The 72,089-nt window shown below is 39.9% G+C and overlaps 1 protein-coding gene across 21 annotated transcripts; it reads left to right on the top strand.

The window, feature by feature from the left end:
• The first annotated feature begins 31,551 nt into the window (after positions 1-31,551).
• tle3b (TLE family member 3, transcriptional corepressor b) lies at positions 31,552-59,998 on the top strand. Of its 21 annotated transcripts, none has more exons than XM_073858989.1 (22): positions 31,552-31,671; positions 33,158-33,345; positions 34,169-34,269; positions 34,439-34,502; positions 35,833-35,877; positions 42,244-42,306; positions 42,465-42,569; positions 44,977-45,009; positions 47,456-47,660; positions 47,814-47,830; positions 50,120-50,242; positions 51,697-51,747; positions 51,834-51,986; positions 52,392-52,524; positions 52,637-52,812; positions 53,241-53,317; positions 53,422-53,671; positions 54,411-54,658; positions 55,520-55,667; positions 57,491-57,641; positions 57,905-57,981; positions 58,479-59,998. In XM_073858989.1, the coding sequence occupies exons 2-22, from the start codon at positions 33,322-33,324 to the stop codon at positions 58,584-58,586; spliced, it is 2,352 nt and encodes a 783-aa protein (XP_073715090.1). In that variant the 5' UTR covers positions 31,552-31,671; positions 33,158-33,321; the 3' UTR covers positions 58,587-59,998. The 21 variants fall into 21 exon arrangements, with proteins under 21 accessions (XP_073715090.1, XP_073715098.1, XP_073715094.1 ...); XM_073858997.1 differs by having other exon boundaries at positions 31,553-31,671; positions 42,465-42,539; positions 44,980-45,009; positions 47,459-47,660; positions 52,634-52,812; XM_073858993.1 differs by having other exon boundaries at positions 31,553-31,671; positions 42,465-42,539; positions 44,980-45,009; positions 52,634-52,812.
• Positions 59,999-72,089: the final 12,091 nt, after the last annotated feature.

Genomic DNA, 72,089 nt, shown 5'->3' with positions numbered 1-72,089 from the left:
TTGTTTGGCCGTTTTTTGCAAAACACTTCTCTGTAGGTTGTTTCATTGTTTCCAGTACCATTGTTTGTAGGTGGCACTTGACTTGTATTACACGTGATAGGTGTCAACTGAAGGTAAAGATTTTCGCTTTTAACAGTTTTGCATTTTACCATAAATGCATTTTAGTTCAGGCATATATAAAGTATAGCATATGAAATATATAGAATATGAGGCACATACAGTATACTGTATATAGTAAAATAAATAAATAAATAAATAAATAATATATTACAAAATATATTATTTTTAGAATTCATTTCAAGGGCATGTCCTCTTCAGCATAGGGCAACATGACCTCTTCAAGTATTTTAACATATGCAAACTGATCCATGATCCCTGGTATGCGATAAATAGGCCCAACACCATAGTAGGAGAAACATGCCCATATCATGATGCTTGCACCTCCATGCTTTACTGTCTTCACTGTCTACTGTGGCTTAAATTCAGGGTTTGGGGGTCATCTCACAAACTGCCTGTGGCCCTTGGACCCAAAAAGAACAATTTTACTCTCATCAGTCCACAAAATGTTCCTCCATTTCTCTTTAGGCCAGTTGATGTGTTCTTTGGCAAATTGTAACCTCTTCTGCACATGCCTTTTTTTTAACAGAGGGACTTTGCGGGGGATTCTTGAAAATAGATTAGCTTCACACAGACGTCTTCTAACTGTCACAGTACTTACAGGTAACTCCAGACTGTCTTTGATCATCCTGGAGGTGATCATTGGCTGAGCCTTTGCCATTCTCGTTATTCTTCTATCCATTTTGATGCTTGTCTTCCATTTTCTTCCACGTCTCTCTGGTTTTGCTCTCCATTTTAAGGCATTGGAGATCATTTTAGCTGAACAGCCTATCATTTTTTGCACCTCTTTAAAGGTTTTCCCCTCTCCAATCAACTTTTTAATCAAAGTACGCTGTTCTTCTGAACAATGTCTTGAACGACCCATTTTCCTCAGCTTTCAAATGCATGTTCAACAAGTGTTGGCTTCATCCTTAAATAGGGGCCACCTGATTCACACCTGTTTCTTCACAAAATTGATGACCTCAGTGATTGAATGCCACACTGCTATTTTTTTTGAACACACCCCTTTCGACTAATTCAACTAGTTGCCCAATTGCACGGCCTTAAGAGCATGCATATCATGAATGCTGGGTCTCATTTGTTTTCTGAGAATCTACTGAACCTACTGGTAACTTGTTTCCCACGTAGCAATAAAAAAATATACTAAAAACCTTGATTATTCTGGTTAGTCACATTGTACTGCTATTATTTTGAACAATACTGTATCCATCCATCCATCCATCCATCCATCCATCCATCCATCCATCCTACGCAGATATATAAACGATATTCACCTTAAGTAAATGGATAGAATTTGATAGAATTATTTGTGTTTAAACAAAAATTTCTAGCAGGTGTTACAACAAACCCTCTGTTACAATGAACCCCACCTATGGGGTAAGTTGTAACGTTTGCACTCCTGTCACTTTCGCTGTTATTATACGATATTGGTAGCCTAGGTGCAAGCCTATCTTAGCCCCGCCCACCACATTTTGAAAAACGGGAAGATCGTGGAGTGGAGAGGCATTTTTCGGTTGAGACACGCCTCATAATTTTAGCTCAATGGAGCGGTATCAGACTCAAATTCTGACTAGAATTGAGTATGACAACGTCAGGCTACGATATTGGTAGATCAAACAAACAAACTTTAAAGGAACATGCCCAGATTTTGGGAATTTAGCTTATTCACCGTATTCCCCAGAGTTAGATAAGTCCATACATACCTTTCTCATCTCTGTGTGTGCTGTAACTCTGTGTGACGCAGCCCCCGCTAGCTTAGCTTAGCACAAAGACTGGAAGTAAATAGCTTCAGCTAGCATACTTGCAATAACAACTGGCTGCCTGTTCAATAAACCCATTAATTACACAGCAATTGACCTCGTAAGTAAGGTAAGATTTGAATTTTTTTTGCTTATTTTTAACGAATGCAAACAATAAATTCCCAAGGAATGCATGCTGATCTAAATGAGAAATGTGGTGTATGGCTTCAGATCTGCCAAATGCATAAGAATATAATTTGATTCTGAAAATAGCAAATATATGGTTTTTTTTATGCACATTCACAACTTGGTCTTGAAGCAAACACACAGCTAAATAAAATGCTAGTTTAATAAACTTTCTAAGTTCTTAGTTTTGTTCTTGGTTAAAAATGATGATACAAACCCTTTGAGAACAATACCACCTGTTATCGCTGTGCATTAGTACTGTTATGAATAAACAGCGCTTGTCTCATTATGCATCTGTTCTTCTTTAATACACACTAGGTCACTTTAGTAATTAATCACCTCATTACCAAGAGTGTTATTTTCTTGTCAACCAGTATGCGATAATGCTAATGACAATAAACAGCGGGGGTACAGAAGATAGAATTTCAATGACAAAACAAGTTGCTGTTTGCCCGGCAGTTGCAAAATAACATCTAAGTTTATTTTTGTAAGGGAAATCAAGTGTTTTTGTTTAATACAATAGTACGGTTGGTTTAAGATCCATATGTCTCATTACGTTTTCACACATTTCGTTATTGTTATTCCCAGCAGTAAGAGATGGATAGAATAAGAAAGGTGAAGACCTTCTCAATCTGTCCTGCTTATATATGACGCAAATTAGCGATGACCTCTCTTTCTCTCAGCTTGAAAACTCTATAGACAGTAATAAGAAAGAAGAGAAAATGACAAGGTGATGAGAGGTGCAGCGGGATAAAAAGACAAAAACAACAGAGACGAAGAGAGAAAGAAATTGACCCTTGAATGAATGAGACAGATATACATTTACAAGCGCTTATCCGATCCAGATGTGCTTTGCTCACATATTCATCAGCAGAATAAATACGTTGTACTGTCACAAAGGTGAAGAGTTAATTCTGTAGCAGTGCTGCTGTGTCAGTGTATTATGGATTTGGAACGTATAGATTTATTAAAATCTGATTATACATTTTACTCTCTTTTAATAAGTATATTGATTTTGTAATAGTGTCTCTGTTCTTATGAATCTTCATTAATTACCTCTTTTTAAAACGACCCGCAGTCACATTAAAGGTACAGAATCCGATCACTCCCCTAAATCAGGATTTTTGAGAAGCACACACTTACTATTGGATAAAATGATGGATTAAAGTAGCTGGTGACACACAAACACACAGACCGTGCTGGTGATAAGGATAGCTGTGTGTCTGCAGCTGGCTGAGTGAGTGTGGAGTTGGTGGGATTAGGGGGGATTAAGCGGGGATGGAGTGAGTGGATGGCTGCTGGGATAATTCGGGATTAAGGAGATTAGGATACAGCAGCGAGATGGAGCTCACAGCTGAGACCCCTGCAGGTGTGGATGTCAACCCCAGAGAGAAACAACCACTCCCTGATTCAGCTTTCATACATTGCCCGCAATGGAAATTTGGTCCCGTTGCTACCAGTCTACAACAAATTTTATCAGGGAACAGTTGCAGGCTTGTTTCGATCTTCCCGTTGTCTTTATCGTAACACTCTCTTTCATGCTCTTACATCAGCTGGGAGTCAGTACTCATTTGTAAAACACAAAGGCAGACAAGAGCGAACATAAAAACAAATGCTTTCATAGGAGGTAAGAAACTAATTGTAAGAGACAAATTGTTACTTTATTATGAAACGATACAATTCATTTAGCAGTAGTCATAAATTAGGTAAACTTTGTAAGCACGTTTCACCCTGAGCAAATTAACTAGAAGCCAAATGCAAAATTACAGATTGCTACTCAGCAGTCTAAGAGGAAAACTGTTTGGCAGCGGTCTGCGATTAACCTTTGACAACTCCATTATTCAATGAAAATGGAATTTGAACCCATGTGAACAACGGCTATATTTAGTCACCTCATCAGGCCTATAGCTATATATTCGCAAGCTTACTTAACCAGTACTTCTTTTCTTTGCTAAAGTCAAGTGTTACCTCAAGGTGTTGTTATATTCATCTGCAAATTCATTACTTGCATGCTAAATTTATTATAGCCCACTGTAACCCCACACTATAGCCATAGCACTGATCATATCTCTAACTTCACAATCCTATACACTTTTAGCAGCACCAATAAACGGCTTTTGTGGGCTAAATGCAACTTCTGGTACATTTCCACAAAAACAATATGTCATTTTACAGTGCAGTAGTAGTTTATTTTTGATAACAAGGGAAATAAATGACAAGTAAATAAATTTCATTCATATATCATATTTAACGCACATCAACTGTTATTGAGCTAACGTTACTGTGTAAAATGAATGTGTACAATGTTAGCTACAGGTTCTTGAATTCTTGCCTAGTTGCCAAACCTCTCCACACAGTTGTGATCCATGCTTGTCATCTCCCCTCATCTTTAGCACGCCAAAACATTTTATTTTCCCAAGGTATATGATTTAGAGATCAGTTTGATCACTAGCCAGACCAAAAAAAATTACAGACCGGAAGTTCACTTCAGGCGTGTTACCGCGACAACGCGCATGCGGCGGGAAACCGTCAATATATAGCTTACAATAACATCCTGTAGAGTGTTTATACATTTATTTGATATATTTTTACTGTGTTCAGTAATTCACAAAGATTCTTGGTGCCCTATCATACACCCGGCGCAATGCAGCGCAATGTGCGATGCAACTGTTTATTGCTAGTTTCAGCCTGGTGCAGTCATCATTTTCACGTCCAGTGTCATGTTGTTTAAATAGCAAAAGCATTTGCGCCCCTTTGTGCGCCCATGGGCATGCTGAACTGAAAACAAGTTGTGTTCAGGTGCATTGTTGGCACGTTGCTATTTTGAGCCAAGTAAAATAGACTACGCCATTGACCACCTAAAACCTGGTCTAAAGTCTATGGCGCAATATTGTTTTTGTTATTTAAAGAGCGCCTATAAATGGGAAGACAACGGCGTTTACTTATTACACACAATGGAGGCGCAGCAGCACACAAACGTTTTTAAATATGACAAACTAAAGGATTAAAATGTAAAAATTATTATTGAGTCTCTTGGACATAAATGAGGACCGATTACGAGACGTTAGAAGGCATAAAGAGCTGCTTCACCGGTAAGTAATTGAATGTTTTGCTTTAAAATATTGCATTTATTTAGATTTTTTAAAAATGCTACCATGTGGATTTATTGTATATGATGACTTTGTACCTGTGGATATGGTGAGATTAGAACCTTTTTTTAAGTAATGCTTTTCAAAACACTCACAGCGCTGTCCGAGTGCTGAAATGTTTCGGCTCTCCACGCATTTGTAAATTCTTTATCTCCTGTTTGTAACAAATGAAGTATTTTTAGAGTACAAACCTTTTCTTGTATATTTGTAAATTATTCTTATTATAAATTATTATCATGTAGGCTATCCATCTATTTACAGCAAATAAAAGCCTGTTAATTTTACTTCCATGACTGAAAGAAAACAACTTTTAAAGAAAACCAAAGTTTTAGTTTTTCAGTTTACAAATTCCACCATCTAAATAGGGATAGAAGACTCTCATTGGTTTGTTACGCCCAAAACAAACCCATTACTCATTACGAGAACAGGAACAACACTTTTAAATTAGCAAAAGTGGATACGGACACACCTTTTTAGACCATGTGCTTAGATCGTTAGAATAGGGCCTTTAGTCTTTTAAACATGGTGGTCAGATTTCACTCAGATCAGTCAGCTTGTAAAATGAAAGATTTTTGGCCATCCAAGTCATGACATGAGATTGATATATTACACAACGCCATAGTAGGTTAGGCTAGTTGCCAAATGATTTTGCACGGTAAATGCAGCCATTAGATATCTTGAGAACTTTATACAACCACTATTGATTGCTTTACCAGTTCACATAATCAAGCAACAAATAGCATTTTTTGTTCTTTATGCTGTATCATGTGCATGTCTGGATAAATGTCATGCTTTTGAAATGCAGGACAATATGTGATTTTTCTTTCAGCTCTTTCCATACTACCAGGGTTTGTGATCACTGCTGATGCCTAGCAACCCAAAAACCACTATACTGCCGGAAAACACATTTTGATTATTTGTGAGTAACTGTGTGAAAAACCTGATTCTGCAAACTTTTCCATGGTTATTTATTGAAGGTAAAAGTGTGACATGTTTTGTCAAGTATGGAGCCCATACTTAAAATGTGACCTCTGCATTTAACCCATCCCAGTAAGTAGTGAACACACATGCACCTGGAGCAATGGGCAGCTATACCTGCAGCAATTAGCTTTTAAGGGCTTTGCTCAAGGGCACCACAGTCGTAATCTGCCAGCCATGAGCCTTAAACCAGCGACCTTCGACTTACAGCTTAACTCTTTACACAAAGACGAGGGGAGAGCTCAAAAGCAGAAATTTTGCAGTTGAAATTTCCACATTTGGGGATTTCGCACAACCAGAGTGCAGTAGCTAAGCTTTGCTCTGCGTGAACCATGATAGCTGGTAAGTATTGTGGGTATAAAATTAATGTCAGAAAATTGCACAAATATCATTTAACATTCCAACAATAAAGTAATTTACAAAGCTATGTTTACTGTACATGTGCATTAGTAATAGAGATAGCTAGGGAAGAATAAAGAATATAGAGTATTGAGGAGTTTTTGTATAAGCAAAAGTTAGACAGGGGGAAGTTGTCAGTTAAGTAAATGCAGAACAGGTGTTTTCAGTATTGTTATCAAATAGCAGAGGACAATAGTTCAAATACATTGTACCAACGCATGTAGGTTTTTGATAGGATTCCATATTGTATCAAGTTTTGCTAGTTTTGTTATTTTTGTAGAAGAGCAAAGGATGCGTACCTTCTCTAACAGTTTTGTTATATTAATACTTGCCTGTAGTCTTTTTTGTTTAGCATTGTGTAAACCATTGTGTGAAAATGAATCTGTCACCATTCCAAACCAAGTGAAACTGATAACACATATTCAGCCTATCATATAGGCCGCTATGAGCTGATTCTATTGTTTATAGTAGTTTATGGTCTAATATAGTGTCGTTTTTATGCATGATTGCATCACAATAATATATTACACATGACTGCAGAAGTTCAGAGCAGCTGTTCAGTTGTGTTTCTATGCTGTCTGTTTGTGTCATTGCTAAGAGAGTTGTTGTTCTGTATGGGGGCTCTTCAGAAAGGAGATGTGGTTGTGAGAATCATTGTGTCGGCAAAAATAATGAGGCTAACAAACCAGTTCCCCTTGTAAAAGTGTCTCACTTTCACCACAGACACGCACAAACACACATCTTAGAGCTTGCCCACCTATCTTGGTCAAAGTAAGAAAAATACGAGTTCTCGCTAGTCTGCTCGTTCTTCGAATTATTATCTTGTCATGTGCTATGGTTTAGCCACACATTTATTTCTAAAGTTGTTTTTCTACTTCAGAGTATCTTCATGTGTGCATGTGTGTGTGTAGGTTATCTCACGGGTTCAGCTGTGGTTTGGTGCAATGATCTATAAGTGCTGAGTGAGCAAGAGAAACATTTGCTCTTGTGAAACCTCACAGACCAGAAACCACATGCTCTCTCCTCTGCACGACTTCTTCCTGGCTGTCTTTCTTTCTGTCTATCTCTCTTTGCAACACTATTTAAACTTTCAGACACTTAACCTGAACCTCTCAAAACTCCCCAAATCCATGACACCCCTTTTTCAGTACTGGTGTGTGTAGTTGGTTGTGGCAATATGGCGAAATGCAGGTTGTGGTTACGAGAATCAGAAATGTGTTACCACACCAGCTTCTTGAATTATTGATGCTCTTTTTTCTACACGTGTTGTTGAAATTGTTTCAGTTTTCATGTCTTCCCCATCAACTTTGTTGCCTTTGACTTGTCACACAAAATGATCCGCTGCTCTGTTGTCATAGCAACTAGAGGGATTCTCTCATTCGGAATGATGACTTTCTGCTCTCCGTCTTTGTTTTAATTTTTGTCCGATGAATTGGTAAAATTTAAAATGAGGTTGATCAGTTAATTCTAGTTTGTACTCTTTTCTTTATAAAGCGTGGGTGATAAATCGAGTTTCATAAGATGTGCACCTTTCCATGTGTAGGTGTAAGTGTCAAATTGGATTTTGCACTTATTGCTACCAGTATGTCAGCATTTGTTGTGTGTGTGAACGTATGGAGAGCTTTTTTGGAAAAAAAGAGCCGAAGCTAAAAATACATGTTTTGTGCCCAACATGACACCTATTATTAGTTTGTTTGTCAGTTTTGTGCTCGTTTTACTACAGATACCAGTCTATGAGAAATCGAGATGTTTTTAATACCATATACGCATCAACCACATATAAACACTCTCTATGCGTCCCACGCTTTCGCACATACCTTATCGCTGTCTGAGGTTTGGTGAAGACGCTCTCTCATACATTTAATCTCTGGGGCAGTTAAACCCACACCAGCACGAGCAAAGTTCACACGCAACGAACAGAGAGAAGAGAGAAAAACAAAAGTCAGAGAACAACGAAAAGGGGAGGAAGATAGGTCACGACCACACATTAGCAGGCACGCCACTTGTCTATAGTGAGAAAAAGAGAAGTGAATTGGACTGCATTAGCCTGTGGGGAGCTGAAGGCTGTGCTGTTTGATGTGAAAATGTCATGTGTGCATGTTTGTGTATGTGTGTGATGTCAGCCCACACAAGTGACACAGTCTGTAGTACAGTTAAAGGTCTGACAACTACTCATATACGTCAAAGGCATATACCTTCGAAGGAAAACACACTCTGATCCAAACCGAAATAGTTCTCCTGGAAATGCAGAATGAGCGGTTGGTAGTTAGAAATGCATCTTCACTGTGTGACATTATGTGGGAGAGTTCTGTTATTGCGCATTCTGACCTTTTTTACCGTTTGTCTTCCTGTGTGGTAGATGAAAATAGTTCAGATTGTACATTGTGATACTGTGCATAAGTAAAACCGAGACAAACGTTTGCATATTGCATGCATATACAAAATGAAACAGATTTTTTATTTAATGAGGAAATGAATTATCATTATAGTATTAAGCTGCTATAATGCACTTCAATAATTATAATTTAGACCAATACAGAACTGTGAAATGTGTTTGTTATCTTAAGAAATTATTTGTTTTTTTCACCCACGCTGTGTACAGAATAAGAGACAGTGAACTAATTTAAACAAGCATCAACATCAGTTCCCACAGCTGGTCTCACCACCCATAAGCTTTAATACATCAACACCTTTATTTGAATTTCCTCCTTTGTTTTTCTGTTTTTACTTCACACACACAAACAGCTCTAATGATCCCTCTTCCCTTTCTTTTTTTCTTCCTCTCTCACCAACACGTCCTCCACATCACCCTGACATTACTGTGTTTGTGCTTCTCTCCTTTTAACCCACAGATAATTTAAATACTGAGGAGGTGTTTCTACCTCAGAGTAAAAGGCAATGTGTTATCTGTGTGGGCAATGACACATGTTGAAACCGAGAAAAGCTTGTTATGAACACCATAATCTCTAAGATAAGTTTTAAAGCATGTGTGCGTGTGGGTTTTTGCATCAAGAAGACTTAAAACAACAAACTGTTTTGTGATATTCATATATAACATCCATTAAAGCTTCATGCATCATGTAGATAATTCGTTTAATCCTCCCTTGGCCTTCCTTTATTTTAAATGATTTCCTAATTATTGTAATGTTGAACCCCTCCTCATATATCTCTCTCTCAGTTTTTGTTTAATGACAGTTCATGTGAAATTTGGAAGCAAATTCTTTTGCAGCATTGCTAAATAAAAAAGAGAACAGAAACTACTCTTCGGCAGATTTTTTTATTTATTGTAACAGCCATGCATTTATTGTGCAGTTCTAAGTGTTTTTATTATAGGCTGTAAATAACAAAGTAGATGGGCTGGAAGTTTTCCATGTATAGCAATCAGAATTTATAAACTGCTCCATTACCTCGATTTCCATTGGTTACTCTCATAACATTAGCAATTATTTTCACGCGAGCGCTGTTCATAAAAGCTATAATCTGGTGATTTACAGGCTCGCAGTGCAATGCTCTTGGTCCTAGTAGCAATTTTCTTTCTTTTTCTCTCTCTTTCTTTTTGTTTCTCTCTCTTTCTCAGATCTTTTTATCTATCTTTGTATTTGTTTGTGTTGCCAGAGTCGGTAGCCACTACGGCTTCAGCTGATTCAATATAAAATGTGTTTAGTGAACACGTGGTCTGTGTGCATTGATTATCGTCTAGTTGTAACTATTTAAAATGCTATAAATAGTGTTGTTAATGTAGTTCTATTGTAATTAGACTGGCTGATATTAAAGGTGCAATCTGCGACATAATATAAATAACTATATTATCAGTGGTGTATAAAGACCTTACATAATAAACTATATTGTTTTATTACCTTAGAATTAGCTGTTCTTATCTAAATAAATCGCAGGTCCACTTACATGGAAGTCCCGCCTAAAGTAGCCATAAACGGACATCAGTATGTTGCCTCAGACGACACGTTTGTCCTGTGGCGGTTACCTCCAGTGTTGGGAAATTTCACTTTCTACATGAACTAGTTCAAAGTTCAGTTCACAAATTTTTAAATAGCGTGAGCTTAGACAGAGTCAAGATCTAGAATATGCTTTATCGCCTATGTTAATCGTTAACGATTTGGGACAAATATGATGTTATTTAATGTCAAATGTGAGTGGCATGCTGTGGTGTGGCAGGGATTTCAGCAGCATCCAGAGTCAGTGTGTCACCTCCATGCTGCTTTTTGTTTTGATGATGCATGCACTTGTGAAACACTAGGCTGGTGTTGCCAGATTGGGTGTTTTTTTCCCCTACACATAAAGGCCTGTTTACAGTGTGTTTTAGACGGGTTTTCGCCAAAACCCGGAAAGACTGAAATCTTGCACCCTATTGAAAGAGCGTTTGCAAATACCAGAATAAACGAGTTCACAGTAACGTTCATACAGTACGTTCAGTTCACGTTCGCCCAAAATATGAACGAGTTCATGAATTTTTATCAACGAACTCGTTCAGGCAAAACACTGGTTACCTCACATTTTGAAATTAAAGGTACTCTAAGCGAATCTGTAAGATGTAAATTTTTGTTGATGTTTGAACTGTTATGGTCTAAAACGCGTAAACATTTAAGCATATTTAAGGGGTGAGCTGTTGAATAAGCTGTTGGTTGTAATTCACAATCTCACCATTAGATGCCGCTACAAACACCGGACCTTTAAGACCAATATAGACTAAGATGCAGTAATTAATTTCTAGAATATCCGGCAATGTTTGACACCCACTCAATGTATCTTAATTTGTTTGGTTTGTTAAATGCATGACTTTATCCTGCATAGCTCACACAACAATCCAAAACGACGTGTGTGCTGAGCACTTGCCCGTATACATAAGCTGCTGAGGAGTGCCATCACTTTCTTCTCATTGAGATGAATAGGTGAGGCTGCTGGAGTTGAAAGCTTTGACTGCAGTGTGCGACTGAGTTTGTGTGTGTATGCATTTGTTTGTTAGGAGGCCACGGGAGCTCGATTGCAGTGCTGCCCACTCAGCCTATACTCATCAACCCATTAAAGGCCCCGGGGAAGAATGAGAGAGCGATGAAAGATGTGGTGTCCATTTCTAATATAAAAATGAAACCAATGTAGATGGAGATAGATTAAAATGAGGTCATAAATCACATACGATGGAGACAAAGAGGTCATACTTTTGAACAAGCTTCATCTGTACCACACATTGAGGGTGTGATCGTATGTACATTGCTTTTCCTGTGTTGTTTTGTTATAGGTTAATATATGCCATTTATCGTCACCAGAAACTAGAGCATCACTTGCCAAACACACACCACAATAAACTAGATTACTATTATAAGATAATAACCATAACTGGATTTAAGGGACACTCCACTTTTTTATATGCTCATTTTCCAGCTCCCCTATAGTTAAACATTTGATTTTTACCGTTTTGGAATTCATTCAGCTGATCTCTGGGTCTGGCGGTACCACTTTTAGCATAGCTTAGCACAGGGGTGTCCAGACTTTTTTGTGTGGTGATCTACTTTTAAAATGATAAAGCCGACAAGATCTACCTGCTAAAAAACACAGTTACATTTTTTATGACAATTTAAAAGCGTATTAGGACTATTTTGCATATCTCTACATTGAATTTAAGGCTGTCCCCATTAGGCTACTCCATTCTTTTTGAGGAGTTAAAAAAGTCCTTGAGTACATGTCAAGTACTGCTTCAAATAGCGGAGATGCAGTTTAGTGAAACAAACTAGAAAAAGACAACAGTATCAGAAGCAGTGGTGTAGTCTACGTGATACGCAGGTATACGCCGTATACCCACTAGAAATTGTCAAGGATTTCCGTATACCCACTAAAAATAGCTTGAGGATGCGTAACAGCATGGTTTTCTGACATTTCAAACTTTTAGTCATAATTCAGATGTAAAGCACTGACCAGTAGCATGCTACACTTGCTATTTTAGCGGGTTGAACTGCATATATATTAGGCTATATATTTGGTGTGTTTGAATTCCTGCCGAACTGCGCGATCCGATTCGCGTATGAAATCAAATTACCATAGCGGCGCGATAGTGACTGGGGAGCAGACTGGTGTGGCACCAGAAGAACCCACAGGCGAGTGACAGCAAAGTACCGCGAGAGCGATTGCATTTATCACATGGAGAAATCTGCTTTGAATCGCTCTCGCGGTACTTTGACATCACCAAAGGGTCTGCTTAGCGCCAAATGAAGTCAAACCTGCAGTGTAGCTGCTCACGCGACACTGTAAACAAACCATGTGAAGTGAACGAGTGCTGCAATATAAAATCCGGAGAGTTAACAACGCACATGTGAGTAAACAACATTTAAAACATCAGTCCAGTTTATTAGTTTATCTGGAGGTAAGGCTCCAAATGCAATAAAATAAGCCCGTAATTATATCCTGATGGTTTTAGCTTTCAGCATGTTTGCTTGTGGTTCATAGTGTTAGACTTTCCTTCTCTGTGTTAATTTATATATCTACGTTCAAGATGTATATGATCTTAAACTTTTGTGAGGAAAATCATGTCTGCGTTGATGTTCAGTTCAGACTTGCAAATTAAAGATAATTTTCTTCACTTTGGTTTGGGTGTCTAATATTAGGCTGCATGATGGTCTTGTAATAATAATTAAGTAAAAGCCTATTTTCATTTTTATACACTGGTTGTATTATATGCATAAAATAAGCTTTTATTTCAATGACTATGCAAATTAGAGTTAATTCATGGTCATCTTAAATGTGTATTAATTAAAAACATTTACACCATTAAATTACACATGGTAATGTTATTAATAGTTGAATAGTTGTCAGATAATAGCTATTGAAAGAGTGGATATTTTTTTCTCCTTCAATGCATGTGTTAGCCACGGGTTGAAGATTGGAAACAGTTTATTTAATTTTAATTAACAATTGAGTAAGTTTTGGCCCTGAGTTAGATGTTGATTAACACTAAACCAGTCTAAAAATCCATCCAGTTTCCCCAGCTGTAAACCCATTGACTGTTAAAGTCTTTTTTTCTTATAATAAACTGACATGTTGATAACACATTCAGTTTATGTGTTTATGAGTACACTTTCAGAATGCTCTCGATTACATGAAGATCCATACTGTATGCATCTGTAAGTGTGGTGGTGCTTATGGGGTGTCACTCTGGGACGAGTGAGCATAAGGGTGAGAGGGAAATCACAGTATACTCACTACAAAAATCTAGACTACACCACTGATCAGAAGCGTATCTCTCTCTCTCTCTCTCTCTCTCTCTCTCTCTCTCTCTCTCTCTCTCTCTCTCTCTCTCTCTCTCTCTCTCTCTCTCTCTCTCTCTCTAAGATTTATAAAAAGACATTTGCTAATCACACCAAAAGCGCTTTAAACGCTTGGAAACGCAAGGTGCGACGCACTGCCTTAAAAAAAGAGCAGTGCGACGCACTTTTTATATTGCTAGGCAACCACCGAGTCAGCTGTCTTGTCAATCAAATATTGAAGCGTGAGCGCTCTTTTGCTGTTAACTGTCATATTAGCAGAAACTTTAAAAAGAGGACGCTTGCTCTGACCTTGTTTGAGGGTGAGAGGTGCACAAACACGCATGAGAGAGTGAGTGAGTGGAGTCCGGTTCTTCAAAGCAACTGTAAACTTCCCTTACCACAAAGGCCCGCCTCTCCCCTCATTCGATTGGACAATGGAAAGAAGCGAATGACGTCGGGCGCTTCTCCGCTCTCAGCATTCCTTCAAAGGCGCGTGCTGCGGCCGGCGGCAAAAACCGCAAGGCGCTCGGCGCGCAGAAACACCGCGCAGAAACAGCGCGCAAACGCTCCCTGCCCATAGAATATCATTCAAAAAAGCAACTGCCATAAAGGCTTTTGGTGTGATTGGCCCCTCTCATAATGCCTATTTCGCTCTCTGTTTTCCGATGCTCATGGATCATCATATACAGTTAACTTATGTGCGATCTACCGGCATTGCCTTTGCGATCGACTGGTTGATCGCGATCGACGTATTGGACACCCCTGGCTTAGCATAATCCAATAAATCTGATTAGACCGTTAGCATCGTGCTAAAAAATAACCAAAGCGTTTCGATATTTTGACTATTTAAAACTTGACTCTGTAGTTACATCATGTACTAAGGCCAACAAAAATTAAAAGTTGTGATTTTCTAGGCTACGATATGGCTAGGAACTATACTCTCATTCTGGCATAATAATCAAGGACTTTGGTGCTGTAACATGGTTGTAGCAGGCGTAGTGATATTACGCACTGCCTGAAAATAGTCCCCTTGGTTACGTTCAATAGCAGGGGATTACTTTCAGGTGCTGCGTAGCGTTATATCATTGTCGTAGTTTGGGATGCAAATGTTATCAGGGCTCGGAGAAACTCGCTTTGTTACTTTCGCCCCACGTTACTTTTGCCCCAGTTCACCCATACTGCTTTAAGCCCCCCCAATATTATGGACTCATGAAGATATGACTAGGGTTTATATTTCCAAAAATAGAGTTTTTTGTCTTATGAACTTTTGGGTCAGTCCCAGCCTGTCAAACACACAGACTAGTGCAAGATTAAAGCAGTTTAAGGTAAATTAAGGTCAGTACAGGCCTACACGGTGGATGAGGAGGTGCTGAAAAGCTCTGTAGTTTCATATGTGAGCATGAATTTAAGCTAATGTGTGTTGAGAGAGTTGTTCCTCTCATTCTACTCACTGAAGCCCCAGTGTTTCACTGTGAGACGCTGTGTGGCGTCCCTACAGGCAGCAGTAATGGGACAGGCCAGATGTTTGCTCTTACTCTCACAAATTACTACAGTTGTTAAAGAGGAAGAGAAGCCCCTGGAAGTACTCAGACTTGTCACTGAGGGTTATTTGTTTTGTGTGGGGAACACAGGAGCCTAGCCATTTTCTTCCCGCCTGACAAACACACACACACATAACCATGTGGCAAAAATATGTAGATACTTATAGTCTAGTGTGACGAAAAAAAAACTGAAAGAGTCTGTAAGACTTTTCCCTTGGGCTACAGTGCTAATTGTTGTCAGCCAGAGGATAAGCTGGTTCAGCTTTCCGGAGTTCGAGATTTTGTTAAGGTGAAATGGCAGCGCAAAGGTCATAGTTTTGATCCAAGGTCACACAGACTAATAAATATACCTTACACTATCAGTCACTATGGATAAAGGCATCTGACAGCATTGAAGTCAGTGCCTTTTGTGTATGTTACAAACATTAAAATCTTAAATCATCAACCGTGCAAAAAAGAGCGAGATAGACACAACACACAACCACACTGCTAGTACTGTAGTCAAGTAACCACTTCTTGTTTCTCTATGTCTGTATTTGTTCCTCCCTCTCGCTCTGTCTCTCTCACTAACTCTCTTGAGGTTTGGCAGCTGAGCCCCAGAGTTAAGTGGCTTTTCTAGTTTATCCTGAGAGGTCATGGCAGAAATGAAACCTCATCTCTGAGCCATGATCACAGTCCTTAAACACGACAAGCGCCCGGATCACAATTTAGCTGTCTGTCAGAAGCTGCAATTTGGTGAACGGCCGATTCATGATATTCTTGTGTAAACAAACAAGGAAATCCTGTGTGTGTGTGCGTGCATGCGTATGGGGCGCTGCTAGCATACACGGTGGCAGAAGAATTGCCGGTGGTTTCCGTGGTGAGTGAATTACAGCGTGCTGTAGAGCTGCGGTTTCGTCTGCACTCACACACACATACGCACGGTATGAGAGCTTGACGCCGCCTGTGCAATGCACCATAGCTCCGTTCCTCTCTCATCAAGGGCTCTCGTTTCATAGGCCCTGTTGCACAATTGTGCTGTAGGCCTCGAACCCACACGCACTTGGGTGGTCCATGAGTGCCAGGCCCGGGAGCTCAGCCTTGCCACAGGTGCTTGTGTGTTCTGTGTGTGTGGCTAATGAAGCTGGTGAAGATGGTAGATCATTGCTAAAGTGTCTTCATTGCAGTCCATGCAGACACTTCTCTGACACACATCTATGTCGTTGAAAATTAGAAAGACGGAGGCTAAATTTTCAGGGTTAAATTTTCTCGTATACTTAAACTTATACACAAACTATAGCATGATGTGTGCATGGTTATGTGTGTGGGGTATAAAAATGTGTTACAGTCAATATTTTAACATATGCCTGGATCTCACCTACCTACTAATAAGTGTGACATTAACTACACTGTCTTACCCTTCTTTGTTTATGTTTCTCTTACCCTTTTTCCCTGGAATTGTAGGAGTTTTTATGCACTTTATATTAAAATGATTAATTTAACTTTTTGCATATAAGAGAATAATTTTTTTAAATGATTGTAATGGTCATTAGTGTCTTTGTAAATTGACTTTAGGAACCCTGGAAAAGGGGTTTTCAAACTTTTTGATGGCAAGGACCCACACATATGATGAACCTTAAAGGATTAGTCAATTTTCTTAATAAAAATCCAGATAATTAACTCACCCCCATGTCATCCAAAATGTTGATGTCTTTCTTTGTTCAGTCGAGAAGAAATTATGATGAATTATTTTGAAAAAACATTCCAGGATTTTTCTAATTTTAACAGAGCCCACACTTAATACTTAACTCAACACTTAACAGTTTTTTTCAACGCAGTTTCAAAGGACTATAAACGATCCCAAACGAGGCATAAGGGTCTTGTCTAGCGATACGATTGTTATTTTTGACAAGAAAAATAAAAATATGCACTTTTAAACCACAACTTCTCGTCTATCTCCGGTCCTGAAAAGCGCCAGCGCGACCTCACGTAAATGCATAGTGACGTAAAGAGGTCACGTGTTACATATATGAAACGCACATTTGTGGATCATTTCCAACAATAAACTGACACAAAGACATTAATTAGTATCATTCGACATACAACAACGTCAGAACGGTCCTCTTTTTCCACACTTGTAAACACTGGGGCGTAGTTTCACGTTCATCCTCTGTGACCTTTTGACATCATGATGTATTGCGTGAGGTCGTGCTGGCACATCACAGGACCGCACCTAGAAGTTGGGATCGTTTATAGTCCTTTGATCCTGGAATGTTTTCCTCAAAAAACATAATTTCTTCTCGACTGAACAAAGAAAGACATCAACATTTTGGATGACATGGTGGTGAGTAAATTATCTATCTATCTATATATAACATTTAATCTATGTTAGAAAAATAGTAATTGTGATATTATCAAGACAGTACATTGTTTACAAACTTAAACAATTGGCTACAAATAGATATTTTACAATTTGGAACCGTTTGGGGACCCTTGCACGTTTTCGGACCCTAGTTTGAAAACCCCTACCCAAGACCATGTACATACCTGCTTGCTCAGCGTGCTCATGGCACCGGCTTCCCGCCAGGTGCGCCCACTTGCGATATTCCATTATTATCCAAAATTCTATTATGGAATCTTATGAGGGCGCCTCTTGCCTGTTTGTCCTCTAAAATGTTATATAATATTGAGGAAATACAGAAATGTTTTAGAAACACACAACAGCAGCTATATAAAGAAAATACCAACAAAAAAAGCGCTTTTTATACCATTCCTTTGGCGCCCCTATATGGGCCACATATGGCGCACTCACTGCCATAGAGCACGTTTATCAACATTTCACCTGGAATGCACTCCTTACTACTGGACATTTTCACTGTCATTACTCCTCACAGACACTTGCTAATAAAGCTGCAGATTTGACCCTCCGTCGTGCATTTATCAACTACTGCACCCACAACTTAGCTTTATTTATTAATCCAGCCTATCTGTCTCTCACTCTTTCTCCATATCTCTTTTAATAGTCTATATGCATGATAAATATGTCTTTTTTTATATATATATCAGGGTAAGTCATCACCCTGCTGCTAATCTTTCTCTCTCTTTCTTAACGGCAATTTGAACACGTGATAACTGCAGGGTTTCTGAGCGGCTGGGTGCAAGGAAATGCATGACCTGTTTACGTTCCTGTGTGAAGTACAGATGTGCTGTCACAGATAGACGTTCTAGAATGTGGTCAGTCTGCGGTGTTCAAGACACTTTCAGCTCGACTGATCTGTGACGCACTTCCTTCGCTTTGCCTCTCGTCTGCCCCTGAAAAATCTTGGCCTCAGCAGCCACTTCCTGCCTGAGATGAGCGCTTTCTTTGTGGCTTTGAGGGTGAGTGGAACATGTGGGTATTGAAGTGTCTTCATAAGAAGAAACCAAAAGGAACAACAGACATGAAAATGTTTAAATAATACCTGAGCCCTTTTATGATTTTGCTCTTGAAACATGACAGTTTGGTTATTGTTTTGATTCTTGGGATTTATCTTAGAGCAGGAAGGATGTTATTTTAGTTATTATGTAATTGTTACGTGAGTACTGTTTCTGCCCATTGTGTGTTCAGGTATTTTCTACATCCCAAATGGAGCTGTTCACTGCCGGTGCCCAATTAGTGAGGGTCACTGAGCGACTTTGACATGGGTATGTGTGGTTATCCCATCAGTGGGCCAGATAGCTCATTAGTGCCGGCATGGCTGTGGACTCTGTGTCCTTTGCTGAGCGTGCAATCTGTCTGTAGTAATCCACAGGAAGCTGGCATGGGTGGAAAATAGAAAGTCTATACAAAAAAGGCAGTCTATAAAGCAGGCTTGGGGTGTAAGCGGCATGCTGCCAGGGCTATATAGATTTACTGGAATGTCTGAACATGAGGTCGAGAGACAATGAGAGAGAGAGCGGCAAGGACAAGCATCTCTGCACCTTTGTAGTCGATTGTTCAGCAGAGCTGAAAATGTGTTTTTAGATTTTGATCAGACTCCTGCGGGAGAAAGAAAATGATGAGTATGATGATAAAGAATGGTAGATGTTTGTGTGTGTGTGTAGATGTTCAATTGTGTGTCAAGAGAGGACTTAGGGAACGATCTCAGGGCATCTGTTTCTAAATGTGTGTGTGTGGGCAATAACAGATTCAGCTCTTGGACTGACAGACTTCAGATGATTATTTTGGGCTAACTATTTCATCATACGTTTGAAGGATCTCAGTCATGCTTACAATGTCTGAAGTTAATATTTCAACAGTGTACTTGTAACACTTTTAATTTATGAATTATTTTATCTTTTTCTAAAATTCTCTATTTGTCTTGACATCATTGCTCCAATTAAAATGCAGTACATATGAAATCTGTCTTAATCATTTTGTTTAGACTCCATGTGAGCACCTCTCTTTACCTCGTCTTGCCTCATGTGCCAAAACTGTCAAGGCTCTAGACACCTATGTTACCAGGGCAACACCTGCTCTGAGCCTATTAAGAACCCCGCTGTGTGATCAGTGCAGTCTTGGCAACGGTGTAATGGCAAAAGATCACTGCTACGCATAACAAAAGATTCACTGACGATTTTCCTGTAAAATTTCCCAAAGGCTTTCAGTCACAATAATATAACACTTCCTTGCCCACTAAAATAAATTCCTGATTATGGATGCATTGCTTTTCCCCGTTTCCTCGTCATTTAAATACACCAAGACGCTCCTAAATAAATTTCTATGAGGAATTTATGATGACCTGAATATCTGCGAATCTCCTGTTTAATATAAGAATTATAAACATAAGAATTTGGGCTCCCCTTGTGATGTCAGAAGGGCACATTACCGCCCCTTAATTTGCAATATCCAACCACGGCACTTCCATTTAGTGCAGAGATCAGCTAATTTGTATTTAAAATTACACACCCAAAAACGACCCATTTTTGCTCAAACCTACAAAGTGGCAATTTTAACATTATAATAAATTATCTATGTGATATTTTGAGCTAGAACTTCACATACGTACTCTGGGGACACCAAAGAGTTATTTGACATCTTTAAAAAGTCTTGTGAAATGACCCCTTTAAAGCAACACTATGTAGTTTCCATGTAAAAATGACTTACAGCTCCCCCATGTAGTTGAAAAGTGCAACAGTGCCTGGTATCAGACACTCTTCTGCAGGCAGGGGGAGGGGCGGGGCTGTGTGTTCTACCCTCCACCGCCACTTTCAGAGTGTGCTTGTAGCAGCTAGGAGGCTGCTCAGGTTGCAGCAACAGTACAATTTGTCCAGTTAAAAGTTGTTCTATCACTGAGAAAATTTTAGAGACATTATTTAAAGGTAAAAAACTACATAGTGTTGCTTTAACATAAGATAATTTACAGCATAAATTCAGTCTCAACGTATAGGGTATAGGTTATACAGGTAGATAATAGAGAGCAACAGATGCAAAGACATTGTATCCAAAGGGGCTCAGAGATCAAAACCTGTGACTACATGGTTCTACGCAACACAAAAATAAAAGTAAGGATACATTATCTTTATTTATACCACAGGGCTGTTGAACACTTGATTCTGATTGGTTGAGAAATGGGTATGCATTATTTTTTCGATAAACGCACCTGACCTGCCAAATATCTTAAAATAACCACCAGAGCAATGTCTGTGGCAACCGGTCCATAAGTGGAATCGTTGAATCATTAAAAAATAATTGAAGCGTAGTGCTCTTATAACACAGGTGTACACATAATTTTCAAATAATTCAAAGGACCGGAGTCAATTATTCCGCTTGTACCATGGTTACCACACTTATAGGACAACAGACTGTTCTTGAAGAAAGTTTTAAAATGTGTAATCTGTTATCCAGAACAAAACCTTGGCTCAAACTAAATTCAAATTTACTTATTTAAACATGCTTCCTGGTACTGGGCTGAGGTGGCACATAATTCAAGGTAAAACTCTTGAGAACAGAACTTTCGGCCTGCATTTAAATGACAGGGATTCATTTATTAAAAGACAGTTATGCAAAGATTTTGGCCAAAAGAAGGAGATGGGTTGAGATGCGAAAGTAAGAGGCCATCTCTATACAATGGAATGAGTCTACTGTTCTTTCTTGGGGGTTTGCCACAATTCATCTTCGCACCATGAAGAAAGCAGCTCCCCCAAAAAACCTAAAAAAGTAAAACAGAACACATAAACGGCATAAATATTGGGCAGAACACACCGCTGGTTTGAATTTTTTTTAAACCCAGTGGTGTGTTCTGTCCAATATTTACCCAGCCTGCATGTGTTAAAAACAACCCAGCATTTTTTAGAGTGTGAGAAATGTGTATTGTGTACAGAGGTGTAAATAGTATCATATCATTTAACGGGTTGGTATTGCACAAGACTAACCTTGAAAGAAGATGCGAAATGCTGTCTGTCTGATGTTTTTTTGTTGTTGTTGTGAGTGGATAAATACAAGAAAATTAATTTAAAACACCAATGCTTAGAGCAGTGTTTCTCAAACTTTTTCAGCCCAAGGACCACTTTATTTTCCAATTTTTTTCTGAGGACCACCTAACAGAATCCCACTCTAACACTCCCCCAAAAAACAACAAAATAGGAAGGATAAGCTAAGTTTAAGTTTAATATGCAACTGTTTCAAGTCAAAAACTATTTTTTATTTTAAACAAATGCAATGCTATGTTCAGATATTATTATATGAATTTTATTTCATTTGAACAAGTAAATGTGAAATGAGTTGCAGCTTAATATGAACAACAAACTGCACATGTGAAAAAACTGCAATTAAACATACTATTACAGCCTAGGTCCTACTTAATGTCATTCCAAAGAGCCATTAGTTTAAAACTGAGGTGGTGGGTATATGAAGTCTATGGTTGTAACTATGGTAACAATAAAATACTGGAAAAAATTTTCCCCTTAATGTCCAAAATCACTGAAATTACAGGGATTTTACACATGAAACAAAAACTAGTACATTACAAAACTAATAGATCTGTGGATTTTAGCTGCTTCCAGTTGACGCTTGATCTTTTATTTTGACCCCTCTTTGGTTTAGCCACCGATATATTTGTACGTTATTAAAACAGAATGGCAAAAACTGATATTACAGTTTCGCAAGTGCATTAAAAATCTACTATATAAGTGACAATTGTATAAACACTTGCCTAGTTTAGGTCATCTTTTGGCGGACCACTAGAATTACTGGCTTAAAGCATGCACTGAATAGTAACTGCAGATTTATGGAGACTAGAAAATTAATACAAAATTCAACATCATACCTGTCCAAAAGAATCCCATAATCACAAGATTAAATGACTTTGTTGCTTTGACATCTGTGGTCATTTGAAAGAACACAGAATCTGTTCTATGCACTTCAATAACTTTCTTGTTTGGCTCGGCTACCAAATTGGACTACAACGGACAGTCCGGACAGCTGAGAAGATTATTGGTGCTCCCTTGCCCACCCTCCAGGACTCCACACACCATGAAGACAGCCTTTTAGAAATGTTGCCCTCTGGCTGGCTCTTCAGAGCATTGAGTAGAAGAACCTTTAGGCACGGAAATAGCTTTGTCCCAAGGCGGAGCCATTAACTGGCCCACAAGGCATCTCTTGGTGCATTACTCCCACTGTACAGTATATCATATATATAATGTGATATCCTATTCAGTTTTACATATTTCCTGTACATACCTGACCTGTGTACCTGTAAATATGTATTCACAGAATATACTTCTTCTGTACAACGCTCTTTTAATATTTTTAGTTTTTTTTAATGTTTGTTATTCCTCAATTTCATTGATATTCTTTATTGAGAGTAAATCCATTGTTTGTGCAAACACTACTGGCAATAAAGCACTTTCTAAATCTGATTTTTAATCTTCTTTGAAAAATGAATACACATATAGAGCACACACACATTGTAAAAGATTATTTGCTGCTTTACATTTTTTTGTTTAATCAACTCAGATTTACAAGTCATTTCTACTTACTATTATTTAGCTTGACAAGGGATGAGTTGCTATAAAATATAGTAGCAAAATGTCAATTTCATTTTATAAGTTATAACAACTCATCTACGTCAAAATAAATAATAGTAAGTTGAAAGATTGTAAATCTGAATTGATTAAACCAAAAAATTTAAGGCAACGTGTTTTTTTAGAAGCACAGAGATTGTGCATTAAACTCTATTGATTTGTCTCGCATCTCTCTCTTTCTCTGTCTGTCGTTCTGTCTCGCCTGAGATAATTATTGGGGGTTTTGATCTGGAGATGTATTAGGTTTGGATGAAGTTAAGTGAGACCCCAGCAAAGCTCTCGAGTTCATCAGGAGGTAATCTGTTAATCAGGGTACTCGCTGCTCTCAGGTGGCTTCATTCTCTTTTTGTGTGTATGTGTGTGTGTTTGGGGGAGCTAAGATTGCATGATTGTTAAATCAACAAAATGTGTTTGTGAGGTGTGTGTATCTGTTTATTAGATGTGTAAAAGTGACAATCTACCTGTATGTGTGAAGATATGCATAATAAGGTTGTTTAATTTGTATTGGAATCCTTGCTTTGCGCTTTTTGATGTCTCCATGTTTGAAGCGTTTCTCTTTTTCACTGTCAGGTCCTTTATTCCATCCTCCTCCTCTCTCTCTCTCTTTCTCTCTCAATCTCTCTCTCCATCCTTTCCTCCATCTCACCCTCTATTCGAGTGTGGTCTGACAGGAAATAGAGTTCAACAGCAATCTACTGCCGGTGAAGGAGATATTTTTAGAGGCCCAGTGTCACTCACCAAGCATGGAAGTACTTGTGTGAAGTCAATTTCGCCTGGAGGGGGGATTTAAGTTGCAGCGAGGACCAGAGTGAAAGCATATTTTTTCTTTTATTTTCCGGGAAGGTCATGAAATTAGCATCTAGGAGGAGTGAGTCAGAAGGAGCCTGCAGTGACAGATAGTCTTTGTGTTCACCAGAAAAAGACAGTAGTGTGTATTGTCATGGCATGCCCGCCTGTTCCTGTCTCCTCTCTCCGCTGCTTCCAGAAACTGTGCTAAGCACAAAGAGTGTCAAGAAATGACTAGATCATTGAAACTGTGTGTTTTTGTTATAGGAAACAGATATGCATATGTTTTATTTATGTTTGAATTGTACTTAGAAATACAGATTTCGGCATTTTTGTAACCTCAGACATTTGGTCAAGGGTCCAGAAAGGTGGCAGTAAATCTATTTAGCACTAAACTGATAAGTCACATTAGCACTGTTAACAAGTTTGGCTTCTTGACAACTGCTCTTAACTTCCTTTCTCCTCCCTCTGGTTTTGCCTGCTGTTTTCAGAGTAGCTTTTATCAAGTTTGGGATATCCATTGTTTTTTTTTAGTTTTTTTTTAAGAAATTCTTAGTGACTCACGAGTTGGTAGGGTGATAATACTTTCTCCTTATTCGATTAAATAGAAAGAAATATGAAATATATTATGCCGAATGTTTTAAATACCACCTAAAGCATTTATTTGGGGACCCAACTGGAATACTTACAGAGTTCCCACGGGTTCTTGAAATCCTTGAAAGTTTGTGAATCTAGGGGAAAAAATTCAAGACCCTGGGAAGTTTTTAAAAATATACATAGGCCTACATAGATACAGGTTACTGAAAGTGCTTGAATCTATTTTATGAAAAAAATCCATATTATTCCCTGTGTAGTGTAGGATTAAATCATAAAAATTCTAGACTTTTTAAGCACACGTGCTAAACTGCTTCTTTAAATGCTTATATCTTCTGTGTGCGAATGTTGATTCATACCAAAATGCTTTTTTTCAAAGTTGTGTTTGACACATGAAAAAACGTCTCGGGTTACGTATGTAACTGTTGTTCCCTGAGAAGGGAACGAGACGCTGCGTCTTCCTTGCCATACTTCCTGCGTCCCTGTAACGCCATCTTTGGCAGTATTTCAGATAGCGATATACTTTCTTGCTCCCGCGTCACCCTGTCTTTGTCGTTAAGCCTCACCATTGGTTAAATTTGATATACAGAATTTGAATATATTGATATTCAGACGCACCCCCAAAGTGTCACCGCAGTGATGCAACGCGAGTTCCCTCTAAAGGGAACTGTAACAATGTATCTAAAAAGGTAACACGATGTAACCTTGCTCACTTGAAATGTGTCCCCACATTTAGTCCTTGAATTTGAGGGTATTGGACCTGAAAAGTCATTGAAAGGTCATCATTGAATTTGAAGTTAGTGGGAACACTGAGCGAGTTATGTTAAACACATTTATTGTAAATATCCATACTTTTACTGTATGTCAACAATTGCCTTAATAGTTTGTATTGTTATTTTTTTAGACAAAATTAATAATAAGCTAAATAAAACAACTGAAAACCCCTTCAGGCCACCTGATTTTTTATTAAAGAGAAACATTTGAGCAATAAACGTATCTTCTGGGAAATTGTATCTGTTTGAAACCATATTAAATTCATTGCTTCTCACCACTTTACAGACAAACACTGATGGCAGATTGCAAGAACTTGACTGAGACAGTGAATGAAAAAGCTTGTGCGTATGTGTTTGTGGGGGACTGGAGCCCCTCAGCTGTTAGCGTATGCTGTTGATCACGTTTTGTCAGAAACTCATCTGCTCTGGATGGCATCTGAAGAGGCCCATGAGTGGGTCTGTCATTCACACGGAGCCTCTTGAACCCGCCCGCCCTCAGCCTCCCTACATCCCAATTAATGGGAAAAAAGGCTGAGAGGGGGTGCTTGACTCTGACAGACGCTCTTTAATTGTAATGCTTCATCCCTGTGGATACTTCAGTTTTCACATTTGCAGACACAGTAACACTGATTGCTCTGTATCTCGCCGCATAGACTGAGATAGGAAAAAGATATGAAAAATTCAAAGTTATGGGAGAATGTATCCGCATTCACTGACGTGGCTCAAACGTATACTTAACCGAAGCTCACGCGTCAGTATACGTCACTTTTTACATCAGCAGTGATGTGTGAATGAGAATAATCTTATTTTAAGGCTGTAATCTTTTTCTCTTTGGTGATATGCTCTCTTGATTTTGCCTGACTAGCAAATATGCATTGTGTGATGACACCAGCTACGCCCCAATGTGATATTCATCCTCTTTCTTTACAAAAACAACAAGTGTGCTTTTCATGGAAGCTAATCCATCAACTGTGGTTTACATACAATGCCTGCGATGTTTACCTATACTTGTTTCGACTGTTTGTAGGATATTGTGCCCTGAATTAACCTTTGAAACCATCTCCAATCCTCTCTGCTTGTGATGGCAACCAGTCATTCCACCTCATGCTGTCAAGTTATTTGTTTGTGGGTGTGTGAGTATGTGAATTCAGTTCGTGTGTCTGTACGAGAGGAAGAGATTTCACACCCCGTAGGTTCTAGGCTGTCAGTGACGCACATTCCTGACTGGCCGCCCAGGCCTCTGTCACAGCGCCATTAACACCAGTGCATGCTGGGAGTGCCACTCTTCTCTGGGAGTGCATTAATGGAGCCTTTAAAAATGAAGGTTAAAAGCAGCCTATTCTGCTCAGATCAATTCTTTATTGTGGCTTTACTGTGACTCTTTCCTCTTGTTAACATAATGCTTTAAAATGCAACTGAATGGATTTTACTCTATAAATAATGCAAATGGAAGGTAATCACGACAAGCAACAGGTTATGGCATGCTCATCACATTTTAGTGCCACCGGCAAACTGTACACGCACTTAAAAGCTTTCTGCTGAGAGAGAAAGAAAAAGAGTGAATAAAGGAGCAGCTTTCACAGGGAAGTACAGAGATTGCATTTTGTATTTCCTGAAACACCATCACCTCGCAGAAGGGGACAAAACCTCTTAAGACCTGAGCGTTAGATACAGCGTGACTGTTTTTTTTTTTTATTCCAACTGTGTTCATTATAGATTAGTTCAGGAAGGCAAGACTTGCTTTATTTAAAGCGTTCAAGCTGAGTTCAAGGTAATTTTCGAAACAGGCAAAAATACCCATCACATCTATGTTTTAAATAAGTGAAAACTTTAAAGGATCCGTGCCTATTACCGACAAAATGTCAACCTCGCTGAAGGATAACATATAAATGTGAACTCATGAACACTCATATATAATCTTGAGTTCAATACTTCTTTGGACTGGACATCTATTATAGATAACCAATACAAACAACAAAACAATCCCAGTTAAATAGATCTTCTGAATTATGAAAAGTGCTTGCGGAAATGTGAGCACTGAGCAGGGGGTTGTGGGCCGTGACAATGGCCTCTCATCTGCACAAGTGTCTAATTCACTATATAATATCTTCAAGGAGCACTTAACCTTATCCGAGTTTCTCAATATGATTGGCTACAGGGTGATGGAGTTTGTCCAAGAGTCTCTGAAACGTTGCTATATGAAGGATAGATAAAGAAAGAGAGTTGCAGTGTCAGAAAAGTCTCTTGTGAGTTAGATGGACCTTGGGCAGCTCCCCAGCCCTTTGCTAAGTGGACTACAGGGAGAGGCAAGATAACAAGGTAGCAGCACTCTGTTAAGTCAACACAAAGAGCAAAAGATGTTTAGTAGATGTTAAAAGCACGATAGACGCCTGCGGGCGTTTCAGTTCAAGGATGTGACACTAATCAGAATGTTTGTATTTGTGTACTTTTGCACGTGGGACAGAAAGATGTTAAACTTCTTGCGTATAAAGATTAGATAATTTGGTCTTTGAAATGTTTTGAAATCTCTGTTTTGATTGCATACTTCGATAAGCTAGAAATCTGAGCACAGATTAAGACTAATCATTTGGTGTTGTTATCTGTGTGATTTGTTTCACATACTTTGTCACTAATCCACATTGAAACATTCTATATCACTTTTATTTACCAAAAATAAAACTTTGAATTACAATGTCTACAACAAAATAATAATAACATCATTAGGAAAGGCATTTTAAGTTTAAATTTCCACTTAGGTTGTTGCACAGTGGGACTAACAGCATGGGTAAATTGGGTGTGCTAATCTGATCACAGATGTGTCATGCTAATGAGACCCTCAGGGCTGGGCTGCACTACTGCTCTTCCCATAAGACCTGATGTGGAGGTGTCACACTGGGCCTTACACAATACTTTATTTTAAACAGGTGTGTGCGTGTCACAGAACATGAAATCTTAGACAACAATATGCCCCTAGGGACATTTTGGATGTATGTGATTTATATAATTGCTCTGACACAACAGACCTGAAAGAAGACAAGAAATAAGACGTTTACTGTCCAATCTCTCGTGCATTAAATTGGTCTGTCTTTTTAATCAGAAAAACAAAGATGTTTATTAAACAGTCGTGAAAAGGTGTGTTTTGTGCATCTAAGTATGTGTGTAGGTGTGGCAGCTATATTTCCTCTCATCCACTGTCCTCTCTGTCAGATGATAGCTCGGTTGGCACTACTGTGTAGATAGTGGCGGTGTTGAGGAGGTGCTTGACTTTTTGTCCCCCAAGCTTTCACACTCTGCTTGCAGCATCTGGCCACTTTGTTGACCCGCTTTTAAAGCTCTACCCACTTGTGTCTCAATCACCAAAAATAACAGCACACCCCTAAAGAACCCATGACCTCTCAATTACTGCCTTTTGGTCTTTCTGTGTGAAAACAAATTAGAAACATTGATTATGCAATAATGATTTAAAAAAAAATGAATGCATAGCCACTATTTATTGTTGGCAGTTCACATTGGCTGTTACAACACAAAGCACTTTAGGGTAATTCGGTGAACTATGCCAAAAAATAATAGCCGGTGAAACTTCATGCGCTTTTGGATCATAAATGATTCTCTTTTATTGAGAGTATAACATAAACAGGGTGGCCCCATAAACTCTCTAAGCTTTGAAAAATTCAGATTCCCTTTAAACGTGTACTTAACCTGTCTTTGACCCTATGAGTGGACAAAGATATTGATTGACAACATGGGAAAAGTATTGCACTCCAAGTTTTAAGGAGAGCTGTCATGCCCTTTCTCCCTGTGGCTTACCCCAGAGCTATTCAAATAGCGGTGATAGACAGCTGTGTCCCATACAGGCTTATGAACATGTAACACCCCCTCAAGCAAACACATACACACAGTATAGGCAGCTGTGCATGGAAAAGGCTTACACACCCACAAAAATGCACGCACGCACGCACACACACACACACACACACAGTGACAGCCAGCTAAGTTCTCAACAGGCTTATGTGCCACAGGTTTCAGTGTGGAATCCCTTTCTTCTTTATGGTGAGATTATAGTGAATCCATCAGTACAGATGCAGATTGGATTGGGAGGGCAATCTCTAAAGAAAAGCTTTTTTACCTCATCATCTCTAGCAGCTCTTAAATACAAGTGTTGGATTAACGCTCACAGATCCACAAGTGCAGGGTCCTTTTATATGGATATCTTACATCTAGAGCATCTAATATAATGCAATGATATGTCAAGGCTCTGGTTCTTAAAATATTGGCTGTTATTGTGAGATAATTCAAATTTCCAAGTACTCATTGGCTCAGTTTCTCTCTCACACATATATACGCACACTCCACATGTAACAGGCCAGGGCCAACTGCCAAAGCCTCCATCTTTCTTACTGTTGTTTTCATTTGGCGACAGTGCTCATGTCTGCATTTGTCTCTTTTGATAAGGCCTTTCATCCTGTTTGCATTGATTACAGCCTGACAAGTCTCTCATATACACCACAGCCCATTCAGCCTAGCGCTGCACACTGAAGCTATTGTAAATAGGAATGTCTGTCTTTTCAGACCCAAGCCCACGTATGAAAGCATGTCAATAATCCAGAGACAGAGGCGCCCCACAATGCAGGCACGCCATGCAGAGTCAGACCTAGTTTTCTGCTCCACTACCAGGGAAATCAAGCAAAGAAGAGAGCGAGCGAAAGAGAGAGAGAGAGATGCATGGGTGAAAAAACAGTCAGAGAGAAAGTGAGAAAGAAGCATTTCTCACATACTGGGGATAATCCTACCAGCTATCATTTGCAGCCACATTAACATGCACATATAAAATGTGTTTGTCAGAACAGAGGTGTGAATAAATAGCACTTGGAAACGAAATAATTGTGCTTTTCCTTTCCAAAATAATGGTACATAAGTCAGATCCTCTAGTGGTGGTTGCATATCAACAAATAAATCTGTACTGTATAAAATTAAGTCTGTCGCAGCAGTTATATGACAAATATTTGTATTTTTTTTTTAGCTCGGGCAATAACTTGGAAAGTGGGGCGGAGATGCTGCTTATCATTTTTATGATCATCTGCTGTTATAATGGTGATCATTGAAATTAAATTGACAAGACTGTGTTGAAAATCTATTTGCATCCACATACACACAGTACTGTTTTCCTTTAGCTGTATTGTACTTCAGTTCAGATGCATGCAGTAAAAGGAAAACAGGTACCTTTTAAAACGTTAATTTCCCATAATTACAAAAGAAATTATTCATGTTACATTTGTAACAATGCTGTAGTTCTCTTAAAAGGTATGGCAACAATAACAGTTCTCATGACTGCACCTCCACTCCCTGTTCCACCCCGGACATTTATTCCAACCAACAGCTCATCCAAATGAGATGGTTGAAGGTTTACAGTTTAATCGAACAATGGTTGGCTTTTCCCAGATCTTTGTAGTGAAATGACCCTGAAGTCCCTTGGAGTACACAAAAATGTGAATTAGTCAAAGATATTGTGACTAACATTTTACTGTCCATGGTTGACGGTTTTCAGTTTTAAGCACAGTAATGATTATTATTTTGTTACACATTAATAAATCAAATACATAAGCATAGGGAATTATTAAGCATATCAGATTACGTCGCTAAAACAAATAAAGCTGGAAACAGTTGGCTACGACGAAGCAGCCTTTGATTGGAATAAATGTTTTGTTTTGCGGTAATGCGACTTGCATACATGGAAAAAAAATCAAACTGATATTTAGCCCCTACTAGCTTTTCCCTCTTTTGTTTTACGCAGGGCTCTTTTTACCACATGGTAGTGACAGATTGTTTGAGCTGGAAGGAAAAGCCATTCGAAGCTAATTAAGCAGCCATTCCAAGCACTATTCACAGGCGGGAGGCTGAGAGGCGCAGGCATTTGTCAGCGCTCTGCCCCTCGTGGGCTTGATTGACAACTTAGGTCTCGAACTGACAACCCGTGCAGCTCTGAGCCAATCAGATTTAAGCCCGAGCTCTGATTGGCCAGAGGGCGCTGAACAAGGAGCTGTGCTCCACGTGGGTCTGAGCAACACATGATAGGTTGTTTTTTCGGGCTCAGACGTGGGTATGGAGGGTGTTGCTGAGCAGACAGCGTGAATCAAGTAATGAGGGCTGATTTCACAGATTATGCTGTTAATTTGAGTTACATTCAAAATCGGTAGCATAACTTTACATCGACAGTGAGGGTTCTTCTTCATATAAAAGGGCGGTCAAAGTTGGACTTGCTTGAAAGAAACCAAACAAAAGCTTGGTGGGCTCAAATCAGTCAGGCAGTTTGTTTTTGACATGCTTTTAAACCAGAGTTGAATTCGGCGAAAACATGATTATGAAACCTTATTTGTGAAATATCACAGCGTCTGTTTGAACAAAATTTGGTTCAACTGCTGTGAATTGACAATTTTCAGTTTTACGGGTTTTTTTTCATCACTTTATACTAATAGATAAGCAGATTATTTCACTTTTAATATGCGTTTCTTTGGCTGCAATTTATCTCTTTAAAATTTCAGCTGGTGGCTAGACATTATTTGCCGCTCATGTAAGTTGTTTGTCTATGGGGAAAGAAACTCATTTAAAGCCAAAATGGCGAATATGATGTCACGTTTTTATTATCCAATCAGCACGCACACTAAAGACGTGCCCCACGTGGGATCCCAAGCTTGATTGGTCCGTTGTGGTAAACTCCTTTTCGAGCTTTGATTGGCCGCGTTTGGTCGTTCTCGCGGTAGTTGAGCCCGCGTGTCAGTGGGCAGTCTGTGTGTGGTACTGGAGAAGATACTGGGCAAAACGATTGCGAGCGGATGGCACGTAGGAACCAAACTTTTCACCATCAAACATTTAAAACAAACAAACGGGGATTGGGCGAATCGACCAACAACTGGAATTCTGCGAATTTTGAACAACCGAGACCCGAGTATTAACTGGGAAAAACATTTTTCCAATCGATTGTAGGCGCTGCTCTTCTAGGGTTGGGATTGTACGCAGCCCAGCCGACAACCGATTCCCAACCAGCGCCTCGTATAAGGTCACGAGTGGAGGACTTCGACGATTCCTCCGCGTGAGGAATTACTGCTGTATTTACCTTTGTGGAAAGGGACTTAATGGAGACAAAAGGATAACGCGGAAGATAACTTTCAAACGAATCCACTTGTAATCTAGACTGTTTATTTAGCTATTAAGCACCTTGTGCGTCCCCTTCCTGTTTCGTTACTAGTAAAATATTACCGTTACGGTTATCCTTTGAGGTTCTAGGTTATGTAGTGGTTATATGTTCAAACGCAACAGTAACGTTGTTTGGCACATTATTAAAGGATCGTTCCAAGTTATTTGTTTTTATTTCTTAAAATACGTTTATGACATTACTGAGTAATCTTGTTGGGTTTAATGCAAACAAATAGCATTCAGGTAATCTTGTTATTTCGAGAAGTCTAGCAGGCAGCTTGTTAGTCGCAGCTCGCGGCGCAGATGACAAGAAGCAAATCCTGTCCACAACTATCCTGTTTACAACACAAGCGCTGCTGAATGCTTTACTCTTTTTGGAGATTATGAGCCAACACGCTGTGTTTTGTCTTGCTCCTTGACCGTGTGAAGGATAACTGGGATAAGGTGTGGGAGAAACTCGCGTGGATCGGGCGGACGGACCGAGCTTTGTGCGTCCGTTTGTGCTGGGAGGGCTGACGGACAGACGGACGGACTCGGATTACTGAGGAGCGCCACATCCACTGGATCTTAACCTCAGAAAGGATACATTCAAGATGTATCCACAGGGCCGGCATCCGGTGAGTAACACAAATTATTTTGCATCCATCTTCGCTAGACCGTTGTGCTCGTGACCCGTACTATTGGGTCGTGTGACGTTTCTGTCGCGCAGTGACCTTCATATACATTTAACTGATCGAAACTAAATGCTTTGAAGTTGTTTTAGACTTATTTCAAAGTAAAATAATTGTATGAAAAGAAACGCATCACAGAAGGGCATTTAGCGTTGTTTAGAGAGCAGAGGAAGGAGGGTGGATCAGCGTCCAGTTTTTTTTCCGGGTCTGTTTAGACGCAGTGACCCGTCCGTGTCACGCCGACCGCGGCTGAATGATGGAGGCTGTTCCCACTACCGCCGGCAAGCCAAGCTCGAGGGAACGCCCGAGCACTTCTGACAAACCGCAATTCTGCTCCGATGAAATATCATTTCCCCGAAAATCAGGAAGCATGAAATGTGTTATTGACACCAGCGGTTATACCCATGGCTTGTTTAAAAACACAATGAAAGTAAAAACTGAGACCTGCTGTAGACGAAGGTAGTACGAGAGAGCTTGTGAAGTGACAGAGTATAAACAAATGACACGCTGTCAAAATGCTGGGTTGTTTCTATCCAAGGTTAGAACGAATCCACCTGCTTGGTATAAATTACCTATTTTCTAGGTTAATTTAAACCTAGAGTGCATTTATTTTATAAATATTTTTCTTTACCAATATTTGTGCACCCTGGGAATAGAAGTCACGACCTTTGTGTTTGCTAATGCAATGTGCTACCAATTGAGCAATAGGAACACTGCAATACTTCTCTATAATACAATAATACTTTATATATTGCATCATATTTTTCAGGCACCTCACCAGCCTGGTCAGCCAGGTTTCAAATTCACAGTAGCAGAATCATGTGACAGGATTAAAGATGAATTCCAGTTCCTTCAAGCTCAGTACCACAGGTAAATACTGCTTGTTATTGCCAGTATGATGATGTTTGCGTTCAATATATTTCACACCCTGTTTACTATGTGAAACGGATTTGATTGTCTTTATTTGACAGACAAAAGCTTAATAAACTAAAAGAAACTGAAAATGCATTGTTGGACTAATTCTTTATATTCTCTATAGTCTTAAAGTGGAGTATGACAAACTGGCCAATGAGAAGACTGAGATGCAGCGACACTATGTAATGGTAAGATCTATTTTTTCTATAGTCTTTAATTTTGTTAAAATGTCAAAAAGGCCACCAGCCAGTTATCAGAGCTAATGTTTAGTTTATACTCTCCCTATTTATCATGTTATATTGTTTGAAGGATCAGTGTTGATATAATGAGAGTGTGGGTGTTTTTATTTGTTGTTAAATGCCTGGAGGGATGTTATGGGCAGGGTGTTACTGGTTATTCTCAATGCTAATGTGTCTTGATTCGCGTGGGAGAAAGACAGACCTGCGTGACCTCACCGAGTTTAACCTCAATTCAAAAGTATAGATCCACCATAAGACACAATAAAGGCTTGTACTAATCTGGTTGAGATTTTTGTAACAAATACCATATCAGGATATGTCACAGATAAAGACAATAGTGAAACAGACACGGAGCTCTGAAGAGTGACTTTAGCAAATCAATAAGACACTTGATGTTTATTCAAATGACTTTGTTTTGATTTTAATTGCATGACGCAGTTTAAAGATTATCAGCCTTCATAATGATTGAAGTCTCATTCAATATTGACCCTCATGTGCAGTTGAAGAAGTAGTACACTAATATTAGTGTTGCAGAATTGCTCTTATTGGAAAGCCACTAAGTGGAAACTGAATTCCAGCGGGATATGATGTAATAGTGTACAGGTTGAACGGTGTTAACTGAGCTCTCCTCTCTTATCTTATTTGAACATGCAGCAGGTAGTGACACAACATGCTGGCAGTTTTGTTAAATATTATTTTTCAAAAGAATTGCTCAGTGGTAAAGGTTACTACCAGATAAACGAAGTGAAGTACACAGGCATGCTCTGAGAAAATGTTTTCTTGATGTTAGGGGAATGTAATGTTTGCAGCAGTTTGTTTAAAGAAATATTATGATCGCTATGTTAGAAAGGTATGCTGTGTGACAGATGCCAAAGAGGGGAGTTTTTACTTAAAAAAATTAGTTTGTGTAGATGTTAAAAAGGCCTGGGGTTTAAAGAGAAGGATGGTCAAATGATTTAGATAATTTAAGAGATTTTTTTTAACAGCCGCATGCTAACAGGTTTGAGAAGGCAACTTCTATGAATAGTAGTAGTATGCTGAGTAAATGTTGCCAGAGAGATTCATAAACATTGCTCTACCACTGTAATCAGACCATTATCTGAGTGCTAGCTTTGTGTACACATTACCGTTTTTCTGTGTGCATTCTGTTACACTCCAGGAAGTTTAGCTGGAAAACAAATTAGGTGTATGATAAATTGAGGTCTAGGATAGTTTACAACAGTCAATAGCATAATGGTATTACTTGCGAGTTAAATGCATTTCACATTATCTCTTACAGTACTACGAGATGTCCTATGGGCTGAACATCGAAATGCATAAACAGGTACGTGACACCTTATTCATTTTGTCATTGTGCATTATTTGCAGGTTTGATGGTTTTTAGTGTTTTTTCTGATTAACTTCTTTTGTGACCTTTGATCTGGCGGAGGAGTTTGGTGTCAGGGAGTTAATAATGACACAGCAGGGTCTTTGCACGCATTGCTGGTCAGTAAATGGCTTTTGCAGTGTTCTGCAAGAGTAGTAGCCAACAGTTTGTGCTCCAACAAATGGAAGTCAAAACAGAAGTGTTCTGCCTGTAAAAAAGTGAGATACCCAAAATTGGCAGAGAAAATAAAGTAATCATGCAATTTGTGTTGTGTGACTTTCCTCCAACATTTCATGTCATTTCTATACTGTCCATGTAATACAAAGCCAAAGGAAATGAATGGAATTGCTGGATATAAAAGGAAAAGAGATGAAAGGTGACGAGGTCAGGCCAAATAAAGCTCATTAGGTCAACTGTTGCCATAATTAAGTATTTTTCCTGCTCACCTCCGATTGTTGTGAGCCTGAACACAGTGTGTTTTCAACGCAACCGATCGATGGTTTTGTGTAACGATGCAAGCTTGTAGAATTTATGCACTTAAAACAAAGACTGGCCAACATCCACCCCCATTTCCCTTTATCTCTCTCTCTCTCTCTCTCTCTCTCTGTGTCATTAGCACTGATATGATGTATAGTCATATGAACAGGGCTCAGTTTGAAGAGGCCCTTTATGGTTCTCACCCCGAGGCCTCACAAGGTTAATGGTATCAGTGTGAGGGTGGTGAATTGGAACAGCATGTGTGATCCATCAGCCACTGCAAGTGTGTGTGTGTGTTTGTGTGGGTCTGGACCACATGTCTGTCTCTCACAGGCACTGCATTTTCTGAAAGGTTCTGTCAGGCACTTATCTCCAGCTGTGAGAAAGACAGGGAGAAAATGAAAAGGAAGGGAAGGGTAGGTGCAGGGGCTTTGCACAAACAGGTTAATCGACTGGCTTTTTTGCAAAGCCTCTCTTTTGTTTATCAATAGAGCTCTGACTGAGTGGTCTTGGATGCATGAATTATTCATTGGAGCATGGACTCCCTGCTCTCTCTGGTGTTGGCGATGACAGCAGTCTGATAACATGCATACTCTGCCCTTCACATAATGCTTTCGGCTAGAAAGGGAAGAGAGGCGATTGCATTTAGGTGTCAGAGTTGCCAATTTTGAGGATCCACCAGGTTGTAAATGCATTAAATAACTGTTGTGTAAGCGCATGCTTGCGTTTGTGGAATGGTGTGATCTGGGCACGAGGGAGGGTCAGCGCTAATCCTGCGGTCTGTTAGAGCCTCGGGGCAGGACGGTGAATGTATGGTCGTGAGGGGAGGGGTTTGCCACAGGGGGAGGAAGTGGACGGCTGTGCTTGTCAATATAGCTCTTTAATTACCGGGTCTCAGCGTCCCTGATCTGCTGTTCCTCTCTGTCTAACACAGTTCCCTCTGTCTCTGCCCTGTCTTCATTTTCTTCCTCGTTTTGTCCTCAAATATGCACCTCTGAATGAATGCAGAACTAATGTGTGTGTGTTGTCATCAGCGTGGCTGTATTTGGTCAGTTCTTTGTGTGCACACACACTAAGCCAGATTCATTAAGTGCAGCTCAGTCTGTGGCCTTCGAGGGTGAGAGAGAGAGAGGGTGAGGTAGAGACAGGCAGCAGGGAGGGAACTTGTTCAGATGAATAATTTATTCAGGATTCCAGGAATTGTTTGCCAAGGTGATGATGGTCGATTTGATTCTGAGCCAAAGCAAACTGACTCCAGGCACACTGCAGTCTCTCTTCAGAAGTGTTTGTGTACATGCGAGTGAGATGTCTAGTGGTGACAAAATGCGCCCGCATTATGATGGCCAACCGGTGAATTCCTAAAAGACAATCATGAGCTGCTTATATCAAAGAATGGAGGCAAGGTTGTAAAATTAACTACTGCTTTGTGTATGGCCAATTTGAAACTATTAAAATGTTATGCTGTAAAAAGGTTTGTTTCAAAGGGCTCCAGACTAACTATTTAGTGGCACACTCTCAAATTTTGGTGGCAGTCTGGAGCCCTGACCTATTGTCCGATTCACGTTTTTAAATTTCCTTTGGCGTGTAAGTGTGTATTAGTACATGTCAACGATATGCAAAAGGTACATAACCCAAAGTAAACAATGACGCGAGTTATCGTCTCCAATGTAAATCTCTTTTCTTGGATTACAACAAACACACGGATTGTAGGCAACAGTTTACTTTCTGGGATTGGTGATGTAGACAAGACTGACATTATTATAATTCCTCCCGCTTCAGACTCACAGCCTGTAAGTTAACGCCTGTTAGCATTGCATTGTTTGAGCAAATCTTTCAAACATGGTAAAGAGCGTCACGTTTCCGGCTGACGTCAGAGGTATTCAGGCCAATCACAACGTACAGATTAGCTGGCCAATCAGGGACACAGGGGTTTTCAAATCTGTGCATTTCAGGAAGAGAGTGAAATCTGGATCTACAAAAATGTACAGTGTTTATAATACATTGTATTATACCAAATACACAAAATAACGTTGTTTTTAGCATTGAAATGGGTACACTTTAAGAGGTTCAGATTTAAAAAAATGATAGACAGTGCAACATTAATATGAGGAAATTGTTACTGTAGGGTGTAAGTGAGTTTTGGGTCGCATCTGTCTCTCGGGCCTGTTTACTGAACCAGGTGGTCGTGTCTGTGGCCTTTGTGTCCGACTCCAGAAGATGAATGCACAGAGAGACAAACATCACTTATACGGTTCCAACAGGATTTGCAGTGCATAACCAGCAACGGGAAGACAGAGACACCCTGTGCAGACGACTGCTGCTCAATGCAGCCTTTCAGCCTGAGGCAAGCCGAGTTTTAGAGGAGCCTGTGTCAGGCTGGTGCACGAATGCCACTGGGTGCTTTCTTTCGCTTGTGAACTTGTTTAATATCTGCTGATAGCGTCATCTGTTCTAAGAACAGCTCTGTGTGGCTTTTTTGATAGGTGCATTTGTGTGTTTAACGTTTGAGTGAACATGTAAATGTGAGCTTAGCTATACAAACTCACTCCCTGTTTTCCCTCCCACTTATCTAGTCTGTAATTGTTCATCGAGTCACAAAGAGAGTGCAGCAGGATGTATGTTTTTGCCAGTGAGTGGCTCTTCTTCAGTGCGCAGTTGTTTTGCGGCATATTTAATCCTCATCAGCATCTCCCTGTACTCTGCTCGTACCCACAGCAACAGGTAAATGGCTTCTGGCGTGCCATTGACAGGGCTATGTGTGAGAGCTCTTCACACGCTGCTTGACAGCACTAAGCACCTGGGATTGTGAAGCTGAGCAGAAGCCTCTCGCTCTCTCTCTCTACTCAAGGGCCTTGTTTTCACTTCCCGTGCTGTTTTTTTATATTTGTGGGTGCTGTTCTGGTAGCTTACTGCACACCTCTGGAACTCTGTAGTACCACACTTCCTGTTCTCCTCCAGAAAACACATGACATGGTGGTTTAGGCTGAGGTTAGTGTATTTTGTAGTTTAGCTTGTGTGAAGTGATACTGATGTGGTGTATATGAAGTGTATCAGGGAGTGATTGTTATAAAAACATGTACATTTAGTAGAATCACATCATATTTCTAAAACGCAAGCAAAAAAAACATAATTTCTGGTTTGAGAATCGTTGGAATCAAGTCATCTATACAAGATGCAGAATAGGACATTCAAAAATTACACGCATGTTTACTCCCAGGAGAAAATCCTCCAAAATGTTCCTCTTGTCAGAATTCATTGTCCATTAAACATATCCTTCTAGATTGTATTACTGTGAGAAACCTTTTTTATTCTGTTGATACTTTTGAAAAGGTTTTTAATCAAGGAAATGAATTTTAAACATCTTTTCTAGTCTTATTTTATTTAATGACACTTTATTCTCGGCATGAATAAAGCCTTACTGTGGGTTTACACTAAAACGCGAAGCATGCAATCACATCGCGTTGCTCGCTCTAGTTTTCTCGAGGGATTTAACTTCATGTCATGCAAATTTTTCCCTCAAGTTGAATATTTTCAACTTGGGCGAAGACACGTTTGAGGCGAATAGCACGTGTCTTCACGGCAAACGCGCCACCCCTATCGTGTCATTCGCATCGCCCCACGCGAGGACGCATCTGATTCATCTTTGCATTGACTTTGTATGTAATCTACTCGCGCAAATCGTTGAACTCGCATCTGGTGTAAACCCACAGTTAGAAGCTGGTTTGGCGTTTAAAAGAAAACACAAGCCAAAAACTGTACATATTTATACATATAAGTATATTAAGCCTCTTTTAAGGACAATTATCATTGTGACATACATTCCTCTCCAAATTTTACTGTAATAAAGACGTTTAGCTAAGCAAAATATCTTAGTGTCCTTAACCTAGTGGGTTAGTGTCCAAAATGTAAGTGTCCTTTCTCATTTATGACCTGAATATCATGAGGTCTCATCCATTTTTTTTGTGTTTTAGGGTTGTGTTACGGTATTCTTCCTTAAAGGGACTTTCTAAAGTGGATTGTTTTATATGTAGGAGCATCAGAACAGGAAGCTGTTGGCAAAAGCAGATGTTTATAGCTCGTCTGTGTTTGGGTACAATGGTACAGAGGTGTCTATGGACCGGTTAAACTGAACAGCCATTTCTGATAATCACCGTGGAATATCGCCTCATTCGCCAGAGCCAAAAAATCCTGGGGACCGTCCAGAACGTGGTGTTTCCCAATCTTCTCTAACACGCACACACACACTTCAACCTATCTCTGAAAGAGGAGCCGTTACCCCTCCCCCCCGCTGCCCCTTTCATCCCGCATTAATTTGCCGAGTTGATCTGATCGACAGGCCGAAAATTCAATTTAATGACCTTCCCCTGTGCGCGTAATATGATTTTACTGCCTGTTATGGTCAAGCAGAGCTCCAATTTACATAATGATCCGAGGGAGAGATAGGGGCGGGCCGGTTGCTGTGGCAACCTCAGAGTGGCATACAGGAATGGAAGCAGAGGGAAGGGGTGGGTTGAAGGAGTGTGTGAGAAAGAAAACCTCAGCGTATGGTTTGTATATGAGGGCAGTGCTTTTTTTAATGGCCTTGAGAGTCTTTGTTGTTTGGTTAGATGGCAACAGATTATTGAAAAGTCATGAGTTTGTTTTGCAAAGGGGTGTTGGTTATTTGTGTCTGTGTATATCTGGATAGGCTGGAAAAGCATTAATAGCTCAGTGACTCTGAAGGGGTGTGGAGATGGCTTAGATCTTTTGTTCACGTCCCTAGAGACAGTTCATCACAGGTCAAAACACATCCACTCTCGCCCTGTTTTAAAGAGAGACCAAATCCATCAGAGTGCTGGGGTCAGCACCCTCCCACAGGCACAGAGGTCCCTCTGCCAAAAATGAACGGAATGTGGCTTGCAGTGAAAGAAAGAAAAATTTCTCTCCGCCCTCACCTGCTGGGCCATCTGCTCCAACCTATAATCAATTTGTTCACCGCCCCATACTTCCTCTCCCTCTCTCGCTTTTATTCTCTCTTTCTCCTCTCCGCCCGTTCTTGCTCTAATTCCCCCTCTCTCTCCCTTCGTGCCTTTCCATCCTAAACCGTTAGCATAGCTCATGATGAAATATAGCTCTTGGGTCTTCAGGTAGCCATGAGTGATGCAGGAGAACCAGAGCATGTTGGCTGATTACCCTGTCTGTCTCTCCATATCAATAAAAGTCATTTTGAATATTGCTGTAGGGCTCTGGTTCCTCTCCTCCTGTGCCTCTGTAATGGGAGCATTGGGAAAAATGGTAATTGCTCAGTATTGCCATCGTTAATCTCCCAGCACCAAATCAGCATTAGCATATTTCAGCATCTTAATGAAATAATCTGTCTGGGTAATGAGGGGGTGGCGGGGGATGGTGTGGTCGAGGCCAGACAACCCCCCCCCCCCTCCATCCCATTTCTTGGCCAGATGGGCACTGCAGGCGTTTTGCCCAAATTGGCCTGGCAGCGCTGTGAATTTGGCCAGATCTGTTTCAGTAGCAGTGTGTTGGAGCAAGGTCTGGCTTTATGAGCTTCATGCCATATCGGTGCTCGGAGCCTCGTGTTCATTATGCACAGAAACGGCAGACACATGGCAGCAGCAGTAAAAACAGATGTTTCTGAAGTTTTTACTTCATTAATCAAGAGTTCTGGAGGTATCCCATAATGCCTCGTTCGGAAACGGAGAAACTCGATTAGAGCGTTCGGCAAAGTGAAAGTAACTTAGGGGTGTACAGGCTCATGCTGTCATGGTTTAAATACATTGGATCGATTAGAGAAGAGCTGACAACACTTAGCAGTTTGATTTAATAACCACACTTTCTGTTTTTGTGTTTCAGACTGAGATTGCCAAACGGCTAAATGCTATTCTTGCTCAAATCATGCCTTTCTTGTCACAAGAGGTAATTATGTATTATTTTCCCTTTATGAGCTGTCAAAAAAGTTTGTTGTTTAAGCAGCAAATGTTTTGAGTTGCAAATGTTTTCCGTTAGCCCTCACTAACTAGCTAGCCCATGCTAACTTGCTATGTATTGATCTAAGCCTCTACCCTTTCCTCCAGCACCAACAGCAGGTCGCGCAGGCTGTTGAACGTGCTAAGCAGGTGACAATGACAGAGCTGAATGCCATCATCGGGGTACGTGGACTTCCCAATCTGCCTCTCACCGTGTGTATACCCCTCTTTCTCCTTCATTTGACCAGGGCCAGGGACAAACCTGCACACACACACCCTAGTATACTAATGCTTTTATACTTGGCTCGTAAAAACAATTTGATTCATAGTATGTTCTAATAAAGAGCGAAACCTGGCCTACTCCCATAGGCGGGATTCAAGTCAAAGGTAATATGTCAGCTGTAAATCTTTCTTTGACAATCATTCAATGTAATATGTATAACCTCACGAGCTCTTAAACAATCTAAGGGCGAATACATGATGGACAGAACTGTTTAAACTTGATTTGGGAGGAGATCAGGATAGTTGATGTGCTTTAATGCCTTCAGTGTTGCAGGTTTGCCCTTCGCCCTTCATGGTCTGATTTTAATTTTTTAATTGTTAAGTGATGTGTTTACACCATTATGTTTGACTGTCATGCCATTGTTTGTCTTCTCAATATGTGCGCTTCGGATGATTTGAGTTAATTTATGCGTGTAGTGTTTCTGTGCATCTGTTCGTCACAGGTTTTGAGAAGCATGTGGAGATAAACTTGTTCAGGCTTGTAAAGTTAAGCTCTTGTTTTGATCACACAAAGGGAGAAGTCTAACTCTATAAGGGACGTGTGTGATTAGCAATGGTGAATGCTTTAAAGAGCTTGCGTTAAAGGACTTTCCCCATTGACACTGGCGGCACGAACAATTACATGCGTCACTGCCTAAAATTTCTAGGAGTGTAGTAATCATCTTTTTTTTTTATTGTGGCTAACAAATCGGTTTCTAGTCCAGATCCAAAGCAGATAGCTAAATAGTAACAGGAAGGAACAGCATGTCTTCTCCAGGAGTTTGTGAGTGTGACTGACCCAGATTCCTGGGCTGATCTGAACCTGGCTGGTGGGTAGGAGGTCCTGAGCTGGGTCAGGGCAGTTAGAGCCAGATATCGGAATTCAATTAGGGCAAATGAGCCAAGACTCTGACCCCGGTTTTCAATGTAATTGCTTCCTCGAATCCGGCTGAATGAAACTGTCGACGGGGCTCCATCATTAAACAGCCGGCCATTCAGCAGAACGGTTTGGAAGGAGGTGGGGAAACGGGGGGGATGGAAAGGACAGGGCTTGTTGCTTTTACTCCCACATACACACACACACTTGGTAGTGTCACATGGTCATCACGATGGTTGATAAATAGATGGTCAGACAGGCACTTGCCACACAATTGTGGGCATTAACACAGAGACACACACACAGAGAGACTGAAATTGCTGGCTGGTGAGATGGCAGGAGATCAATCTGTGCCCTGGTGGTTGGAGGAGGGAGAAGGGGTCATTAAAGATTCACTGTTAATCGGGAGCCAGCAGCATTTGTAATCGGGAGCCAGCAGCATTTGGCACAGAGCGAGAGAGAGGAGATTATTGAAGGAGAGTCATTGTTTGAGGCAGTGATATCCACAGGGAGGGGCAGAGGCAAATAAGTGGGTTAGAGGAGAGAGACGTCCATTAAAGCTTTTGGTCTGCGGTAGTCCTACTACTGACCTGTCAGAGCTGTGCATGTCTGTGGCTTTGGTAATAAGTTACTGGAGTTCAGTTCTTATGTTAATGATGCTGTGGTTGTGCGCTTGACTTATTGACAGAGTGACTTACTCGCAGATGAAAAACTACTGGTTGAGATACTCACTCAAAGAGTATGAGATGTCTCGAACCGTGTTCAACTAGATATATGCAAAATACATCAAGAAATAGTCAAGAAATCAGATGCACTGTTCAATTGGGCTGTTTGTGAGTGACACAACAGCTGAAGTTGTTTGTCTGAATGGACAACTAGTTAACCGTTGTGACCCTTCTCTGACTTGCACTTTGTATGAACATTAGTCCCAGGTGACGACACAATCCAGTCATCAGTAGTCACAGGACATGTTTGAGATTTATGTAAATAGCAGCTATAAATGGTAGTCTGTCCTGGCTAACCACACGGATCATTTAAGCCTGATGCTAATAGCAGGTTTACACAGGATCTTTATTATTTGTATGAAAAGTCATATATGAAAGCCAATATAAATGGTAGTGCCTTTGTTTCATGTAAAGCATTAGTGGTGGAGGTTTGCTGCTGGTTTTGTCTGTGTTTTGATACAGAACACCAGATTCACTTTGCATACTCTTTCTGTTCGTTTGCATTTCACATTTCACACCAACAGCAGAATTGGCCTCTGTCTGACTCCGAACCTCACTCAGAAAATAAAAAACAATGTTTAGTCAGTTGTACGCTATTATATTATTAACTAAAGGGTTATCGGAAATCAATACATCAGTTTAGGAAGCGTTAGAGGTGTTAAGGTCAGAAACACATTTTATGTCTAGATGTATTTTTGCAGTAGTGATGTATTATTCATAAATGAGTAATGATGTGCTCCTCTCTTTTCTCCATCAGCAGCAGCCTCATTCTGTTTATCCTGCTTTGATGGTCAGTGCTAAAGACAGTTGTGTCTATGTATGTGTTTGTGTGTGTTATATTTGAGCTTTTGAAGTGAAACCGAGAGCCTAACGTTATTTGCACCCTAACACCTAACAGTGTTATACAGTATGTGTGTGTATACATACAGTATATCCTGCATTGTGCTTCATTTAGTCATTGGTGTCAAAAAATGTCTGTTTAATGGGGTTTATATATGTTAAAGTTAACAGTAACTAGTTTTATTGGATATCTCATGCAGTTTAATTTTGGCATTTTACATAGTTTGATTTCTAGAGACTTGTAATAATATACTAAGCATAGGTGTATGTGTGTATAATACACGCCTTAACAAAGAAGACTGCAAATCACTGCGCTGTCAGGCTGCAACACTGCGGTATGTGCGCACGTTTAAAGGGAAGGATTATAGCTGGATATATCACTTTTAGCTGTTTCCACTTTCCTTATTAGTTTTCTTTTTCATCTCCTGAGATGCCAGCAGCACTTGAACCACCATCTGTTATTTTACACAGGAAATTGGTAAAAAGGTCCAAATTCATAGTGAATGTGCACCAGGCAGTGCAATAAGCAGAATAACTTTAGTTAAAGTGTTTCGCAGGTCAAAATAAGTGCAGAAACCTTGTGGAAAAAATAAAACACCACATCGGCTGACATTTCTGTAATGATTTCTTTAATCTATGCTGGAGTTAGCCAAAAGACAGTAGGTCATTTATTCAAATTTTTTGGGCAGTTGTAGAAGAAACACAGACATGTTCGATTCGCACGAGATTAAAATCACAACATGCAGATGTAAAGCTCAAATTTACCTAGCTTGTATTATTCTCTCTCTCTCTCTCTTTCTTTCTTTCTCTACCTATCCGGTTGTTAAGTAACAAAAAAATCATGGCTATAAATACACTTGTATCATAATAAAAAACTACCAAAAACACATGATCCTAAATTTGACCAGACATGGATTTATAGACGTGGATTTTTTATGAATTATTAATTTTGATTCTGGGAGCCTGAGACTGCAGTTTACACACGAGTTTATAAAAATTTTCCTTAAATGTGTGATATGAATAAATAGTGCTCATAATCGTCCGTTTAAATAATATCCTATTGAAATGAGCAGAGGTTTTGACCCGGAAGCGGTATTCCTTGCGTCATTACTTAACAACCGGATTATTTCACATGTTCCTCTCCCACTTATGAACAGACACTTTGACACGCAGTAACTATTAAATTAATGATAACATATAGGATGTCTATTTTTAAGGTGGCTTGGCTGAATGGAGTTGGTAACTGTATGTCTGTAAAGGATTCATTAATGCCTTTCACTAAACCTCCTGTGTGTATATCAGAAAATCCTGCACCTTTTTTATTTTGCCTTGTGTACGTGGGAACCATGTGTAAACATCAGGCCTATCTGAAATTCATTTGAATACCATTTCATTGCAAAAAATATGCATGTAAGGTTGGTTAGTTTTAAAGAGCAGTGCCATTGCTTCCCCTATCTTTTTTTAAATCGGATATTTTGTTACTTCCGTAAAAATTTAAAGGAAAACACCACCGTTTTTCAATATTTTACCATGTTCTTACCTCAACTTAGATTAATTAATACACACCTATCTTTTTTCAATGCGTGCACTTTTAATCTTTGTTCAGCGCCTCGTGAATGTGCTAGCATTTAGCCTGGCTCCATTCATTCCTATGGTTCCAAACAAGGATGAATTTCGAACCCACCAAACACTTCCATGTTTATCCTATTTAAAGACTGTTGCATGAGTAAGTATGGTGGCACAAAAGAAAACCTTTGTTTGGAGCCATAGGAATGAATGGGGCTAGGCTTAATGCTAACACATTCAAGAAGTGATCCCAAGACACGTGTAAGGGGCGTGTCGTAGTGAGGACGCTAGTCTCATCGCAACAAGTTATCGTTCAGCTCTTTAGTTGGCAAACTGGAATAATGCACAGATTAGGGAGCTCCTCACTATCCATGCTGAAACAGAGATCGATTGCCAGCTTCATAAAACAGAACACGTCATGTGCAAGTTTATGCACATGTGTGGTTTCTCCAGAGATAAATGGCGAATAAGCAAACTTGCTAATTTTGTAGGCTAAAATATATGTATAGTCTGTACACACGAAAACGCAGGGGTGTCTGATTCAGATTTATTCCCGGTTTCAAAAAATATTGGAATAATGCTCATAAAAGCTGTATCCGTCCAGACAAAACGGAAAAAAATTGTGCGTATACAGCTATAAACCAGTCTCCCCGTGGACAGGCTCTCAGTATGGACATGTGCTTGTGAAAAGTGTCCTGCTTTCATCCAGCCACTAATGGAGGTGTTAGGCTGCTAATGTAACTTATTTTCTGTTTAGCGTGTGATTCACTCTGTGCCATCTTTATGCTTTTTCCATCTGACCCACTTGATGTAAATGTGTGTGTTGACAGCAGCAGCAGCTCCAGGCTCAGCACCTTTCCCATGCTGCTCATGGACCCCCGGTGCAGCTGCCTCCTCACCCCTCAGGGCTGCAGCCCCCCAGCATCCCTTCAGTCACCGGTACGACGCCTGGTTTACTGGCGCTCGGCGCTCTGGGTAGCCAGGCACACCTGCCAGTCAAAGATGAGAAAAACCACCATGACCTGGAGCACAGAGGTAACAGACGCAAGCTTGGATTTGAGTACTTCAGCGTAATTTTTTTAGTCACAGAAAACAGTATGCAAATGCGTTGCTAAGAAAATTAATGGAAATTCCGACTTGTTGTTTTTCTCTTCTTCTATCAACATTGTCGTTCTCCCCTGGATAAAGAGCGGGAATCCAGCACGGTAAGTTCTGCCAGTTCCTGACTTTGTCTCTTAAGTCTTGACATTTGATGAAGAGGGAACGCAGTGGCACGTTAACAGCGTGAGCAGAGCAGAGCGGGTAGCATTAGTGCACGCTAAGCCTTTAAAAAAAATAATGAATAGAAAAGGGAGCCCGCTGTATAATCCTACTTTTAATCCAGGTAAAAAATGCGCAAAAGCACAGGCCAGGGATTAGTGGCGCTATAATTTCATCACAATTAAAAAAGACTTTGACTTTCTTATCTTAAAGGATTTGTTCCTACCCACTCTTCACGTCTCGGATAAACCTGACTCATTCAGTCTTAGTCTCCTCCTTTGTTTCACTATTCCCCCCTTTCTGTTTTATTAACTGCCTTTTCACTCATTCCTTCGGCTCTTTGTCTCCATAGCTCCCTGTCTGTCGTATCCTCCACTGTTTATTTGTGGTTTTCATATAACCACTTAAAGCTTTTGTCTCCCTATCTCCCAAATGCTGGATTGCCCTATTTTGCCTGTTAAACTAGATGTGCAGAATGATTTGACTTGGCACTAGACTGTTGTGTGTGTGTGCGTTGAATGGGAGCAGTCATGCCTGCAGAAATCAGACTTTGCTGCTGATTAGCGCTTAGCGCAGCAGCGGCCGTCCTGCTCTTTGCCCGCCAGTACTTCCTGTTGTCACGGGTCATCTGATAGCACTGCTCTGACTTTGCTTATTGAGTCACGTTAAGCCTGTCTTAAAAGGTCAGCCTATTAAACCCACTGCAGAGCAGCTGAGAAATACACACTCCTCTGTCAAGCTGACAGAGCGGTCGAGGTCTATTTATTACTTTTGGATTAGCAAAAGGGAGGAATAGAAGAAGGAGTTGTGGACTGCTTCGTGCTGACAAAGGCAACACTGAGATTGTTGTAAAGCATTTGTCAGAAGGCTTTAAGCTGCTGGGCTTTCTTTATGACCCCTTCAGGAAAGCGTTGAGTTCCTTCTGCTTGCAGCCCACTTCCTTTGGCCCAAGCACATCCTCCTTTTCAACTGTCTGTCATTTTCGTGCTGGATGAATAGAGGTTTGTCAGTCAGAGTGAGAGTGTGGGCTTGGCACTGAGATCATGCCCTGGCAGTGCCACACTCTTTGGCATAGAGTTGCTGCTCGTCTGCCCAGCAAGCACAGAGGGTGTGCAAGTCAGCCAATGCCATTCTCGTTGCATTCTGGGTAACATGGGTTGTAGCAGTTCCCTTCTACTCCTTTTTCCTATCTTCTTCCTTTCTGCTCTACAGTATTGTTGTGGATTTTTACTGATGTACCTACCCATGCTCTCTCACTCCTCCAAGTACACCTTTTTCCTCCCTTTTGCGGTGAAACCCCACCAAGTACAATAAAGTCAGTGAGTGGTCTTGGCCAAGGGCGGAAAAGAAAAGGAGACATGGACATACATGCTCTCGCTCTCCCCGAGATGGCAACGACCTCTGTTCAGGCCCGCTGGCCGTGGAGAAAAGGGTAGCTGTTTGCGGTGTTTTAGTTGGGTTTGTGCGGGAGGCAAGGAAAACAAGCTCTTGTCTGGCTGGTTAACTCTCGGGGTGCAGGGCTGTTTATTCTGCTCTGCTGTTTGCGTTTTAATGTGTTTTTCTCTCGCGCGCCGTATCCCTCCCTCACTATGCTGCAGGGATCAGTTTTCTCCCGACCCTGTGCTCCAGTTTGGCACATTTGTGTTGTGTAATGCTCTGTGCTGGTTGCCCGGGGCTGCAGGGTTAGCCCAGACTGTTTGAAGTGTAGTGTGGTCAGGCTGGTTTAGAGGCCTCACTCTTCGGGGATAGTTTGCTCAGCTGTCCCGCCTGCTTTGCTTCATGGGCTTGCTTGCTTGGCAGGCTTACTCTCTCTTCTCCATGCCAGGGAGATCAGGATGATCTAACAGGGCTTGGGGATTAACCCTCTCGCAACTCCATGTTTACCTAGTACAAGTAGGGAATTTACACACACGGCTTACTCAAAGCCCCACCAGTGGCCCCATGTCGCCTCTGATATTTGTATTTGTGCGGCTGAGAGTTCAGGTCGTCCTGAGCGTAGCTGACTGTCTAAAGTTAATAAGGCTAAGCTCTTGTTACATTCTAATGCAGGAGAATCTTTTTTCTAAAAATGTATTAAAACTGTTTTTATTTTTGTGCTAAGTGGAAAAATATGCATATTCTTTAAATGTTCCACTGTTATCTAGGCTAGGGGACATTGTGTTGTCAGCAGGTGCACAGTGAAAATGTATTTTTTGTGAATTGTGCTGATCAACTTTTTTATTTTTCTGTGTCAGCAGAATAATTCAGTATCACCGTCAGACAGCCTGAGGGCCAGTGAAAAACACAGAGGTTCATCTGACTACAGTCTGGACTCAAAGAAGCGCCGAGTGGAAGAGAAAGACAACCTGAGCCGTTATGTAAGCTCCCATCTCATATTTGATGTGGAAGTGTATAAACTGCCTTATTAATGTTACTGCGCAAACTGTCCTCCAGACAAGGGATGCACCAAAAGGAAAATTCTTGGCCAAAGCTGAATAATTTTTTTTTTTTTTTCATTTTACTAATTATTTTTCTCACCTTTGCACAAGTTACATTCAGAATGTCCTTTTTACTATATACAGTGAGGAAAATAAGTATTTGAACACCCTGCTACTTTGCAAGTTCTCCCACTTAGAAATCATGGAGGGGTCTGAAATTGTCATCGTAGGTGCATGTCCACTGTGAGAGACATAATCTAAAAAAAATCCAGAAATCACAATGTATGATTTTTTTTAACTATTTGTTTGTATGATACAGCTGCAAATAAGTTTTTGAACACCTGAGAAAATCAATCTTAATATTTGGTCCAGTAGCCTTTGTTTGCAATTACAGAGGTCAAACGTTTCCTGTAGTTTTTCACCACATTTGCACACACTGCAGGAGGGATTTTGGCCCACTCCTCCACACAGATCTTCTCTAGATCAGTCAGTTTTCTCCAAACAGGTTTGGTGGAATAATGACCAAAAAGTTCTATTTTGGTCTCATCTGACCACATGACTTTCTCCCATGACTCCTCTGGATCATCCAAATGGTCATTGGCAAACTTAAGACGGGCCTGGACATGTGCTGGTTTAAGCAGGGGAACCTTCCTTGCCATGCATGATTTCAGTGTATTACCAACAGTAACCTTGGAAACGGTGGTCCCAGCTCTTTCAGGTCATTGACCAGCTCCTCTCCTGTAGTTCTGGGCTGATTTCTCACCTTTCTTAGGATCATTGAGACCCCACGAGGTGAGATCTTGCATGGAGCCTCAGACCAAGGGAGATTGACAGTCATGTTTAGCTTCCATTTTCTAATGATTGCTCCAACAGTGGACCTTTTTTCACCAAGCTGCTTGGCAATTTCTCCGAAGACCTTTCCAGCCTTGTGGAGGTGTACAATTTTTTCTGTAGTGTCTTTGGGCAGCTCTTTGGTCTTGGACATGTTAGTAGTTGGATTCTTACTGATTGTATGGGGTGGACAGGTGTCTTTATGCAGCCAACAACCTCAAACAGGTTTATCTAATTTGGGATAATAAATGAGGTGGAGGTGGACATTTTAAAGGCAGACTAACAGGTCTTTGAGGGTCAGAAGTCTAAATACTTATTTGCAGCTGTATCATACAAACAAATGGTTAGAAGGTCATATATTGTGATTTCTGGATTTTTTTTTTTTTGGATTGTGTCTCTCACAGTGGACGTGCACATACGATGACAATTTCGGACCCCTCCATGATTTCTGATTGGGAGAACTTGCAAAATAGCAGGCTGTTCAAAAATTCGGTGCATTCCAACTCTTTTTTTTTTTTTTTTTAAGGATCTCTTAAATCTTGAGTTTTATTTCTGTGTTATAGGATAGCGACGGTGACAAAAGCGACGATCTTGTTGTGGATGTGTCCAATGAGGTAAGAAATGTGTTCTTTACACATTTTTCAGGTTGGCGAACAGCTGTCACTCCGTGCATGACTGACATTTTTCTTTGGCTTTGTAGGACCCAGCCACCCCAAGGGTCAGCCCGTCTCACTCTCCTCCTGAGAACGGACTTGATAAGGCCAGAGCACTAAAGAAAGATGCCCCCAACAGCCCCGCCTCTGTGGCCTCCTCTGGCAGCACCCCCTCTTCGAAAGTGAAGGACCACTCACATGTAAGACCAGCATAAGTGCTGTATGGTATTTACAGTATAAAGTCGCTGAACATGTGCAGACCTCCTTCCTCAGCAGCTTTATAGCCGTGGAATAAATGTCTGTTTGAACTGAAGCATAAGGTGAATACATCAGCTACTGTCAGACAAACAGCGGCTTAGCTGCTAGCACTGGCTAATATCCCAACACGCTTGGCTAGGAGAAAAGAGAGAAGTCAGAGTGATTAAAGATGAGTGAGAGGATGAGGTCTCTGGGAAGGTTCGGTCTGAAGTTTAGCTTTATCCTCCTCGGCTATAATGAGCTGTCAGTGTTTGACTGGATTAACGCGAGGGAGCTCTGTGGATTTGAGCATTTGTGGTATGTAGCTTTAGCTCTGTTAATTCCATCTCCATTCCTTCATCTCACATAACGACAAGTCCTCCACCCCAGGTTTGAAGTCCAACACCCCCACCCCACGCAACGATGCTCCCACCCCGGGAACCAGCAACACCCCTGGGCTCAGGCCCATACCCGGCAAACCTCCCGGTATAGAAACACTGGGTAAGGATGTATGCATATTCACTTCTGAGATCATATAGGTTTGTTCAGCCCATTGAGGGGTGTGTTCATGCAGTCATGGCTTTTCAACATCATCTCTGCATATTTCCAGCAGCACCCGGTATTCGTACACCATTGTCTATCGCAGCACCCTACGGGGCTCCGTTCGCAATGATGGGTCATCACCCAGAGATGAACGGTTCGCTGACCAGTCCAGGTGTTTATCCAGGCCTGCACATCTCCCCTCAGATGACAGCCGCAGCTGCTGCTGCTTATGGACGCTCACCTATGGTTAGATTTTTGTTTCCATACTTTCAGAAAGGTCTTGGTTTTTCGTCTTATTCAGGCTCTGTCTGTCTCGCATGGCTCTCCTGTGTTCTTTAAATCATCCAACATGGCCCTGGGCGGCTCCATAACCTATTCTAGCTCAGCATGCATATTCAATGTTAGGATAGCAATGTGGTTAAACATCTTTTGCATGTACTGATTTTGTTCTGCATCTCCTTGCATAGAAAATTACACGGTTTGTCTAATAAAAGCTTAAGGGGAGAAATAAAGTGTTCGTGAACAAGCTCTTAACTAGAAAATTACTCGAGTTGATATTAGATAATCAAATCAGCGTTTGCTTGTGTTGGAAAGCCCTTCTGTGTGAAAAGCTTTGTACTTATGTCTATCTTTGTACCATTTTGTTAAGATGTACCCATGTCTGTTTAATATAGGCGGCCTTTGATCCTCATCCCCACATGCGTGCTCCTGGTTTACCACCAAGTATGACCTCTATACCTGGAGGAAAACCGTGAGTGCTCTTGTTAACTATATAAAAAATGTAATTCAATTTAAAACTAAACGTTGCATAGTTTTTGCAGTTTCCAAAAGCTCTTGTCTCATTCTTCTCAATAGGGCCTACTCCTTCCATGTTAGCGTGGATGGACAGATGCAGCCAGTACCTTTTCCTCCAGACGCTCTGATTGGGCCAGGCATACCCCGTCACGCCCGTCAGATCAACACGCTCAGCCACGGTGAGGTTGTGTGCGCTGTAACCATTAGCAACCCTACGCGGCACGTCTACACTGGAGGAAAGGGCTGCGTGAAGATCTGGGACATCAGTCAGCCCGGGAGCAAGAGCCCTGTCTCGCAGCTCGATTGTCTGGTAAAGATGTTGTCTAATCAGTCTTCACAAATTACCTGAAATAAAAAAATATTCTTTCTTACTCGATTTGAACTTTTCTATTTTTAAACGTTTGCCCTCCCTTTAATTCCCTTTCCAAATATAGAACCTGAATCTGTATACTGTGTAGTAACTCTAGGGAAAAGATATAATGGCTATCCATCACCCATTCCCTCTCAGTTGCACATTGGTTTTTGTCCCCTCTCTCGCTCTGTAGTGCAAAAAGCCCTGTGTATTTGATGAGCTGTTATTCAGCCATTATAAAGTGATTTAATTTGTCTGAAAGCCTGCAGTTATTGATCTCCCCCAGGAACGGATCTAAAATTCTCTTGCTAATTTGAAAATGTGCATCATCCCGGTGCTGCAACTAAAAACCTTTAAAAGCTTTTCCCTCCCCACTTACCATTCTGAGCCCTCTTATCGGCCGCCGTTCCCACTCGATTAACCTTCATAAACACAGGTTAGACAGGGTTTAGAGAGTCACAGCAAATAACAGAGAGCTGACTGGCTGCTTTTCAGTCATGCCGCTTTGATTTGTTCACCTCTTTAGCCTGATTGTTGAGAGTTGGAAAAACCTGGGTGTAAAAAATCTAATTTAATGCATACAGAAGGGAAATGTTTTTATATTCATCACAGTACATTTGATTAATTACTGGACAATTGGTTATATGCTGACCTGGCTCTGTATCTTTTTTCTTCATGCGTCCCTCTCTCTTTTTAGAACAGGGATAACTACATCCGTTCCTGTAAGCTGCTTCCTGATGGTCGGACTCTGATTGTCGGAGGAGAAGCCAGCACTCTGACCATATGGGATCTGGCCTCCCAGACACCCCGTATCAAAGCCGAGCTCACCTCTTCTGCTCCTGCCTGCTACGCGCTGGCGATCAGCCCTGACGCCAAGGTCTGCTTCTCATGCTGCAGTGATGGAAATATTGCAGTTTGGGATCTTCATAACCAAACACTTGTCAGGCAGGAAGCAGTCCAGAGGGGACTACAAGAAATGTGTCTCTTTGCGGATAGAATTGCATGCATCCATACAGGGGCCGTTTCCTGGACAGGGATAAGCTTAAGCCAGGACAAGGCCTTAACAAAAAAATGTAACAAAATTTTCCTTACTAAAAATATTACTGGTGTGTAGGGCTGTCAAAAGATTGATCACGATTAATAAATAAAATAAAAGTTTGTTTGCGCATAATATGTTTGTGTGTGGATTGTGTGTAATTATCATCTATATATAAATACACGCATACATGTATTCATTTAAGAAAAATTTTATGTGTTTTTTATTTATATATAATATAAAATATATTAAAATCTAAATAAATATTTATATACATGTAAATGGTTCTTAAATACATGTATGCATGTGTGTGTATTTATTTATTTATTTATATATAAATATAAATATATATATATATATATATATATATATATATATATATATATATATATATATATATATATATATATATATATATATATATATATATATATATATATATATATATATATATATATATATATATATATATATATATATATATATATATATATATATATATATATATATATATATATATATATATACATACACACACAAAATAATTACATACATATTATGCAAAAACAAACTTTTATTTTGTATGCGATTAACCGCGATTAATCGTGGTGTGCATTTTGAGGCAAAACAAAGGCACTGATGTATTTAAAGATATGTCAGTGCAAGTTGTTTTCAGTTTGGACCGTTTAGGACTAGTATAATCCCTTTCTTGGAAACCGCCACATACTGTACTGATGCATTAACTGACAATGTGTTGTCTGTGTCCATAGGCAGTTCCAGGGGCACACAGATGGGGCAAGTTGTATAGACATTTCCCATGATGGCACCAAATTGTGGACAGGTGGCCTTGACAACACTGTTCGTTCCTGGGACCTGAGAGAGGGACGGCAGCTCCAGCAGCATGACTTCACTTCACAGGTGATTGTTGCGTACACTAAGTCATGCTGGATCAATTTATTTTGACCAACTGCTGTAGGTACTTTCTAAATGTTTTGATACTGAAGTTGCAAGCATGGTTTCTAGCTGCAGGAAATATTAGGTTTCCAATTTAAACATTTATTATTTCTGCAGGACCATATTTTCCAAAAATCATTGTTTTCAAACATAGAGAATCTATCAACATGCTTAAAAACATCAAAGCCCCATTTTGCAATTCTCTGGCAATGCTTTCCTGTAGCTGGTTTTCCATGCAAACGTGAAGTGAATCTTTTCAAAATTAGCAAAAAAGAAAAACAAAGAAATGCGAATTAGGTGCATTTCCATCAAGTTGTTTTAGCGAATGACGCTGGTTTTGGTTAGCCCAGTAACCAACAGTAAACAAAACAATGCGCACATGGAAAATGGGGACAGGACTGCATGTAGTCAAAATGGGACAATTTATTAAAGTATTAGTCCATTCCAGATAATTTACTTACCACCATGTCATGTCAAAATGTTGATGTCTTTCTATGTTCAGTCAAGAAGATATTATGTTTTTTGAGGAAAACATTCCAGGATTTTTTCTCATTTTAATAGACTTTAATGGACCCCAACACGAAACTGTTTTAATGCAGTTTAAAATTGAAGTTTCAATGGATTTTCAAAGGATTCTAAACGATCTCAAACGAGGCATAAGGGTCTTATCTAGTGAAACGATTGTCATTTTTGACAAGAAAAATAAAAAATATGCACTTTTAAACCACAACTTCTCGTCAATCTCCGGTCCTGTGACGCGCCAGCGCAACCTCACATAATATATCATCACGTCAAGAGGTCACGGATGACATATACGAAACTACGCCCCAGTGTTTACAAGTGTGGAGTATGTTGTTGTATGTCGAATGACACTAATTAATGTCTTTGTGTCAGTTTATTGTTTAAAATGGTCCACAAATTCATTTATGTGTCACGTGACCTTTCCACGGCATTACGCGATTACGTGAGGTCACGCTGGCGTGTCAGAGGACCGGAGATAAACAAAAAGTTTTGATTTAAAAGTGCATATTCTCCATTTTTCTTGTCAAAAATGACAATAGTTTCGCCAGATAAGACCTTTATGCCTCGTTTGAGATCGTTTAGAGTCCTTTGAAACTGCAATTTTAAACTGCATTAAAACTTACGTGTTGGTGTCCATTAAAATGAGAAAAATCCTGGAATGTTTTCCTTAAAAAAAAAACATAATTTTTTATCAACTGAACAAAGAAAGACATCAACATTTTGAATGACATGGTGGTGAGTAAATTATCTGGATTTTTTTTTTTTTTTTAGAAAATGGACTAATCCTTCAATGTATTTGCCGTGCAGCTTGTAATTGCCAAACTGAATGCTTTGCATAGAAAAAGGAATGCAGACTTTTTAAAAAAGCATTAGCAGCAAGAACATTGCAACAATGTCAAGCCTCATATATGGTAAACGGGTATAGCGGAAACAGCTGGACGGTCAGTCCCGTGGGTTTAATGTTCGCTACGTCAGAATTAATTCGGCAAATGCGTTTCCATCTCCCATTTTTTCGCATTTACTCTTTTTCGCATAAATCAAAAACCACCTCAACCGAGTGTTAAAACTTTTTTGCTAATCAAGGGATTTTTAATAGAAATTTGACGTTTCCATCACTCGTTTTCGATGCGATACTTTAAAATGCGCATAAAATCATGATGATGGAAACATGGCTAATGTCTACTTTAATAGAAGCACATCATTAAATGTATAAAAATGCACGTCCATTGTTTTTTGACCTTTCTGTATATTTAACTCTGCTGCAGATCTTCTCTCTGGGCTATTGTCCGACGGGTGAGTGGTTGGCTGTAGGAATGGAGAGCAGTAATGTGGAAGTGCTTCATCACACCAAGCCAGACAAGTACCAGCTGCACCTGCACGAGAGCTGCGTCCTCTCCCTCAAATTTGCCTACTGTGGTAAGACACTGTTAGCTTGTGCAAAGTGCAAACATCTTGAGCCTTAGAATCCATGAAATGTTAAACTGTACAATATACAATAGGTTTTGAGTAGTCCACGTTCCATTTTAGCATGACCAAGTTGCACTTTATACCACACTTATGTCTCCTTTTCTTGATGGGCCAGTCTACTTTGAAATAAGCTGTGCTGTAGCAAATCAAGTCATTTAGATTAACCTTGACTCTACCCATTAGTGAAAGTGTGTTTGTTCTGTTTTCTTAAGGGAAATGGTTTGTGAGCACTGGGAAGGACAATCTTTTGAATGCCTGGAGAACTCCCTATGGTGCCAGCATTTTCCAGGTATGTCAATACTTTGTTCTCTGCACTGTTGACATGCTGCAGAGGTGTCCTGAATGGCCACAGATGAGGAGAATAACATTAGGGATTGTGTGTCTGTAGTGTGGGATTCATAGATCAGTTCTTAGTAAGCTTAAAAAGCATAAAAACACCGGCTTCACAGTTCCAATGAAAGCCTGCAAAGATTTCAAGTTGCATCTTGAAACATCTATGAACATCTGAATATGCAGTTCATTACCAAAATTTTATACATTATTACATCACGTAGAAAATGATGAACAAATGAGTAACTGGCTATAGAATAAGCACATATTATTTACAGTATGTGTACATAACACATACTCAAACTCCATGCAAACAAATGCCTTCTGCAAATAATGCACTTTTACTCTGCAGCACTTGCATGCTTCGCCAGTCAGAGTGACTGTAATGTTTAATATCTACTTTAATGATGTCGCTGTGTAGTTTATGATGTCATTGTCCTGTCTGTCCCTCCACAGTCAAAGGAGTCCTCATCTGTCTTGAGCTGTGACATCTCGGCTGATGATAAATACATTGTGACAGGATCTGGAGACAAGAAGGCCACTGTGTATGAAGTGATCTACTAAATTTTACACCTTTACCGGATTTTAAAGCCCGCGAATGGAACTTATCTTTAAGCCTGTTTTGAATGGATTCAAGAGGACACCCCTCCATCTTTTTCTTAAAGATATCTACAGTAGGAATCCAGGTTAGCATTTGGTTCGTCCACTCGGTGGGCATCAATACCAGATGTTTATTAGCACACCTGGATTCTTGCCGCAAGTGGAGCAGTACTCCAAACTGGAAAAACTGTCCCAAGGACTCCCTGACAGCACTAATATAGTAAATATTGTCATGCCTTTGCTTTCAGTGTGCTCATGGGATTGTGTGTGCCTATTCCTTCTGTAGTTTTTTCCCTACCTTTGAACACAGTGAACGATCTGTGATGTAATATGAAGCAGTGCTTCGGTTTTAGCCTCCTGCTCCTTGGACAATTTGTTAAAAAGTGTATATATGGAGTAATAAAGACATTTTATAAATATATATAATTATATATATTTCCATGTCCTGATATACTTGTGATGGGTTTCTTTGTCCTCATGTCCTTGATGCTTGATGAATGTAGATTAGGACACCTTTCGGTTTTGCAAGCACACACTCTTGTTAAAAGTCAGACGAGACTCGTGTGAGAAAACCTTTTGTCTTTATTTTTTTGGTAACTTTTTTTGGTTTCGAATCTGTGCTGTTCATGGAAACGAGATCAGACTGGAATCCTGCATGAGTCAGGATCCGACAGAACACAGCGAAATGAAAGGAAACGCCCGAGAGGAGAGCTATTTGTAAATTGAAAGGGATGTTAAACTCTGAGGATAACTAACTGTACTACTTGTCTGTGCCCTTGGCCTTGTGTGATGTCTCGACGGAGACTGGAATTCAGATAATGAAGTGTGACTGTAACATTCTGATGCAACGTGGATTGTACATCGTGATGAGTAACATGCCGACTTATCCCGTGAGCTTGACGCTGTTGTTGAAGTGGGATATGACTGACAGCTTAACTCTGCTGTGGAGATTCCCGCCCTTATGAGCCTCCAGCCCAGTGTTTGGGCTGTCACAGATTTATGTAAACCTTTTCATGAGCGAATCAAGTTGGGGTTTGTTTCTGTAAGTTGAGCCAGTTTTCTAATGAATATATTCTTGGCCTGCACTTGACTTTGGTGATGTGGAAGCACAGTGTGAAAATGAGCGTATGAAACCGAAGACAGCAGCTTTTAAAAGCCGATCATGGATAATGTGGATTGTTGGACCCTACAGATCTTTGCTCTATGGAGCCGTGGAAGAGGCCGTGTCACAGTGCACCTGATCTTCAATACAATTCCAGACCCATCTGCCTTTCACAACCTCTCAACTTCACACCAAAGTATGTAGCAAACTGTGTCAGCACTGATCATGTACAGTTGTTAATAATTCAATAAACTTTTTTTGTATAAAAATGTAATTTGTACACTTGCTGAATGTGTAAATGAGACTTATAGTTTGTGGTTCGGTGTGGAAAATTGTGCCTTGGTGCGTGTTGTGTAAACACAATTAAAACCATGAACATTAGAGATGTCAAGAAGATGATCCCACATGGTATCAAACTGCTAAAGGGCTGATGGAAGAGTTGAGACATGTAGTTTTGAGAGAGAGAGGTATAACCACAGAGCCAGCTGACTCGCATTCACGAAACCACGTGTAACACCCTTTTGATCAGGTTAGCTGTATTGATCAGGATTTATTTTAGAGATTGAGCTAATGTCATTAAGATTAAGTGGATGATTTCATAAATCTGTCTCTCACCTGCTCCAGCTCTAAGTATGTAGATGCAAACTGATCAGAATCCAAGAAATCAAACTGTCTTCTGCCCAAACGCTGTTAATTCTTCTGGGTAACTAATATGGGCATTAACCTCTTACACTTGCATTTTTTATTTTATTTCTGATTTTGGCATACCCAATTTCAAAAGCTCCCTATGAATGCCAAAGTGGAAAATTGAGACGCTGCTATCATATGTGGTATTATTTGAAAGCTCAATGTTCCACAGGGACATCTTGTGAACATGATTATTGTCCCGTGGGTGGGTTTCAAAGAGTCTTGAATGAACCGATGGATCATGCAGGGGTTTCTTAAAACTTTCCCTAAGAATCTGGGTTTCCAAGTTGCTGTGGAAAGTTTAGCCTTGTCAGACATAACAGGAAAACTATTCTGAATTGAAACGCGTATTAAACCTATTGGTACTGTGTTGGGTTGCCACATGATGTGTGATGTATAAACAAAAAATATAGTGTGGGTCCTTAAGCAGAAGCAGTTTTTGGCTTAACCTTTTTTATCTGTTATGAAGTCAGTGGCATGGGTGCAGTCTGGATTGATGTACCAACCTGTTAAATATGCCATGGTAGCGCACAAAGCTAACAGCTCATCAAATGAGACTCAATGATTTCAGTGGCGCTGGTGCTAATTTTTTTGGAGGGTGCATGCACAACAAAGTCAAAGTTTTACATTCAGGTAACTTAACACGTACACATATAATATTGGTTGTAGGCTTTAGAATGATATACATTGTTATGTAGTATTATTGTATTTTAATATTTCCGAGAGAAAAACAAAGTTACATAAATTCTCAGAACAATTACAAATAACCAGAATTAACCAAGTAACTAAGTGCAATATTATTAATATAAAATTATTTTTATAATTTATTGATTTTTCAATTTAATGTAACATACGTTGCCAAGACGTAGCATACCATAAGTTGAAAGCATAGCATACTAAACCTTGCCATAATGTAGCATATCATACCTTGACAATACGTAGCATACAACATGGCCGTAACGTAACACATCAACTGTTGCTCTAGCGTCGTAACGTACCAAACGTTGCCAAAACGTAGTTTACCACACATTGCCAACACGTAACATACCAAACGTTGCCATAACATAATGTACCAAACGTTGCACCTTATATAGTGTAATATACACTGGCATAATGTAGTGTACTATTCATTGACAAAATGTAGCTGCTAAAAAAAATGTAGAAAAAACCTTGCAAAAAAAACGACTTATAATAACAATAAAATAACTTGTAAGCTCTCAAGGGCCACATAAATTGAGAAGGCGGGGGGATTGAATTAAACACCCCTGTTCTATTACAATAGTTTCTCTTAATTGAATTTTTTTGTATATTCTTATTCAAGTTATCAATTACATGTTATTTAAAGGTGCCCAAGAATTCAATGAAATAATATGTTACATTGTTCTCTTATATCTACATAGAAGGTAAATGGCTTTATTAAGTGCAAAAATGATCCAGAGATGATTTAATATTTCCATTTACAACCCTGGATTATTATAACCTTATTTGAAAGGGTCATGGATAATAATGTTGAGCTCTGTTCTTATTGGCTGTTTGTCAGAGCAACTCTTTTGATTAACTGTGTGTATGTGTAAAGACCTTATGTTTGAGCCTGTATCAGAAATTACAAAATTTGAGGAATAATCAGTTGTTTGGAGATTGTTAATGGGCGTTTTTGAGTACTAAGGTTTTATTTCAGTATGGACCTAACAAAAAAGTAACTGTAACGACTTTAGCCTAAACACTAGCATATAGCATATATCAAATGCGTCTGTACGTAGCTCATAGAGAATCGTAGCCAAACGTTTCAATTATACCAGATGACGTATGTAGAGCGACATAAATTCAAACGTAAACAACTTTTATCGGTACATGTGCACACAGCTGAAAGCTATGCAACTAAACCAGTAGCTGTATATTGATATTGAAAAGCAATACAATTTAGTGGCACTGTGACAACCGCAGTACAGGCATAATGACAATATGATATTAATAAATACCAGTTACCATTTATAAGTTAATTGTACTTCTTCGACGACGATGCCTAGCAGGTTGGTCCTAAAACTTTGTGGCTATCATGTCTTGCCATATACAAACATCCTTTTTGGATATGAAATTGTTTAACGCCAAAAGTTGATATTTTTTTTAATAAACTTGTGTTCTAAACTACTTCGTGTCTGCTGCCGTGTTGAATAAACAAAACTGCTTCGGTGTATCGCATAGACGTCGTCATCATCTTGCTCCCTCCTACCCGTTCTGTGATTGGTTCCCTATTTCAGGGGCAAAATTGGTCCATGGTTTCCATGCTAGACTTGCAGCGTGAATAAATTTGCACGCAAGGCAGCATGGGGAAACCCATGCTAGCATATAGCGCTAACCCAGCAGATAACTTAATTCAATGTTGTATCAAGTGCTGATATCGAAATGTGTTAAATCACACACATATTTTCATGTTAAAAAATTAAGAAGTACTGTAAGCACGGGAAACAGACCCTTAAAACCTAAACACTCCTGATAATCTGCACTAGCAGTGACAGCTGGCCTCTCAGGGGCAATAGAAAATTGCCCTTCTCTGAATCGAATTCACGACGCTGATTGGCTAAATTTCACATCAATCGCATAGATCCATTTATGTCTTTAATCAGTATTTGGCTTAATTTGTCCAAAGACCCGCCTCCTGTGGCAATCGCTATTGCCCAAGGCAGTGCAGGTGCAGCAATGAGTTAAAAGACATGAGAGGAAAGCCAAAAGTCACCTTGTAAGGAAAATATATATTTTGCACAGATATCATTTCATTTTTATGATTGTTTTCAATTTGTGTGGCCAAAGGAGGGCGGCGCCCTATTGCCCTCTATTGACCAGCTGCCACTGATTGATTTGTACTAATCTCCCCACACGTCTATTGTTTGCCTCAGTGCATATATATGTTGACAGATCAACTCTCACGATTTAGCAGAGTCAGGTGTCGGCATTACCCACCCTGCGCAGAGGCCTTCAGACCCCTTTATAAAACATCAATACCAGAGCTAATTGAATCCCAGTGAATACGTCTCTTTAAGCTCTACCTTCTAGCGCTTGTGACCTTCTTTTCCTTGTTCTGTTTCCTCTTGCCTCTTTTTGTGAAAAATGCACCTTTCTTAGCTGGCAGCCCTGAGTTTGATGTTCTCAGAAGAAGAAAAAGTGCTTCTGAGGATGAGAGAGAGAGATACACTCCAAATCCCAGCACGCTGATTTTCCCGCAGGCTCTCGTTCCACTCTCGTCTTTCATTTCATTTCTCTCTGATGTGAAAAAGCTGTACGTAGACAAGGTATGTTTTTTGTTTTCTTTATTCTTTTTTGTTTTTTCCTAGTTTGGCTCTTAATAAGGGAGCAGCTGAATAGGTGGAGATTAAAGGGCTATTCTGTTGAGTGGCACTGCTGAAGAGGAAAAGAGAGAGAGAGGGAGATGGAGAAAAGAGGCTCTGTCAAGAGCATGAGAGAGGCAGATACAGAAGAGCTTCTCTATGAGAGCGACCAGTGATTTGATACAATCCTCCACTCTTTTCTCTCCTCTGAAGAGCTTTCATCAGGCCTGGACACAAGTGGCCTCTCCACTCGGGCCTCAAATTAGTGCAGGCTTACTGAGCCAGATGAAACAGTAACCTCACTCATCCTCTGCTTCTGTCTCTCCTCCCGCATCACAAGCGTGCTCAGGAATCTTTCTTAAAGCTCTTCAGAAGACTCCTGCCGAAGGGAAGGAGAACGCCTGAATTTACAGATGTCAGTGTGAGAAGATTAGTTTTATCCCTCTCATTATAGGCACTGAGAGGTTAGTTTAGTGTGTTGATGTGACTGCTTGGTATGTGTGTAAGAGAGTTTTTTGCTTACAGCTGGAGGCTAATGTAAAGTAAATGCACGATTTAAAGAGCGACACAGATCCAAAATCGAAACTGACCTGTATTGCAGTGTGTCATGTAGCTGTCCATCAATGTAAACAATGTGCAAAGTAGTTGAACCAAAAAGTGCACGATTAATAAAGTTATTGGCTTCTTCGACTCTGAAATGCTGAAACGAGTCATCATATGGATTGAATCTCCCGCCTGTCCTTTTCCACGTAATACAAACACTTTGCATAATAATCTCCGCCCACAGCCTTGCCCGCGGGAGAAACGAAAACTATGACCTGCCCACACAGACACTTCAGCTAATTAGTGTGTAAACATCAATGATGCTGTGTTTTCAGTTTGTGTTGTTTTTACTACGAAAGGATGAAGATATGAAGAATCTGTGGTTAAAATTACTTTTTCAAGGAGAAAAGATACCCATATGGTTCAGTACCCACTTTATTTGAAACAACATGCGTCTCCTAACCACAACCTGTTAGTTACATACTTGCTTAAATGGGTGTAAAATGTTAGTGTCTGTCGTCGTTTTTATAACTTGGACTAATGATGAATGATGTGTATTGATGTCGTTGTTTACACTCTTAATATACTGTCAGAGAGTCAAGTTAGCAAGCGGCTAACGCAAGTGCACTAACTTAAGTGTTTACATTTTTGCTATGGTCTTGCCTAAATGAGTGTAAAAACGTTAGTTTCTGTCTTTGTTTTTATTGCTTGGATTAATTATAAATGATGTGTATTGATGTCGATAATGTCTTCTCAGTAAATCATGTTAGCACTAGGTCAATACATAGGGTGGCCATTCGTGCCAGTTCCGCCGGACACGTCCCGAACATGTTTTCGGGTTCGTTCTCCGGAAGTCGCGTTGGTTGACCGCATACATCATCAAGGTTTAATATTTTGGGTTTAATTTAAGAAAACCAACCGTTACATTTCAAGGTAAGAATTAAACTACAATGATTGTATGTCTTAAAAGAAATAAATCTTAATTTTCTAATGTATTTTAACTGAAATGTGAGAACCTCGATGACGTATGCGGTCGAGCAACGCGACTTCCGGAGAACGAACCCGAAAACATGTTCGGGACGTGTCCGGCGGAACTGGCACGAATGGCCACCCTATCATGTAACATGTTGCACTATTCTTGGTCTGTGTTGTTTTTCGATAACCACACACCTAACTTGTCAAATGTCTTAAAATAACCACCAGAGCAATGTTCGTGATAACCGCGGTATAAGCAGAATGATTGACTCCGGTCCTTTGAATTATTTGAAAATAATGCCCAAGGTGTAACGCCACTCGTGCCGCATTACCACCTCGGGTGTGCATTATTTTTTTTTTAATTCAATAGACCATCCGTCAATTATTCCTTACATAACAGATTAGCAGATGTGCTTTGTACTGAATAATCGGCATGGCTGTCATTCAGCCACAGCAGGAATGCAACTTTGATATTGTTTGTTTATATGCTATACATACAACAGTACTATTATATCTCTGCCTGATTTACATATATGCAAACAAAGCCAAAGCATAACAACACTTAAACTGCCAGTATGTCTGCAACCAATAAATTCACAGTGTTATTGGTACAGCACAAGTCTATAGCAATTTTTATACTGTATGAATAACAGCATAGTATGAGCAGCTACTATGCTAATTTAATATAAAAACTAACTTTGTACTGTTAAACTTACTTCCTTAAATTGAATGTGCTATTATTTGTATGCAAATTAATTAGTAATATATCATGGATTTTTCTTTTGAATACACTTTAGAGACTTTGTCAGTACATGTTTAGTGAGAGATTTGTATTTGCACATTAAGTCTCGTCACAGTTTGTTATTTTCCAGTTTTGTTGTCAGTATAGGCTACAGCAGGGGTCTCCAACACACAGAGTCTATGAGGTGCCCGCCGAAGCACATTCTATTAATAGTCTCAATTGTCATTTTTATTTATTACATTTTTTTATATTAGATTGGCTTGGTTTACGTATGTTAACATTTTTAACAATACTAAAACATATCAACAAGTTAAATAAAATCAAATCAGCAAGTAAAACCAAAAAGTTTTGAGTAGACATCAAAAAGTAGCCCTCCAGATTGTTTTATCCATTGTGGTAGCCCTTGCTCACAAAAAGGTTGAAGATCCCCTGAACTACAGTATACACAGGTGACAACTACTGATTATAACATTAGAGCAATAATGATTGAAAAATGTACTAATTTTCTTTCATATACTGTTCCCTAATACAGTTACAACCTATCATAGAGATCTGAGTACATTGCCTTGAAGAGGGTGCAGTTCATTACAAAGTTAATCATCAGGTATGTTTATAAGAGACAGTAACTTCAACCAGCTGGAAATGGATATGTATAACTTGGTTTAAGGGAAGGATTCCTGCAATGGTCATTAGGGGTATAATGGCACAATGTCTCAGCTCAGGTCATTTAGCAAGCATACACTGTTCTGCACAGATGAACCCATAAAGGTTTCTACTCAATCCTGACACAGCCGACGCTTTTAACTGTCCGATGCCATTAGTCTTCTTTCCTTTAACTTCGAGCTCCACAGATTTCCCCAACTATTTCCATCATCATAAATGATACATCATTTCTGCACATTCGTACAATAATAAACGTCCATCATCTTTCATCATGTGAGATGTTGATAAACGATGACACACCGGCACTGTTTTAATTGTTAATATCCTGTTTTGGCAGGAAGAGTAGAGATCTTCAGCATGATTCACAGCAGATATGAGAGATTTGCACCACGCTGAGAAGGTGCCTGTTGGAGGAAATGTTTTATTTGCACATAAATTACATTACATATGCAGTGATACATCACACAACGAGCGGGACATGAGTATCGGATAATGATTCATATTCTGTGATGAGTGTTTTTGTGTGTCGCGTAGGACGGTGCGACAGCTACGGATGATCTCAGCACAGTTGGGTTCCTCTCTGAAGCATCACCTGACGAAGCTGATCGACTTTAATGCCGGTTCTCATCAAAAGAGTGTGAGTTTTCTCCGGCACGCTCACCCCTGCAATATCTGTGTGTGCGCGCTTGCGCTTTAATGAAGAGGGCTTCACACTGGCATGATTACAGCTGCTACTGGTTAATTTGGAGGTGAAAAGGGCCTTTAATGGGCTCAGTAAAGCAAATAATTGGGACAAATAAGTAATTAAGAGATGGGAAAGGGTTAGATTAAATCTAAAGGACCTTTAATTTAACATGATTATGAAGTTCTCTTTTAGCTCCTCAATCAGACGGAGCACAGCTGAAATGGGCTCTTACTGCTAATGATTTCCTGGGGTTACTGGTGCCCCTGAAGGCGCCTATCAGCGCGCTGCCTCGAAACAGCTATAAAGTTCATCTTTTGTTCATTATTTTCCTTCGCTATTTTCTTTCTGCTTATATTAGCAAACACAACAGTTAAAGAAAACATATGCATGTCAGTTTTTATATTACACAGAAACCTAAGTACATCGTTTCAGTAATATCGATTGATGTCAAAGCCGACTGGGATGCGATGCTTGTGCTCTTGAGAGTTCTTCTGAATGATGCTGCTGTGTGACACTGCTGTGACTAAATAAATAGTCGTAATGAGAATAATTAGAGAGCTGACGATAATGATATTGAGAGAGTGCGAACAGATGGGGCTGGTTGTAATTCATACCTCTTGACACCATAAGCCTTTTTCTTTCTAATCTGATGAGATATTTTTTTGTAACACGGCCTTTGTCCACAAACACTGCCGTGACTGCGCTGACCCACCTACACACACATTACACCATGCTAATATGTTCTCGCATTGGGCCCAACAGTGCACACAGAAGCAGATGGTGATGTTTGTGTATGTGTGCGGTTGTCATGCAGGATTTTGGATTTTGCCATCAGCAATCCCAGACCCCCCCCCCCATACATACCCTCATCTGTGACCCGTGACATGGTTGGTTGTTGGAACTCTGTGGACAACTGTCTTTATCCATTCAGCAACACATTCGTTTGCAATTCACAAAGATACATAGAGTCTATCTATCTATCTATCTATCTATCTATCTATCTATCTATCTATCTATCTATCTATCTATCTATCTATCTATCTATCTATCTATCTATCTATCTATCTATCTATCTATCTATCTATCTATCTATCTATTCATCATTCTTTTTCCTCCAAACACGTTTAGTGGAATTATGACCAAAAAGTTCTCCAAATGGTCATTGGCAAACTTAAGACGGGCCTGGACATGTGCTGGTTTAAGCAGGGGAACCTTCCGTGCCATGCATGATTTCAAAAGATGACGTCTTAGTGTATTACCCACAGTAACCTTGGAAACGGTGGTCCTAGCTCTTTTCAGGTCATTGACCAGCTCCTCCCCTGTAGTTCTGGGCTGGTTTATCATCTTTCTTAGGATCATTGATACCCCATGAGGTGAGATCTTTCATGGAGCCCCAGTCCGAGGGAGATTGACAGTCATGTTTAGCTTCATCCATTTTCTAATGATTGCTCCAACAATAGACCTTTTCACCAAGCTGCTTGGCAATTTCCCTGTAGCCCTTTCCAGCCTTGTGGAGGTGTACAAATTTGTCTATAGTGTCTTTGGACAGCTCTTTGGTCTTGGCCATGTTAGAATTTGGATTCTTACTGATTGTATGGGGTGGACAGGTGTCTTTATGCAGCTTACGACCTCAAACAGGTGTATCTAATTTAGGATAATAAATGAAGTGGAGGTGGACATTTTAAAGGCAGACTAAGGCTCTGTTTACACGTACATGGTTATTTTTAAAAACTGAGATTTACCTTCGTTTGTGCCCCTCGTTTACACGCAAACGGAGAACTCGCCTCTGAAACCGATTGTTTCTAAAAACTCCAGCCAGAGTGGAGATCTTGAAAATCTTCGGTTGCACGGTTGCATGTAAAGTGAGGCAAACGGATGTTTAAGCAGGCAACATCACAGAGTATGCGCCAGAGCTCGCACCTACGTCAAAAGTGCGACCCATGTTTACATGTGACTGCTACTCTGAATGCTTCCAAGATCACATTTATGTTCGTGCAAACTCGTTTCGTGTGCTTGTATTTGCAAATACAGCTGCTCCATTATGTCGAGGAGCAGAGACGAGTGCTCGGAGGTCAGCAAATTTACGCGTGTTTGACTTCATGCGGCGGTGCAAGAACCGACGGACGGATGATGTCAAAGTACCGCGAGAGCGATTCGAAATTAGACCTCTACATGTGATTCCTCAACTCGCTCTCGCGGTACGTTGACGTCATCAATCACCTACTGCAACAACTCCTCCCTCCAACATGAAGAACCAGTTCACGTCACAACCAGCGCTGCCGGTGATTGGCTTACGTGGGCTTGAGCGTCTCTTGACGGCATATATGCACGGGTACGTGTAAATAAACACTTTTCTGAAAACTGACATGTGTGCACGATATTATTTTTGAAACCGGAGAGGTTGAAATGTCCGTTTGTGAAAATAGCCGCCCACGTGTAAACATAGCCTAACAGGTCTTTGAGGGTCAGAATTCTAGCTAAGAGACAGGTGTTCAAATACTTATTTGCAGCTGTATCATACAAATAAATTAAAAAATAAGTTAAAAAAAAGTTAAAAAATCATACATTGTGATTTTTTGGATTTTTGTAGATTATGTCTCTCACAGTGGACATGCACCTACGATGACAATTTCAGACCCCTCCATGATTTCTAAGTGGGAGAACTTGCAAAATATCAGGGTGTTCAAATACTTCCCTGCCAAAAAAACAAAACAATAGACACCATCACAGAAAATCTATTGGTTTTATTGGGAATTTTATTGGTTGTAATGGAATATGGCCCAAAACACACTACAGTGTATTGGTTTTATTGGTTCTATGTATTGGTTCTAATGGAATATGGCCCAAAACACAGTACAGTGTAGTGGTTTTAATGGTAAAAGCTAATGGTTCCTATTGGTATTTTAATGGAAACCATTAGAATTTTCTGTAATGGTTTTATTGTTTTTTTCAGCAGGGTTATTTTATATATATATATATATGTTTAACATGGTTTTGTATCTTATTAACGTTTTACACAAACAGCATAAATGTCATGCAACATCGGTAAATTGTTTTAGATTTTGAGCCCTCTTTGTACAATTGTTCACCTTTATCGGTGTATTGGTAAAATCAGAGACTCTGCGTTTGAAATCTAAACACGCGTTTGAGATGCATGCTATATCCAGATGTAAACAGCAACATGTCTCACTTTCACACTTGTGATTGGATTGCCCAAAACACATTATAACACCAGTTGTAAACAGGGCCTGAGATAAAACACAGAGCAAGAACTGAACAGGAGATGGGATGAAGACATATGAAAAACCTATTACCAACCTGCTGGAAGAAGTGCACTTATTTTCTGAGCTATTGTCCCTGAGCAAGAATATTCCTGATGTGTGTTTCTTGCTTTCAGGTGAGGATGCAAATGGAAACTAGATGTCTGGATAATAGCTAGTCTTCAGTACTACTCTTTTACATCTGATATTTGGCTGCCAGGGCATGAACTCGTCTTTGTGTCTTCAACACTTTAGCATATGCAAACGTCTCATTGTATGTGTGCATGATCGGTACAGGGCAAGCCGAATATCAATCTAAACTCCACCCCGTTTCCATTTTAGTCGTATTTATTATTAAAATGTATCATTTACATATCCAAATGTATAAAAAGTATATTTGCAGTGAGTTTGCATCAGTTGTGCAGACTTTGCTTGTAGAGAATACAGTATCAACAAACACTTGTTCAGGGTGCAGGCCATGCAATTACACGAGTCAATACTATGTGAATTTCACATTGACTGGATGGCAACTTCAGCAGACACTATACTTTTTATACTTATTGCAACTTGATGGCAATATACTTTTTTTTACAAAGATGGCACATTCATCATGTAACTTTGAGGTGTAAGTTTAATTCATGTTGTAGTACAAAACCACTATTTCTAAAACCTCAAGAGGTCAATTTCTGAGAAACTCATAACATGTTAGTCTTCTGCAAATTTATGTTGTGACTAAACAGCTCTGTTTTGTTACCTTTAATAGCCAACCCTAACATGTAAAAAAAGCTCTTATATATAATTGTATAATGTGCTTTTTATCTTATCTGCTTCTTCGAGTGTTGAGTATAAGCACCGATTTGTAATGCATCACAAAGTCTCATTTATTGGATATTAAAACATTTTATTAGCATTACTTAACTGCTTTACTAATCTCTCCACTGGATTTCATCAACAAAATTGTGTTTATGAGAACAAAGATAGCTTTGATTACCTAGGGTGGTGATTTGAATGCACTTTTACATTCATCATTTAATAATGCTTATATGGCACAATATTATTATTATTCTCAAAACATTATGATGCACCTTCAGATTGATGGTTATGTGTGGCAACTATATACAAACAGATCGTATGCTGTGTGTATGTAAATACAGCCAGACAGAATAAGTGTGCGAGAAAGTGAGATAAATGGTCTCATCGGATGCAGATGCGTTGCCACGGTTACACGCCTGAACTGAAGTGAACCTCCGGTCTGTATTTATTTATGGGTCTGGCTAGTGGCTAAACAGATCTTTGAAACAAATACCTTGTTAAAAAAAAATGTTTTGGTTTGCTAAAGATGATGAGAGACGGCAAGTATGGATCACCGCTGTGCAAAGAGTGGTTTGGGAGCCAGCCAAGAATTTAAGGACCTGTAGCTAACATTGAATACACTAATTTTAAACAGCAATGTTAGCTCAGTGTAATAGTTGATACACTTTAGTTAC

This window comes from Misgurnus anguillicaudatus, chromosome 21 (genome assembly GCF_027580225.2).
Source record: "Misgurnus anguillicaudatus chromosome 21, ASM2758022v2, whole genome shotgun sequence".
Lineage (NCBI taxonomy): Eukaryota > Metazoa > Chordata > Actinopteri > Cypriniformes > Cobitidae > Misgurnus > Misgurnus anguillicaudatus.
Note: the sequence above shows the minus strand (reverse complement) of the source record. Positions and strands in the feature narration are given on the sequence as shown.

What these genes read in the sequence shown, in the direction of transcription:
- tle3b (XM_055204114.2), top strand. Translation starts at nt 33,322, where the DNA reads ATGTATCCACAGGGCCGGCATCCG. An exon ending in CTGTTTATCCTGCTTTGATG is followed by an intron (nt 45,010 to 47,455) that starts GTCAGTGCTAAA and finishes GTGTGTTGACAG; the next exon opens with CAGCAGCAGCTCCAGGCTCA. An exon ending in CCTCAAATTTGCCTACTGTG is followed by an intron (nt 57,642 to 57,904) that starts GTAAGACACTGT and finishes TGTTTTCTTAAG; the next exon opens with GGAAATGGTTTGTGAGCACT.